Source organism: Lynx rufus, unplaced genomic scaffold, assembly GCF_022079265.1.
Source record: "Lynx rufus isolate CCGP_SWC_20201006 ecotype Redwood Valley unplaced genomic scaffold, mLynRuf1.p SCAF_12, whole genome shotgun sequence".
NCBI lineage: Eukaryota > Metazoa > Chordata > Mammalia > Carnivora > Felidae > Lynx > Lynx rufus.
This window is the reverse complement of record NW_025814826.1, coordinates 39,456,318-39,528,406: the sequence shown is the minus strand read 5'-3', so window position 1 is coordinate 39,528,406 and position 72,089 is coordinate 39,456,318. Positions and strand designations below refer to the sequence as shown.

Genomic DNA, 72,089 nt, shown 5'->3' with positions numbered 1-72,089 from the left:
TCCTGGGGGCCTTTCAGCCATGACATTCTGCCATGGTGCTTTCTGTCCTCTTTCTGACCCAGGATAATATATCAGCAAGTGTACCTGAGCTGCAAGTTTTATTCATTTTTATTTGCTATCTGCAAGTGTCTGGGCTCCTACGTTTTACTGAGATGCATTGGCTTCTGACTCTTTCTCCTAATTCTTCTTGGGTCTCCTGGAGCCTAGGTGCCTCTCTGGCATCAGGCTCTCTTCCCAGTGGAGAGGCCGCGTTGCCCAGTCATTTATGCAGTCATACATATTCATAGAAAAACGTAAAGACGTTTTTCTTAATTATACTACTTGATGCTGCTGTGTGTCTCCCAATTTTCTGTGTGTGGTTTCATCTGTGTAACAGGCTCTCTCCATGAATTCAGCACCTCTAATTGCTGGGCAAGTTCTCCAGGAGAGGAGGGAATATGCAAGAAGAAAAATGGACTTCCAGGATTCTGTTTAAAGAATGCTTATTTGACTGGTCTTAATTGGGTTCAGGGGGCCTGGCTGAGCTGCTGCTTTGTGATTTGCATGTACGAGCCAAAATTAAGCTTCTAATTTGCATCCTTTGTTTGCTAACGAAAGTTCTATTATGTATTTACCAGCAACCGAAGATTTAGACCTCACTTGCTCCTGAGACCACTGTAAATGGAGGCAATGAATAATTTGATGGTCTCTGACACATGGAGAGAGAAATGCTATGGCCTTTCACCATAAAATTGAATTTTGTGAAGCGATCAGTAAACAGTTACAGATTGTGGAGAAAGTAGAGTGTAGTAGATTCAGTGGCCTCTCTCTAAATGCACTGAGTAAAATCAGTGGATCTAGGTTTGTTGGTTAGAATGCTGTAACTTCAGTCTGGTCAATAGGATTTCAAAAGAACAGCTGGAAATCAGAATAAATACCACTGAATACATTTGCTTTTAGCATCTTAATAGCTAAATTTCTCTGTTTGATTTCAAAATTCCATTTTGATCAGATGTCAGTTGGCTAAACTAAGCAGCTTTTTTTCTTTCTGTTCATTTGTAGACTAATGAGAGCCAAATATATTTCATTTTGGCCCTTCCTCATTCATGCCATCTGAATGCTTGAGGTGACCACTGACTGAGAATCTGAGGCCATGAATGATCATGTCTAAAGTTAGTATCAAAACTTCTTGTTTGGGTCGTGCTGAACTCAGATTTGAAGCAAGCTCAGGCTCCCTTGAACTTTTCTTTCCTTTAATGTTTGCTCTCTCAAGTCCCCAAAAGAATCGACTGGCACATCTACTTAATTTGTTTTCAATACAACTGTAATTTTCACTGTATTTAAACTGGGATTCAGTCTGTCCCTCTGCTGGGCCAGGGACCTTCATCATTTACATTCATGAGTTGATTTATGTTAAAGGAGTGAAAGACCAGAGACAGAAATTTTGTGAAAAGTGTCTGAAAGCAAAGATTGGAAAGAGGCAAAGGACCGTATGGTGTTCTTCCTCAACCTTACACCTAGGTTGGATTTGATCTTCTAGCAAAAGAATGTTTGCAGGTGGAAACCAGAGCCGATTTTTATAGAACTCATTGTTATACACAGAACATAAGCAGTGGTATACAGAACTGAGTTTATTACAAAAAACGATATAAAGTAGGGGAAAGAAGCATTTTATGTGGAGCAGAAGAAGTCGTGCAGCTCTTTTTGGCAACTCAAGAGCCTTGCATCTTTTGAAGTCAAAAGAGATGGTTCCATGGGTAAAAGTATTTTATCATGGTGAGAACTGGCAGCAGGATAGCTGAGAGATGCTAACTGTTGGTGGTTTGGATTAATGAGGAGGCTGAGGTTGAATAACAAGATAACACAGGATCTGAACAATGTGATACATCCCCAGATCTGAATATAATAACTGAATGGGACGTTGACACTCTCTGGTCAGGCAGCTCCGTTGACCAGCCAGGGAAATTTAGTATTAATGTGGTTTTATTTGTGTCCATGGACTGGTAAAATGCAGGAAAATTCAGAAAAATGCTTCTTATTCTTTTTTTTTGTAAAGTTTATTTATTCTGAGAGAGAGAGGGACAGTGTGAGTGGGAGAGGGGCAGAAAGAGAGGCAGAGAGCAGGCTCCACACTGCCAGCATGGAGTCCCACGCGGGGCTCAAATTCCAGAACTGTGAGATTAAGACCAGAGCTGAAATCAAGAGACAATGCTTGAAGTGCCTGGATGGCTCAGTCAGTTAAGTGTCGGACTTCAACTCAGGCCATGATCTCATGGTTTATAGGTTTGAGCCCCACGTTGGGCTCTATGCTGACAGCTCAGAAACTGGAGCCTGCTTCTGATTCTGTGTGTGTGTGTCTCAAAAATAAATAAGCATTAAAAAAATAAAAAAAAAGAGTCATATGTTTAATCGACTGACCCACCCAGGTACCCCTGAAAAATGCTTCTATTTCAGACAGCACAAACACCTATTTGGGACCCCAGATTTCAATTCACTTGGAAACAGAGACATTGCACTCTTACATTAGGGGACTTAGAGTTAATGTCAAATTATTGGCAGAGAAGATCACTCTTTTGCTGCATCTCCATCATTTCAATATATTTGCACTTGATATGCTTTTCTAAAATCTGATAGGAAAGACTTTTTTATTTGCTTTGTGTCATTTCAACCTGTCGTTTCAAGACTGAATGCAGTATCCTGCGGTGTCCTCCTAGGACTGATACAAACAAATGCCTTTGGGCAGTCTGGATGGTTTGTGGGATGAGTCGCTACCCTTTGACAGAGAGAGGAGTGAGAAAGGAGGAGGAGGAGGGAATGGGAAGGGGGTTTTGGTGAAACTTCTAGAATGTGTACTTACAATGAGAACAGTAAGAAGAGGTACTAAGAGAAACCCTTCAAACATTTAAAGAATCTGTCACCCTTTAGCAACTTAAATATTTGAGTAACTGCCTATCTAGTACATGTAGTGTATTTTGTATGCCACCAGCCATACTGTTGGAGCATTGTAGATGCTTGCTACCCATTTGTTGCCTTCAGTGGAATTATGTGGATGCCATTTTTCCTAATGGACTGAATTCCCTTTCCGATTTTATAGATAGATGGCCCTTACCTCAATTTCTTTCTCAGTGCTTGCTTTGTGGAAGCAGCAGTTTTGATGCTGCATCTCAATCCCTCTAGCTCTTCTAGGTGTTACTCTATTTACTATATAATGCCAGTCACAAGACATAACAATATTAATTTTTATAAAAATCCAAACGTATGTAACTGACATAAGAAATGAAAGGGCAGCAATTCATACTGGTTCAAACTAATAATGTACATCACCCTGTTATCAGCAAGCAGAAGGACAGTATGAAGTAGAGCCTGGATGAACAATGCGTGATGTGGGTCAACTTGGCAAATGTCCAATTTGAAAGAAGCTGTAGTCCACCATTTGGCTACCAAAATCAGTGTTTCCCCACCCTTCATATCTTGGCATTCAAATGAATGTGTTCAATGTTCCATGCAAAGGCACTGATTCTTGCAGCTGTCTCAAGTCCTTCTGGTAACTCATTACATCCTTCCCAGAGAAAATGATCGTGAATGAAATAAGGGCACTTTTATTAAATACTGAATATTAAACACTAGAAGAACTTTTTCCCCAATAGGTCCAACACAGAATATGCTATTTAGAAGAGTTATTTTCATTGACCCTGGGTTTTTTTGTTCCTGTTTTTCTTCCCTTCGTCTGGCTGTTATGGCGGTGTCTCAGGATATTTCTGTGTATCTCTGTCCAGTCACAGCTGAGAGCATTAAGAAGCTAAACAAACAAAAAATGAATATTCTAATAGTTATTATTGTCACCCATTTTCATTTTTCCCCCAAGTTCAAGAGTTAGTCTTTCTCAGAATTTGGAAGTTGCCACAACCATGTCACCTACCATAATAAGACATGTGATATTCAAGGTTAGTGTGGTATAAAAATTGAAACACCATTCTAATGATCAATGATGGAGTTTCTCTGAGAGTAAGTTGGTGAAGGCAATCATTAGAAACACCTTGGAGTTAACTAGAGTCCATTTTATTATACCTGAGAATGACCAAAGTTGTATACTAGATACATAATATATTTTAGATGATGAATAAATGTGTGGATAAAGTGAAGAAACAAAGATGTCTATGGTTATTCTCAGCTTCCTATTATTTTATACTTATGTAAATTCTGTAATCTGGGAGTGTGTGTGTGTTTGGGATTAGGATGGAGCTTTTCTGGTTTACACTGCTATGTAACAAAATATGAAGCTGACTGACTCAGTGAGAGCATGCAAAAAAATCCCTGTTGCACTTGAATTATAATTTGACAGTTATACACTTTGTTAGTGATTCTGATAAGAGGATTGGCCTAATTTTTCCATTTGATTAATTTCTTAAACAAAACTATAAATGTCAAAATGATTTTGGGACTCATAGGGGAAACATTCTAGATCAAACTGCTTTCCTCTTGGACTTCCATTATCAACATTTAAAATTTTTGTAATAGACAAATTATTTTGGAATAGTTTAGAATTAAAGACAGGTTCAAAGTGAGTACTATCACTCTGCTTACTTTCTATTTATTCTAAACCAGAAACAAGTTAAGCAAAATAGTATTTGTCTTAGCTCATTTGCACTGCTATGATAGAATACCATAGACTGAATGGCTTATAAACCAGAGACATTTTTCATAGTTCTTGAGTCTGGAAACTCCAAGATCAAGGTACTGATAGATTTGGTGTCTCCTGTATAGATGGTAGCCTTGCTATGCCCTAATCAGGAAGAAGGAGCAAGGAAGCTTCTGGGGTCTCTTTATTAGGGCACAAATCTCATTCATGAAGACTGTGGCCTCATGACCTAATTACCTCCTGAAGGCCCCACCCTCAAATACCATCACTTTGGGGGGTAGAATTTCAACATATGAATTTCAGGCAGATACAAATATTCAATCCATAATGTATTATTATTTTCATGCCTGATAGTTTCAGGATGTGTTTGTTTGAAAGAAAACAGCCCAACAAAATTCCACTTTTGAATGAGCACTACCTGATTTAGACTGTTATTTTTGTTTTTGATGTTTTATTGCAAACAAGTGAATTTTCCATTTTTCTACCACACTCTTCTGTCTCCACACCATCTTATGCCTTCTTCATTTGTTGAGGTGTGTTTTGAACACCTCCCTTTCTGTCTTTTCCACCTGATACCTTCTCTGCTCTTTCATATCTCACTACCATTGAATGTTCAGTTCATGTCCCACCACCTCTCCAAGGCCTCCTCTTGCTGGCTTAACCTGGAGTACTTTCTATCTCTTCTTAACTTTTTTTGGCAACTATTGTCTGTTTGTAAATAATTGGGGAATTCCCCATGCATTTCTCTTTTATTTCCCTTGGCATTTTGAACTGCTAGTTAAATCTTGTGCTGTTACCTAAATTTTAAATGTTTGCATTTGGTCTTTTCAGCCAGATCATAAATTATTGAGGACAATTCTTAATTGCCTTTTTTAAAATCCTAGCACGTAGGAAAGTGCTTTGTACACAACATTTCTCAGTGAATATTTGTGACTTGATATGGCTGGAATTCCTTGTTTCGAGTCTGATTAGTAATTATTAGTGTTGAATGTATATCCTTGGTCATGTATCTTATAACTACTTTTATGTATAATTTAATCCTCACAGTGCATGAATAAATTAGGTGTTTCTATCTCTGTTTTACAGATGCAATGATTTTATGTTGGGTTACATACTTACAAATTACATAAGGGAGAATGAGGGGACAAAAATGAATTGATAGGACCTAATGTGGTTCAATAGTTACAGAGAAACAGCTTTTTTTTGTGAATCATAAACTGTGCTATATTAGAGGTGTAATAACTGATATACACATGCAATGTTAGCTCTTTGAGATTTTAGAAAGCAATCTCTGATTGGAAATACAATAAGATCTATTCTTGGTGTCATTTTTTGATGATGGCAACTGACCTACTGCTTATTAGATATCCATTTAAAAAATCGTAGCACTGAATGGTACCTAAAGCAAAGCATCAGACAAGAATCTGGGTGGAATCATTTGGAGGTAAATTCAGGAAGCAGAAGTGAGAAAGTTGGGAAACTGGGACAAGGAAGGCAGAGAAGTTAATGACGGATATGTTTCTGAGTTGGTTGCTAATAAGGAGAATGGAGGCTCCACCATGCTGAAGACCTAAAGAGCCATTTTGAAGATGTCTCAGAAATATTCCACCAAAAGAGAGCGTGGAGCATGTATCCATCATTTCTTTTCTCTCACTGTTTCCCTCGCTTTTCCCTTATCATTTCTTGTCCCTCACTGAAGAGGCATTAACTCCTTTCTAATCCTTGGCTACTTATGCTCAAGCTGAGTAGTTTCCACAGCTTTGGAGAAGGCTGTGATGAAGAAAAGCAGCCTCTCTGGAAAAAAGTGTGGAGGTTCCTCAAAAAATTAAAAATAGACCTACCCTATGACCCAGCAATAGCACTGCTAGGAATTTACCCAAGGGATACAGGAGTACTGATGCATAGGGGCACTGGTACCCCAATGTTTACAGCAGCACTCTCAACAATAGCCAAATTATGGAAAGAGCCTAAATGTCCATTAACTGATGAATGGATAATGAAATTGTGGTTTATATACATGGCATGGAATGGAATGGAATACTACATGGCAATGAGAAAGAATGAAATATGGCCTTATGTAGCAACATGGATGGAACTGGAGAGTGTTATGCTAAGTGAAATAAGTCAGACAGAGAAGGACAGATTCCATATGTTTTCACTCCTATGTGGATCCTGAGAAACTTAACAGACGACCATGGGGGAGAGGAAGAAAACAAAATGATCAGAGATGGAGGGAGGCAAAACATAAGAGACTCCTAAAAACTGAGAACAAACTGAGGGTTTATGGGGGGTGGGAGGGAGGAGTGGGTGCGTGATGGGTATTGAGGGCACCTGTTGGGATGAGTACTGGTTGTTGTATGGAAACCAATTTGACAATAAATGTCATAATAAAAAAAAAAGAAAGAAAAGCAGTCACCTTGGTTTGCTGGATATGGGAGAGTAGCCTTGTGTGAGGAGTTGTTCACCACAGCTGTGCTGAAATAACATGGGCTAAAGAGGAGATGGCACACAAGGCTCCACAAGTGGCTGCTACCCACAAAGCAGATCTATTTGCACAGATTCATCTACGTTATCTCACCTTGTATAACAAATCTAGAAGCAAATTTGGCAGTTTTGTGGAGTTTATGGGGTAGACACATTGAATACTGAGTAGATTTTCATGTCAGAGGAAACAGTATTGAATCATGAACTTGAATGTTTTAAGATTAACATGAATAAGTGGGTGGTGTTTGAGATTTAGGAGGTCTGGGACTTTTCAGTGTGTATATGCAACCTACAAACTTAATAGGTATTATCTGTGGTATAAAATTCTTTCTTTTCATTAAATTTAGTTCTTTAATAAACACAGTCATATACATCCCTTAATAGATATTGTGGAGCATTCATTTTATGCCAGGCACTGTACTAGTCACTGCACTTTGTTGACCACAGGGAGCAAACACATGTCTTCATTGATTTTTTACAGCGTTTTCAGGAGTTCTGAGAAAGAGGAATATGCTACTTGGTATAATCCTACTATACTAATTACCTGGAGAGACCAAGAAAAATTTACATAAGATGCAAGTACTAAGCATCATATATAAGAACAAATACTTTGAAAGGTAGGTAGTGTTAGTGGTAGCAACAGTGTTTTATTATTGAATAAAGAGACTCAAAGAATCCTCTTTTGTTCACTGAGTGCTTACCGGGCTTCAAGTATATTTTTTATTTACTTTTCCCCGTGTTCTCCAAGTGTGGAAGAGTGAGGTCATTCAAGCGAAGCTTGAGATTTACTTCATCAAGCATTTCCTTTTACATGCCCAAATGAACTTTATCAAATGGAGTCTGTTTACGAGAATGATGGCTCCAGGGACTAACTAAACCCACTTTCACACAGAGCTGAACTTTATAGTCTGTGTATTTTTGCCCTATTTCACATATGTTGGAGATTACTTGGAATCAAAAGGTAATGGAGCAATCGGCTTTACAATAACATACAAGTATTTGAGTTTACTTTGCTATTGTTTAAAAAGAGACAGAGACATTTGAAAGAATTACTTCAACAGTGTTGCTCAAACTTCAGCTTATTTAACCCTTATGGTTTTTGTCTTAGAACAACATTAAGTGAGTTCATTAATATCAATGACATCATGAATTTGATGAGGTAGTTATATTTATTCATTCCAATACACATTAAACTTATTATTAAAATTGGAAATGTCTGTGTATTACTTATAATCATCTCAAAACAAACAAACAAACAAACCTTCAGTGCTCATGTTGAGTGCCACTGGATTAAAATGAAGTCTTCTAGGCAAGTGGTTTAGGGTTAAGTTACACCCAAAATTAAATAATTAGGAAAAAAAGAAAGCTAAAGAGCCAGATCTTTCAGTTTGATTCTTTATTGTTCACAGTACACATATTGGAACACACACACAGTTTCTCACAGCAGCACACATAATACTGCACTTTCTTATAGAAGAGTCTTTGTCCCTCATGGACACAGCAGTTAATTCCCACGAAGCGAGTCAGCATATAACTTTCTAAAACTGATAGAAGGAAGCCAGTACATTCAGAAGCACACCATAAGCAACATGCAGGTCTTTGATGTTGTCAGAAGTAATCTGAAGCTAAGCAGTACATGCTTTTTGATTTTATATTTAATCCTGAAGCTTAAGTTCGTGAAGGGCCTAGGTTCCTGAGCTAGCTCTGATCTCTATGTTTATCACAATTTGATAAGTCCAGAGTTGTTACGGACCCTTGAATAATATACATAGGTATAAATACTTTTATATATTGTGACAATATGATATAGAAACAATACATATGTATACACATATATTTTTCACTTGGAATATCAAGACTATAAGAACGCTTTTAGAATTAGAACACTTATGAGACAGTGTAGTACATTTTCTATAGATAGTGAAATTCACAAAGTTTAGAAAACAAACAGTGCTGACCTAGAAGCTTTTATTTCCCTTCATATTCATATTCATAGTATATGGGTGAATATTTTCTCACCAAAAATAACTTGACTTCATTCATTTTTTCCCCTTACTTGGGGCTTTATTGGTGGTGGCAAATATAAAGGACTAGCTGTCTTCCTTGATTAACCCCTTAGGAAATGGACTTGCTTCAATTTTTTTTAACGTTTATTTATTTTTGAGACAGAGAGAGACAGAGCATGAACAGGGGAGGGGCAGAGAGAGAGGGAGACACAGAATCTGAAACAGCCTCCAGGCTCTGAGCGGTCAGCACAGAGCCCGACCCGGGGCTCGAATTCACGGACTGTGAGATCATGACCTGAGCCGAAGTCGGGCGCTTAACCGACCAAGCCACCCAGGCGCCCCTGAAAATGGGCTTGCTTCAGATATCTATCCTTAATGTCCAGAGGTCTTCTCTAAGATCTATTGTGTCTCCCTGCCTTCACTCATCTTATTTCTCCCATGTGAACTGTTTTTCCTTTAATGACCTAAATCAAATGTATCCTTAAAAGAAGTCCTATCTTTTTTCCAAAGTCCTGCTTAATTAATCCAAGTCCCACTGAGGCCCCTTTTCCTCTGAGGCACTCAGTTATTTATAGTCTGAAATCATACAACTTGGCTTCCAATTACATATTCAATATTTCTTATGTATTTCTTTGTTCATATGTTGTCACTAAATTATAATCTCCTGGGGACAAAGACAATGTGTTTGCCTTCTTAATTTTTCATTATTAAATTAGGAGAATTATTAAATTAGGACATGAAAGTGCTACTGAAATTTCAAGCATTATGCATATATAAGGGATTGTTCTGACCACGATCCAGTACACTTAATACACTTAATGCAGTGCCTTTCACTGGAAGGAAAACTGTTTAAAAACAAACAAAAAAACCCAAATAGAACTAGTTATCTTATTGTGAGGATAGGTTTATAGGCAAATTGGGCATCACCAGATTTTAAAATATATTCCTTAGTTTGGGAATCATTGATTTGTTCATCCATTTAACAGACAGAGACATCATCCAAGTCTAAATAACTTGTGGAATACAAAGATGAAATAGGCTTACTCTCAAGAGATTTTCCATGTAGTTGTTTATTAAGAATTGTGCAATAAGTAAGAGCCTTGAAGGCTCTACCTGAGGGACCAGCACTCAGTGGTTTTCAAGATGTGGTCGGGGACTACAGGCATTGAAATCACCTAATAAGTGAGAATCTATTGGGGCAGGGCCAAATAAAGTACATTTTAAGATAAGTTTCCAGGTAATTCTTAAATGTACCAAAGTGGGAATGGTTTATTATTCCTGGCTATGGAGTGAACGCTTGGCTTCTCACTGGAGCATTTAATGTCATTCCAGAAATATAGAGAATGTTCTTGTTGACTTCTGAATTCAGACCTCTAGTTAGGTGGATTCTTATTCTGTTGCCATGTTGTATCTGTTTTTCTATTTTGTTTTTAAAATTTTTTTTTACGTTTATTTTTGAGACAGAGAGAGACAGAGCATGAACGGGGGAGGGTCAGAGAGAGGGAGACACAGAATCTGAAACAGGCTCCAGGCTCTGAGCCATCAGCCCAGAGCCTGATGCGGGGCTCGAACTCATGGACCGCGAGATCGTGACCTGGCTGAAGTCGGACGCTTAACCGACTGAGCCACCCAGGCACCCCTGTTTTTCTATTTTGGAAAGTCTCCATTTTTATCAGTATCAGTCCATAACATTCTTGAGAAAGTTCATACTCTCTCTTTGTTGCAAGTCAAAGAAAAGTCATATGAACAAAAGTTAGGTCCATTATTCTGAGAGGAACAAAATAATCACTTATGAATGTTGCTTCAGGGATCAAGTAAGTTGCAGCTCTAGCCAGCTCCACTGCTTAGCACATCCTTCTATTATAATTTTCAAAGTACTTTCATTTCCATTATCTAGTTGAGAGCCTGTGGTATGGACTTGACCCAGATGTTCCTCCATGAGGTCATACAGGCAACCATTATGTGAATTTGCTCTTTATTGGTCACAAAACTGTCTTTTGTTTTCTTGCTGGATCCAGATTTGACAGTTATAACAATGTGTTGTCCCAGCTGTACCATTTCACTGAGCCCCTTTATTTTTCCGGACCTGATTTCTAGAACATAAATCATTCACTCCAGATTGGATTTTCCATGAATGTATTTGGTGTAGAAGAATGTAAATAGGCCTAACAACACTGTAGACAAATATTTACAGCTACTCTTTTCAAAAGAGATTATTTGAATATTAGAATTAGAACCATCAAGATTTATATTACATCAGATAGCTAACCATCTCTGAAACAAAACTATTCCCCAATGTGCAACTTTGTAAATGAGATCTTCTGCTGAGTGATTTGAGATTATTCTTATAGACCAAACATATAAACAAAAAATTACAGGGCCTTATCTGACCTTTTCCCCCTGTGTAATCAATGAAATTAACATTTAAATTAATTGATACTTCTAAATATAATTCATAAAATAGAATCACAATACATAAACTATTCTAACAACTGCTTCTTAAAAAAACATTTCTGACATCTCCAATTCATATTCTAAATATTGCCAACAGTTATGTCTTGAGATATCACATTGGTTTTGTATTTCCTCATTGGATTGTGAGATCCTTAAGAATAGGAAGAGCCGTTTGTTCCCTTAAACGAATTCCTGCAGTAGTTTTCATTTATGAAGCCACTATTGGCTTCTCACTGCAGCTCTGAAATGCCAAACCTCGGCTTGTTTCTGTGAGGAAAAAGCCACATCAAGCAGCTCAACACCACACCTGAGCCCCACTGTGATGCCAGAAGCATCAGTTTTTCCATACTTGAAACATGATCTCAAGAAAGTGTTCAGAAGAACAAGATATTTTCTTACATATAAATATATTTGAAAGAATATTTACACTTTCACTTAATTCATGTCCAGGTTTAGTCTTGGATGATAGTCTGATGAAATAAAGTCCGATGAAATTGCCTGTTCAGAGGAAAGTCATCTTTTAGGAGAAACAAAAACTTGATAGGCAGGAGGGGGGAGGAAGGGAGGAGAGAAAAATGTATTTGTTACTATAGAGCTCTGTAAGACTTTTTCATGAGTATTATTCTAAACACTTACATTCCCTCAGCCAAATCTTGGTTTGGATGGCTATTTACTGTGGACAACTAAAGATAAGAAAAAAATAAATTGCAAGAGATTTTCATCCTCTGCTTCCTCCAAGAGAAATGAGTGATTCCAAACATTTGAAAAAAAATTTTCTTTGAACCTAGGGCTGACTAGTTGTTTCTGGATGCTCTCTCTTTCACATTGAATTTCCTTATTCCATGCATGAAGATTCCAACTCCTCTGTGAGTTGTAGTTGAGAGGCAAAAATAATGTTGACTACAGTATTTATAGAATTCACAGAATCATTGGTAGGCTATTTAAAATCTGCTTTTCCTCCAAAAAGTTAATCCTTTCTCTCTTCTATCAAATTTATAGATTTAACAGTTTATAGTGGTGTAACTCCTTCAATCTTTAAGAGCAGACCAAAAGTGTTTGGATTCAGTTTTACTAAGACGTATTGTCCTTAGTATTCCAACACATTCAGCTGAGAATTATAGAATTCAAGCTTAAGATTCAGTCACACTAAACCTTATGGCCATAGTTTTCCTTTTGCTTTACCAGTTATGTAGCTCAAACCAGCCACTTGTTTTGAAATATTTTCAAGGTGTATTATTCTGTTCACTTAGCCTGTTTAAGGGTGACAATGGTTTGGACTTCTCTCATTTCTCTTCAAAATACCTGTGTTGGAGTTAAGCTCTAGAAATACACTCCCAATACAGATGGAAGAAATCTTAAGAGGTAATTTACGTTTGCTTGTTTTATTTGTATCTGTGACCTTTACCTAATTACCTCAGGTGCAAGATCTAACCAAAGACACTCAACAATTAATGAAATTGGAAGTAATAAAATAACCCAAGGGATTTTATTAAGGGAGGGCTTTAATAATATTGCTCTACTGCATCAGCAATTTTTTTCAAGTTCTTTATTTTTCATTTGATGGTGTATTAAGTTTTTATAATTTATGGAAATACTTTATGATTTAGTACGGTGTGATAAAGAATACTTTAGAAAGTCATATCTTTTCTGTGTAAACCCAGTTATCTATTGGACATTGCATGGGAACATTTAATTTCATAATGACATTTGCTTTAGAGTTGAAACACTATGAACTATGTTCTTTTGAATGTCCCATGTGGTCTAAAACTAACAGGTTATTAAAAGTGGAAATGGAAAGACTGAGCCCTTCAATGAAATTTCCAATGGTGGGCAGAGTATATTGTGTTCTGTGTACAACATGTAAAACTAATTGTAATTTTTTTCAACATCTAATATTACCACTTAGCAAAAAAAATACATATATATGTATACATATATATATATACATATATATATATACATACATATATATATATATACATATATATATATATATATATATATATATATATATATATATATAGTTTAGTTATTTAGGCCACCAGTTCACAAGCTGCTATTAGCATGCTGGATTGAAAAAAGAGAAACAAAAAAGAAACACATTTTTCATTTTCAGTATCTACACAATTTAGAGAAGCTGTATCAATCCCTGATCCTTGGTTTTAGCATCAGAGAAATAAATCACAGCTATAGTGAGACTGTGATGAAGATAATGTGGTTTAAGTACCTACCAGCAAGCCTGAGACATGCTCAGTAGATGCTCAATGATATCAGCTCCTTTCCCTAATGAAAAAAGCTAATATATTCCAATGCCTTCTGTTAAGCAATTTATGCACACGTGAGTATGAATTTGTATGCATCTGTGCCTGTGTGATTTGGGGTTGGGTCACTCTGGTGCTTCTATTCATATGATTCTAAGCTTAATATTTAGTCCAGGATGAAAAGTCAGTTAAAATAGATTTCTTGGTATCATACAGATAGACTTTTAGTGTATTTCTTATAGATACTTGCTTGCGTTTGTTTATTGATACAGGGACAGGATAAGAATGTCGTCCTGGAGGAGATGAGGCCAGTTTTCTCAAAAGCATATTCTGCTCTGATGCTCTAGATAGCAGAGTCTCCATGTAGCAGCATTTTAAAACCAAAGTTTCCAAAAGAGAAATGATGTATTCTTCATAAAGAAGGTGGGGAGGGGTCATTGTCATTAGCAGTTAGGTCTCAAAAAAAATCCATGAAATAGGAATATTGGCTGGAGCGAGGAAGATGCCAGTCTATGGGGCACCCAGGACTTTTTGACTGTGTCATCAAAAATGAAATATTACTGAACCATCACCAAGGAGATACACTTGGAGATGCTGATTGACCAAATACCAGTAGGTGAGTCATCTGGAAGGAATTAAAGTAGGATCTTGACACTATGTCTTGGACAGATTCACATTCACACCTCTCTCATAATCACAGGAATAGAATAGCAGGTCTAAGTCATACCTAGAAAAAGATATCAATAATGAGATGAAATCAGTTTTAGCTCTATTGAAAGTAAAGCCGACAGACTTTTGCATTGTTTTGACTTAAAATCTGTAAACAAAATATCACTAGCATAAAAACAACAACAACAACAACAAAAATCTTCCAAATCTACAAATGACAAGCAGGTGGGAAGGAAAGGTGGTTGCAGACAAATTAAAAGTCCGTAGACTACAATGCTCTGTGGGGAGTCTTCATCTGGAAGTGTAATAGTCAGACTCTGGCTGACTTATAACAGCAACAAAGCTCTTGAGCATGCTTCAAACTTTTTAAGCTAGATTGACTAGAAGGATTTGCTTGACATGGCTCAGTAGTTTATACACAAAGAATGCTCAAAAAGGATTTTCTTCCTTAAAAATTTTAGAGAAAGAGTAAAACCTTATTTTAAATACTCACTCTTGTCCTGTCTCTGCATTTCAGTATTACTCACACATTAGTTTGTATCTTCATAGTTATTTAATAGATTTCTCCTGTCTCACCCATCATTTAGGAGGTTCAAAGAGTTGGTTCAGAGTCGGATTCATCTAAAAATGAAATCTACATGTCTTCCCAACTTGTAATTCCAGCTATATTGAGGTTTATTTTCCATTAAAGTTGAATGATGACATCTACTTTATAAGACATAAAAATCTTCCAGGGGATGAAAGGTGCAGCATAGGGAAGATAGTCGATCCTATTGTAATAGTGTTGTACGGGGACAGATGGTAGCTACGTTTCTGGTGAGCACAGCATAACATATCCAGCTGTCAAATCACTATGTTTTACACCTGAAACTAATGTAACACTGTGTGCCAGCTGTACTTGAATTAAAAAAAATCATCTCAGAATTTTATAAGCATTATGACATTTGTTTTTGTTTTTCATATAGTGAACATATTTGTCTGAAATCTCATTTTTACTCAATAAACAATTTTTTTCTATTTTCCCCTGTAGTTTCAGAGATGCATGAAATAGCACTGTACTTTGTTAAAATGAAATGTTAAATGCAAACATTTAAACACTTACATGTTGCAAATTACCAAATGGACAAGTAATTTGGGGGAGTTTGAGAAATTACATTTATTATGAATAATGTTAAATCGATGTCTAGATTTTATCTAAACTTCACAGCCCCAGGAAATATAGTGAGTTTCTCAAATTAAATGGAAAGAGCTTCACTTTCAGTTTCTACCATTTGGCTCTTTCACAAATCTGCTTCATTTTTTGTGAAACATTTTTGTGATACTAGAAGGAAAATATGAATCATTCTCATGTGTTAAAGTATCTTGGGCCAGGATTTATTAGAACGTTGGCAAAGACTTTATCTGCTCTGTCTTCACGTACAAGTATTGGCTGTTTCCTCTTGGGCTGATAACGGCACAGATTCTCATTTACTTTGTAGTTCATTTTCTTCTTATTCATGAATCAGCTTTGATTAAAGGTTATTTCAGAAGCCAAGCAGGTATCATCAAAAGACACTTTTGTGGCAGACAAATAAGTGTCAGTGACAGTGATATCATCAAGCTCTGTGCTGAAATGATCTGACTCCTTGATGACACTGTAATTTAGGGCCACACTGTAGTTAGCGGGTTTCTCCACTGGCTTCTGTTTGCAGTTGCAGAGCTTTCTGAAGGCTGCACGGAATTTCTGGGACATGAGATTGTAAATCACTGGGTTGATGGCACTGTTGAGATAAATGCAAATTCTGCAAAAGAGCAAGAACCAATTTTCTTGGAAAGGGCTGGAGAGAAACGAGTTGACAACGACAAGAGTCCTGTAGGGCATCCATAAAAGGGCAAACAGAATTACAACCACTGCCAGCATCTTGGTGACCTATGGAGAAATAAAGAGAAATGCACTGCAAACACAAATGAAAACAGAACAAACAAATGAAAATAAAAACAACTCCCTCCCCCCACCCCCCTGCAATTATTTCCCAAGATGTAGTCTGAGACAAGGACTTAAATGCAGGTGGTTTATTTGTGAGATCATCCCAGGAAACAGGATTAAGGGTAAAAAAAGAATGTGATGGAAGAGGAAAGCTAAGATGGGGTGATGGCTCCCACTGTGCATTTCAGGATTATCTGTCCAGGGAAAGAGAGGCCCTGGCATCTGTCCACTGGCTGCCATCTCCCTTTTGTTGAGGAGTGCCCTTAGGGGCTTTAACTGGTCCATACATTCAGAATTCTCCTGCTTGGAAACTCCTGGGGGCTTTAGAAAGAAACTTGAGGCAGAGAAGCTAGACAGGGGACAGTGAACACCAGAAACAGGATGCTCTCTGCAAATCCACTATAACAATGGCTGCAATCAGAGTCCAGCTGAGAGAATGTGACACAGGCCACCATAAATGTCTGTGACAAGTGTTGGGAAACCTAGGGCCTAACCCCATCTTTACTTACCTTATATATGGCCCTGAGAAATGATTTTAACCTTATAGCTTGTCTGCAAAATGGAGCCAGTATTGCTCCCTTAAATCCAAGGAGGAACGTAATAGTTTGAAAAGGAGAAAATGTCTTTTTAGAAAGCCAATGGTTATTGAATGTCTACTATGTGCCAGACACTAGACTAACTGCTTTGCATATGTCACTACATTTAAAAAGCTGAAAACACAGGGTGCCTTGGTGGTGCAGTCAGTTAAGCCTCTGACTCTTGATTGTGGCTCAGGTCATGAACTCACAATCATGGGACTGAGTCCTGTGTTGGGCTCCCCACTGGGTATGAAGTCTGCTTAAGATTCTCTCTCCCATGCTTGCTCACGCACATGCTTTCTCTCTCTCAAAAACAAACAAAAAACCCACATTTAAAAAAAGAGCTGAAAACCTTCCAAAATATGTATGGCATCTTCCATTTTTCAAGTTAGAAAACTAACGTGTAGGTGCTGGTGAGTACTTTGGCAGAAATGGCAGAGTCTTAGAGTTGGGATCAGAATCTAAGTCAGCCCAGATCCAAAGTTTTGCCCTTCTCAATGCACAACTTTCCTTCAGCGTAAAGGGAGATGCAAGATGGAGAAAATAAACTTTGAAATTTTACGTGGAGCTGACCCTACTCCTAAGAACAGCAATGCACAGGAGCTAGGACAATAGGTAGGATGGACTTGATATCCAAGATTGCCCAGGGACAAGATTACCAAAGAGCATCGTTTAGAAGATTCTTCTCTCACCTTCATGCTCGGTGAGCAGCTGGGGCTTGACCTGGACCCAGAGTTAGGTCATTTGGCTTTGTCTATATTAAGTGGTTTTAAGACCTTAATGAAATCATTCATCTGTACTTCCATTTCTCTATCTGAAAATATGCCTGATCATAGTGTTTCACTTACGTCATAGAGATATTGAGAAAATAAAATTTAAAAATAATGAACATGTTAAGGGCTTTGGAACTCTAAACCACTATGAAAATGCTATCCTTTGATTAGTGACGGTATAAAGACGACACAATATTTCAATTCTGTGAAGGGCATATTAAAATTGTAGCTGTGGTTATCTTTTGGGTGGGGAAGGTAATTGATTGCTCTTCTTCTAAAGCAACACTTTACACATTTAAAAATAAGTTTTCAGGGGTGCCTGGCTGGCTCAGTTGGTGAAGCATGTGACTGATGATTTCGAGGTTGTAGATTTGAGCCCCATGCTGGGTGTAGAGATTACTGAAAAATAAGAAAAATCTTTAAATAAATAAATAAGTACATACATACATAATTTTCAGTTATTTTTAGTCTCTCACAGAGTTTGAGAATTTTCAGCTTCCTTGGCCCAGACCTTCCAGATGTTCTGAGCTTGAAAACTACCCCAAATGGAAGGAACTGATTCTTCCCTCCTCATCCCTCCAGACTTCCCAGCTGTTTTACTGAAGTTAATATCAGCAGCCTCTATCTTGTTCTAGCATCGAGGGGAATCCTGTTTTCAGAGAGGGCTTTTTAAAGTTCTTTAGTGTAGAAATAAAGATTCTGCATCTAGACATCTACTCTGTCATCAGTATCTACTATAAAGTCATCTCCCTACCTTGTAATAGAATCTATACCTGGTAATAGAATCCATCAGGGTCTCCTGAGTTGGAATACCTCCTTTTATCTCTAGCACTTAAAAAAAATTTTTTTTAACATTTATTCATTTTTGAAAGAAAGAGACAGAGTGTGAATGGGGAAGGGGCAGAGAGGGAGACACAGAATTCAAAGCAGGCTCCAGGCTCCAAGCTGTCAGCACGGAGCCCGATGTGAGGCTAGAACTCACAGACCGTAAGATCATGATCTGAGCCAAAGTCGGCCCCCCAACCGACTGAGCCACCAGGTGCCCCTATCCCTAGCACTTTTAACCTTCTGACACTGGGGCTCTGTTTCACTCTTAGCCATATCTCTTTTGCCTCAGCTAGGAATTCCCCTTGCATCCTACATTGTGGAAGTAGATACTTTCTTGCTGTTATTCTTTCCAGATCTATAGCAACTGTCTCTTTCCTTGACTCTCCAAATATAATCTATGGCTACAAATAGCCTTTGTCTGTCTGTCTTTCTTTCTTTCTTTCTTTCTTTCTTTCTTTCTTTCTTTCTTTCTTTCTGTTTCTTTCTTCCTTCCTCTCTATTTCTTTCTTTCTTTCTTTCTTTCTTTCTTTCTTTCTTTCTTTCTTTCTTTCTTTCTTTCTTAAACCATTACAATCTCTTTTTGAACAACTCCTACTACTTCCTTGCAGTGATACCTATGCTATCCACCTCCTCTCAGGTTCCTGTTTCCTCCCTTCTAGGGCCATCTTATCACTTTCTTGAAGCTCTCCCTGCCCTCCAAGAATGGTCCCATGTCCCCTCTTCTGCTTCACTCATTGTACCCTGAGCTTCTCTTCAGACTCAGTGCACAGAGTTAACACTTCATATTTTGCTCGCTGTGGGTAGAGAAGTTGTTCCATGAGATGGTGTAATTTTCACATTGGTTCATATAATACCAAGTAAAATATTCCAGAGATTCTGACTTCTTTCAGAGATAAGAAGGATTTACTCAGTCAAGAGGTTAACTGAAGCCTAATGTTTTTCTAAGAAGATTTTTAAGATTATAAGTAAATACTTTAATTGGTCCTAGGAAATCACTTAATCCAGTGATTAAGTATTCTGCGCTTCAGAGGGAGCTACAGTAATTATCATCTTTGTCATCACCATCCCTGCCTTTGTCTTCTCTCTAGTACTCCAGGTTCTCTGACATCAGGTCACTGCTTCACACTCATTAACATCTTCCCACTCCTTGCCAAGGACTCAGCATTGGATATTTGAATCTGTGCTTCCTGAACGATGAGATTGGTACCATCACATTTAAGTTCGTTATGATGGCTCATCATAAAGGTACGTAAACATTATCTTATTTAATGCTTATAATAACTCCATGTGTAAGCTAGTGTTAGCTCCATTTTGCATATTGGGAAACTGGGGTTTAAAGAATCTGTGTGATTTGTCTAAGGACACTACATGAGTAGTGAGTGACAAAGTTGTGACTCAACCTAAGTCTACTTAAGCCAAAACCCACGCTCCTTCCTTTATACTTTGCACTCTCTCTCTCTCTCTCTCTCTCTCTCTCTCTCTGAAAGTCTTTTGCATTTCCAACTATGAGATTTCTACTGGGTTATCCCCATTCTGGTCACTTAAACCTTTAAGTTCTTCTAAGTATAAATCCAACATACTTATTGCTGTTAAATTTCCAACTTAAAGGTTGAATTTCATCTGCCTTTGTGTTTTTCTCTACAATTGTCAGGTGAAACATTGAACCCACATTTAATAACTACCTACCTGTTTTCACTTAATGTCACTGAGGGAGCATTGTTTTTAAGAAAAGCAACATGTTTCAAGGTTAATATTTCTGCCATATGCTTCCACAGTTCCCCAGGAAAACTTTGACATCACTACCAAAACTTTTTATTGCAATGAGCTATATCTGTCCACTTCTCCAATATATGGTAGTCTTCTTCAGGGCATGGGTAAGTTTATTAATTTCTTTGTCCTCAGGGATTTAGTACAGTGTGTGACATAAGATAGCCCCCAGTAAATGCTGAATAAATTCAGGCATGGAAAGAATTATTTCAAAATATAGCCATGATCCTTTTCTGGATTGTAATTCTCTAACATATTGTTAGGGGATTTTTGCAAACATTTGACTTTGTAATATTAAAAAATCTGTTTTAAGTGGAGATTGGTTAATTAATAAAATGAGTTCTAAATACATTTCAGTTTTTGTTGAAATAAATATATTTTTAAAAATGTAAGGAAGTATGGAGTGAAATATGTTTCTAAAATTGATGAAGTGGAAAATACATCTCCAGTGGGATAATAGAGAATACATTTAACTCCACTTGTAATTATTTTTAGTTAATTCCCAGAATTTTTTATTGCATTTAATCACTTTCTAAAATATTCATAAGTTTTTAGTGTAACCATAGCTTGGATTTTAACAGCTCTTATTCAGTATAGAAGCAAACACCTAGGAAAAAATGTCCTGGTGTTTGTCTTTCATACCCAATTATTTCACTGTGGTTGTTGAAGTTTTATTTTTGTTGCTATTCCTTATCTCAAATAAAGTGACAAATATGCAAATTTGAAAATATCTTTGGGCCATTGTTTTTAAGCATTGACATTTTTGCTAGGGCAATGTATGGGATATGTGATAAGGTGAAAGATTGCTTCTTTACAAACCTCTGTACCAGAATGTGAAGGTCCTTGAGAAACAGTAGGACACAATCTTCAGGGAAAAGGATTTCACAACATACTTTTGATTGGGAAGGAATTTATCCATTCATTTAGGAGATTCATTTGCATCCCTACTGGGTGCCAGTCAATGTCCTGGCTCTTGAGGATTTGACGGTGGTCCAGAGAGACCTTGCCAACGGCTTCATGTACCTTATAATCTGATGGGCAGATAAAATACATTGTGATGAATCCTAAGACAGAGAAAAGTTTTGGTTCTATGAGAGTACCTGATCTGGAATTGAGGTTGAGTGGTGGTTTGTGACGGTTTTCTGGTCTCAGTGACATCTAAGCCAAAATCTGGAGGTAAAGAGAGGTAGGAAGAGTGTTCCTGAAGACACTGGATGTGTATGGTAACCTGGAGGCATGAGATAGCGGGGCATATCATGGGGGCCCGAAGTGATTTAGTATGCAAGGCCCAATTGCAGATCACGTGACTAAATGGAGCTCTCTCTCTCTCTCTTCCTCTAGGAAGATTTACAAAAAGCCATTATTTTTTTTAAATTTTTTTTTTTTCAACGTTTATTTATTTTTGGGACAGAGAGAGACATAGCATGAACGGGGGAGGGGCAGAGAGAGAGGGAGACACAGAATCGGAAACAGGCTCCAGGCTCTGAGCCATCAGCCCAGAGCCTGATGCGGGGCTCGAACTCACGGACCGCGAGATCGTGACCTGGCTGAAGTCGGACGCTTAACCGACTGCGCCACCCAGGCGCCCCCAAAAAGCCATTATTTTTATTACATTACAAAAGCTATCAGTTTTCTCTGATGAGGTGCTGTCACACTGTGGGGTGCCTGGCCTTCCATGGCTAGGCCAGAAGGAGAGATGGAGCTGCCAAAGGAGACACGGTGGTGAGTTCTGCAAATGTCAGCTCCATGAAGCCCCATTAGTCAATGAGGAGGTAGGCAGCCATTTTTGCACAATATACTGAGGGCAAGAAAAGGAAGCTGGAAAAGTCAATCGATTAAAACATAGTGTTTGGAGAGAGAGGGATTGCATACAGAGATGGTTGAGGGGAAGAGCAGGGTGGGAACAGGAGGAGCTAAGCAAGGGCCTCTGTCTTTGGCCACCATAGTGAAGGGTTATCTTTCTCATGAGGATCAGCTTGAATATTTTAAATCAAGCCCTTCTAGGGGTGCCTGGGTGGCTCAGTCAGTTAAGCATCTGACTTTTGCTCAGGTCATGATCTCACAGCTCTGTGCTGACAGCTCAGAACCTGGAGCCTGCTTCAGATTCTGTGTCTTCCTTTCCCTCTGCTTCTCTCTGGCTCTCTCTCTCTCCCTCGCTCCCCACCCCCACCTCAAAAATAAATAAACATTAACAAAATTTAAAAAGAAAAATCAAGCCCCACTATTTACACTTTACTTTTCACCGTAATTATGTGGAACAGTGGCATACAGTGTTCATAAAAGAGTTTGGATTCAGTCCTTTTCAACACATCCTTTGTAATCATTATAAAGCCTCTAGATAAAGACTCTAGTAGAGATTTTCTCTTTCTTTCTTTCTTTCTTTCTTTCTTTCTTTCTTTCTTTCTTTCTTTTTCTTTCTTTCTTTCTTTCTTTCTTTCTTTCTTTCTTTCTTTCTTTCTTTCTAATGTGAACTGCACAAATTTCTATCTTCTGACTGTTAAAGTTGAAATTATGGTTCCTTCAGGAAATACTAGTTCAACTCTGCATATATGTGCTGCATGTGAAAAACCAGGCCTTTTGGGTTCTTCATTTCAGCCTGCTAAGGATCCTTGTATTACTAACTACTATCCCATGTACTATGATGTTTACTATAAATTCTAAAACTATTAACTAATGTTTGTATATTGTTTTTTAAAAAAGTGTTAGATTTATGTACGGGAAAGTTGCAAAGATAATGCAGAGTTTCCATATACTTTACACCAAAGTCCCCTGTTATTAATACCTATCATTAACACACCTAAAAGTGTGGTGCATCTGTCACAATTAACAAACCAATATTGATAATTTTTCTATGGAATTAGTTAACTTCATACTTTATTCAAATTTTATTGTTTTTTCCTGGTTCACTTTTTCTGTTCCAGGATCTTGTCCAGGATACCATGTATTTATTAATCATCACATCTCCTTAGGTGCCTTTGAGCAGTGACAGTTTCTCGAACTTTCCTTACTTTTGAGAAGTACCAGTTAGGTATTATATAGACTATCCCTCAATTTGAGTTTGGCTGATATTTTTCTCACACTTAGAATGAAGGTATGGATTTGGGGGAGGAGGGCCATAGAGGTGAACTGTCATTCTCAACACAATACACCAAGGGTGCATGTTATCAGCTTGACTTATGACTAATGTTAACCTCATATTTTGTTTTATTGAGACATAGATTACATATAATTAAATTCACCCACACTTAAAATGTATAGTTCAAGTTTTTAGTATACTCACAGAGTTGTGCAACCATTACCACAACCTAATTTAAAATCTTTTTTTTTAACATTTATTTATTTTTGAGACAGAGAGACAGAGCATGAACAGGGGAGGGGCAGAGAGAGAGGGAGACACAGAATCTGAAAGAGGCTCCAGGCTCTGAGCTGTCAGCACAGAGCCCGACGCGGGGCTTGAACTCACGGACCATGAGATCATGACCTGAGCCGAAGTCAGACGCTTAACCGACCAAGCCACCCAGGCGCCCCACTACAACCTAATTTTAGAACATCTTCATCATTCTGAAAAGAAACCCCGCATCCATTACAAGTCATTCCCACCTTCCCCAGGCCTAGGTTGTCCTAGGCAGCCACTAATATATTTATGTCCCCATAGATTTGCCTATTCTGAACATCTCATATGAATAGAATTAGTCTTTTGTGGTATGAATGGCTTCTTCCACTTAGCATAATGTTTTAAGGTTCATCCACAGTTGGGGCATGTATTAGTACTTTATTTATTTTTATTGCTGAATAATATTCCACCCTATGTATATGCTACATTTTATTTATCTGGTCATGTGGCTGGTTTGCACTTTTTACCTGTAATGAATAATATTGCTATGAACATTTGTGTACAAGTTCTTAATGTGGATATATGTTTTTATATTTCTTGGGTATATACCTTGGAATGGAGCTGCTGGGTTGTATATTGCATTTTAAGTTATAAAGCATTCAAGAATATTAAACATTTAATCATGAGAACAATTCTGAGAGATAATTATTAATATAATACCTGGTGAAAAATACTAATTGACTTTATAGACATATCAGGACTCAACAAAGATACAGAATAAAGAAAGACAAACCTAAAACAGTTGGGATTAGTCTTAGGCTGCTCTTGAAAATTGGAGAACAACAGCAAGACAGAAAAACATGAGTGAGAGAAAATGGATATTTTTGGAGAAGTTTATTATTTATTTATACTTATAAGATTTTCACTTATCAGGTTAGCCTGTTTGGAGTGGGTTCAAGAGATGGTGGAAGAAGTGGATAGTGACTATAAAAATATCTTTTGAGAGTTTTGCTGGAAAAGGACTGGTAATATAGAAGAGTTGCCAGAGAGGGATGCAGAGTCAATCGATTTTTTTCAAAAATAGAAGATATTATATCTTTGTTTACTGAAGGAGCAATCCCATAGAGGGGAAATTTTGTGATCCAGGAGAGAGAAAAAGAAGACAATTGGAAGAACTGTGTTCATGAATAGGGAATAGTACAGGGTGCACAAGTGGTGAGGTTGGCCTCTTCTCAGACATATACATGAAAACACTTTTTTAATATCTTCCCATTTTCTCCTTAGCCACACTCAATCTAAAAGATCAAGATAATGCAGGAGAAAAATGTCACTTTTAAGTCAATACCCTAAATACTGAATAGGGTTGTAATAGCAGCAAATTATTTACTTCCTTGGAATTAATGAAGTACTTTCATTGTCATCAAGTTATTTTGTATTTTTTCCCTATGAAATCTGTAGGACAGGTGTTACTGTTCCCAGTTCATTGAAGAGGGACGGAAATTGAGCTCAGAAAAGTGCAGAAATAAGGTCATACAACTCGTATATACGTATAAAGAGCAAAGCTAGTTATTAGACTACGGTCTTTTGATGCTACAGCTAGTTTTCTTTCTAGATAATTCCAAAAATCAACATGTATAGTGAGTTGAAGACTTCTATTGTTGTAAACAATGTTGATGAAATATTTGGAAAGCATAATATTATTGGCAGGAATCATTGGTAGCCCTAGGATTACGTGTGGTTTTTTGCCCAAAATTGGAGTGCTACATTTAGAAAGTATTGATTAGGGAGAAGACAGTTGTCATAACAAGGCAGATAGGGATCCTTCACACCAATCTACTTCCTAGGGAAAAAAAAAACAAACAATAAAATTTAAAATGAAAAAGTAATTAAATGGAATAAAAAATAAAGTGAACTGAAAACTTCTATTTCAGGGGTCACAGTGCAATTAGCATGTCATTTGTGAAGATCTGGTTACATGGGATTTGGGGACATTTTGATTCGTTATCAGAGATTAGCTTATTAGTCTGCCCAGGAAGTCACAGGGAGTTAATTGATACCTCAGTTCTCTGGAAGATTTTGTTGGAATTCTTGTACTGATTCAGAAAAAATTCTGACTTTTGATTTTATGTTTGATTCAGAAAAATTCTGTGCATGGTCATGGGTCTTGCTATTATCTAGACATTCTTCCTTGGGAGAGAATTGTGGTGGCATAGTCCTGTATGTTAGTGAGTGGCAAAGTGGAGTGGGTACAGAGGAAAGAGTTAGGGTTGGGGTGCAGCGGCTTGGTTTCACAATCCATCTCTGACTCTGAGGAGATTGGGCACATCGTATGACCTATGTCTGAACCTCATTTTCCAGAGCCGGTAAATATGGAATCTATATTTATCTCAAAAGTCTCTCCAGTTCCAACATTCTAAGAAGATATAACTTATATATTATGGTAACATAATATGCAGACATATTTGTGCTCATTTTCACATAACTGGGGGTTATTTGGGGGCTGTAAGGCCAGGCAAAGGGAAATAGTCCCTGGAGCATATGTATCCATCAAAGTGCTGATAAACTATAGGAATAAATTCAATTCCTAAAACAGTGATTGTCAGTCATCATCTTAATTGCTGCATTCACAGGGAGGATTCTCTGAAGTTTCCTGAAGTGCTGAAGAACTTACTAGAATTCATTTTAACTTTCTATAGTTAATTAAGAACAAGGTGCATCTCTAGACCCAAAACCGTGGTCTCCTAACCTTTTATTATTTTCCCTTAAAAAATTTTTTTTAAAAATATTTATTTATTTTTGAGAGACAGAGTATGAGCAGGGGAGAAGCAGAGAGAGAGGGAGACACAGAATGCAAAGCAGGCTCCAGGCTCCAAGCTGTCAGCACAGAGTTGGATGTGAGGCTTGAACTCACGAACTGTGAGATCATGACCTAAGCCGAAGTCGGACGCTCAACTGACTGAGTCACCCAGGCGCCCCTATTATTTTCCCTTTTTAAGTTTATTATAAGTGGGGCACCTGGGTGGCTCAGTCGGTTGAGTGTCCGACTCTGGCTCAGGTCATGATCTTGTGGTTTGTGAGGTCAGGCCCCACATCAGGCTCACTGCTGTCAGTGCAGAGCCTTCTTTGGATCCTATGTTACCGTTTCTCTCTGTCCTTCCCCTGCTTGTGCTTTCTCTCTCTCAAAAATCAATAAACATTAAAAAAAATTTTTTTTCCTTAAAGTTTATTATAAGTGAAATACTGTTGAAAAAATTGAGTTATAGAGAAGTATTGGGACATCACTTTAAGAAGAAAGCCAAATAAGTGAATCCTCTTTAAGGAGTACTGTCAATGTATGTATGTATGTATGTATGTATTATTATCATTATTATTATATTTATTTTTAAGGAATACTGTCAATTTAAAGACTGAAGCTTTGAAAGGAATGCTGAGCCAAAAAATTATTTAATAACAGGTACCAGCGTCCATTTAAACATTTGGCCGAAATTAAGTGGCAGAATATAAAGATTTCAGGGCAATCTTTTTTTTTTTTTAATATATGAAATTTATTATCAAATTGGTTTCCATACAACACCCAGTGCTCATCCCAAAAGGTGTCAGGGCAATCTTAAATACTAGAAAAGCTTTCTTAAAACTAAAACTTTAAACTAGACTTAAACTAAAAGCTTTCATAAAACAAAGCCATGTAAAAAGAGATGACAACCATATCAGTAACTTGTATCTGAAGATATTTACCACTTTTATAATGAATGATCTTCACGAGTGTCATCACAGGTAACTTTAATTTGTGAATCGTACGCTGTTTATTTGTTTTGGATCCCACATTCTATAACACCAACGTTCTGGTTTTGGCTTCATGACCAAAGTAAATCATCAACAAACTTTTATTGGATCTCTAATACATAAAAGGTTGGGAGAGGTCCTTAGTAAATATGCCTGCCACATAATGAGGGCTGAATGTACAGTCGAATCATTACTGAGTAAATACTTATTTTTCTTTAATATTTATTTTTCACATCTGTTAAAATATAATTGAGAAGGCATTTATGGGTTTAGGACTCTTTAAATCAGTAAAGTGCTTTAGTTCCTGTACTTCTGGCTGGAATATTCCCAATTTCAAAAAGCGTACTCCTTCTGGACACATTTTCTTGGTCAATGAATACAAAACCATTAGCTTTAATATTCTAATGCCATTCTTTGAAGAGTAACAATATGTTCTGTGTTTGGATCCTGTCCATGTTCTCCTGCACTGCTGCATTTTAACAAAGTGTTCTGTTACTGGGAATATTTTGCTCTCAGATGGCCTTCAGCAAAGTGATCAATGACCCCTTGCATTTTGTTACATTAATTGAGACAGTTGAGGAATATATTCGATGAGACAATTATATAAATCTGAATTTAGGTAAGTGTCTACACTGATTGGGAGCTCTGGGATTTTCCTCGCCGAGAGTGTTCTGTCTGCTTTGTTTTGACTTGGAGCCTGGCAATACAGTTTTTAAAAGACAGTTATAATCAATGTGGGGTGCTTCATACTAAGGAGTGAGATCATTGGTAAGGTTTAAAAATTGAATGATGGGGCCACCAAAGGGCTTGGAATCAACTCAAAGTCAGTTAAAGTACAATAAAAGTGAATGAAGTCTGAGTGGTGATTCATGGTGGAGAGACCATGGAACGTCAAATCCTGCCTTGTAGATTACTAACAGATTTCTTGGCAAGAAGCCACCTAGGCAGGATAACGCATGGGTTCTTTATTCCACCTGTGAAGTACTATATCTAAACATTCCAATAAGAAGAGTCACTCTAGCTAGAGGTACAAAGTATTTTCTGGGCTCTATTCTGATTAAGAATGTCCATGGAAAATATTAGCAGAGATTCACAGTAGAGAAAGCTTGGTTGTATTTAGTGATGCTTGAGGAAGACGTAGTGATTAAGGGAGAAGAAAGGATTAAGGAAACAAATAGTGGCACAAGATTTTTGAGTATAAATTTGCAAGTGTGGTGTATCCAGTGAAATTGAAAGAAAACTTTCCTCCACAACTGTATAGGTGCTGAGAAAATGGACTTGCCAAGCAGAGCTGTTTTCTGAGTAAGACATTTGTGGAGACAGGAAATTGGGCTCTATACCCCGGGTGGGGGGGTTCATGGGCCAGTGTGGTCATGAGCTGACACTGCCCTTGGTAAGATACCTGAGCATGGCTGAGGGGTGGAGTTATAGAAGGACATACTTCCATGTAGATAGAACACCATGTGACCGTTCCTCTGTGACATCCACAATGCTCCAGAAAATTTACAAAGCATCACCAAATACCAAGTGTGAGGGCACTTCTTATGGGAAACAGAGTTCTGCATCCAAGTCTGATGTGGGATGAACCCTCAAAGCCTGTACTTTCTTTCATGAGCAAAGTTAGAGAGAGGTACAGACATGTGAAGAGTGGAAAAAAGCGATGGAGCACTGAGATGTTCTAGTTAGTGGAACTCGAGTTCAGGGCTAAATTATACCAAAGCCTCTCAGGGTAAGAGAGACACTGAGTAGCTGTAAGCCTCATTTTTTGAGAAATTCTGAGAGTCTCTGTTAGAGGAGCACTGTGCAGTATTTCTTAACATGTTTCAGTATGGAGAGAGGAAAACAGGATGAAAGTGCAAGGCATTCTTTACAAAAAAATTTTTTTAATGTTTATTTTAGAGATAGAGAGACAGACAGAGCATGAACAGGGGAGGGGCAGAGAGAGGGAGGGAGACAGAGAATCTAAAGCAGGCTCCAGGCTCTGAGCTGTCAGCAGAGTCCAACGTGGTGCTCGAACTCACAAGCCGTGAGATCATGACCTGAGCTGAAGTCACTTAACTGACTGCCACCCAGGCGCCCTGAAAGTGGAGGGTATTCTAATCTAGCAATAGGCATTAGCAGGCGAAAGGGGAGTAAGAGCATCCAAATATATGCAATGCCTACTGTGTGCCAGGCAGTGCGCTTGGCATTTTCTTCCTAAAAGCCTGACTTGGTCTGCACTTTACTGGACAAGACTGATGCTTAGAAAGTCATATGCTGATGAATGAAAGCCACACTTTAAGGGCATGTGTATTTCACTGCAAGTCTCCCTATTCTCTTTACTATAAGACCTTGAATTTGGGGAAAATTTTTTTAAAGTTTGCAAAACCAAAAAACAAAACTTGGGTTGAAAGTTGGGAAGTGGTGAAGGCTGTAAGAGAGTGGAGCAGGGAGAATGAAAAATGAATTCCTAGTTCCACCCAAGGGTTTATGCCTCAGCCCCTAACAGTGATTCCATTCCTTCTGTGCCACTAAGTTCTGAGGGAGCATGTTTTTTGAATGTTTCCGATTTAGGGGCTCTTCTGCTAACAGTGGAAAACAGCCCAGGGCTAGGTAGCGTTTGTAGCTAGCCTTGAGGATTTGCTATAAAACTTACAACACTAGCAACTACTGTGGTGTGGAGATTTCAAGGTTGGTTACAGTCTGATAATTGGGAGTGATGAAAGGCTGGCTCCCCTCCTGTTGCTTGTATGTTTTCTTGTTCATAGGATGCTGATGTTTGGAAACATGCTGGGAAGGGGAAAACTCAGCCAGCAGAATTGGGATTCAAATTATAATAACATCTCAATTTAGAAAATAAAATGTCACTCTAAATTCTTTCAGTATGAGCCATACTGGAACAATGCTACAGTTCATCTGCTGTGGGTTGAGTGTGCTATTTAGCTTCTAAATGTTCTTGAACTTCCAGGTAAATTATTGGCGAATGGCTAAGCATGTGGAAAAGCCTGCCCTACTGCCTCGCTTGGGTTTTCTTACCTTTGCTCTCTAGAATGTGTTTAGTTCTTCTGGTCATTTTTCTCTTTGGAACCAGACCTTGGAGATTCTGAATGAGGCATCTTGGCTGGCTCTGAGCTGAGAGTCCAGCAGCAGGCTCTAACACTTCTATGAAGATATCGGTCCTTTCCGAGGGAGCTATTTCCCAATCTCATCTCTCCCCTGTGCTTCCCTGGCCATGCAGCCTGGTGAGGGTTGGCACCATAGACAGTGACACACACACACACACACACACACACACACACACACACACAATCCCTCAGCTCACCCAGCAGGGGATGGGAAATAAATGAGAATATTTTAAAATGTAAAATGTGAATGATGGAGGGGGAGAGAGGTAATCTCTAAATAGAAGTAAAGCTCTCAGGGCTGCCAAAGTTTTAGTGCATATTTAGTTGTCTTGCTCCTAAAGATCTTGGACATAGTACCTCATCATAGGGTTGAGAGCACCTGGAAAGCAGCCACCTTCTTCTCTACCTGTGTCTCTCCTGGGGGAGACCGCCTGTAGCATGCTTGGGCCTGTCAGGAGTTATGGAGCTAATGTTCCAGCTGTCCCAAAAGAAATCACAGAAACAGCCAAATGGGGAAAATACATTTCTTTTCTTCAGCAAATCATAAATTTAGCACCTTTCCTTGATTTTTAGCTCTCTGATGGGCTAAACATGGGACTCAGAATCAGATGATGTGGTTTGAAATGTCAGCTTTACCGATCGTTGCCACTCAAAACTTGCTGAGCCTTGATGTCTAGTTAATAATATATGAGGATTAATTGCAAGGAGGATGTGAAATCACATTGAAACATATACTAGACCTTTCTACTATGAGGTGCTGTTACATCCCTTATCCTGTCTTGAAATGTGCATCCTTGGTAAGGGGTGCTAACTTTATCACTCCTTGTTAGCCTAACAGATTGAGTGGAGCTACTTTGCATTTATCTGATTTTACTGGTTTGATTAAAAACCTACATGAGTCTACAAGGCATATGATGCAAACCACAGCATGCTGGGCCTAAGCTATGATGCCCACGCTTTTATCACAGATTATTAAATCATTAGAGTTTGTTTTCAATGGTCTTGTCCAGGTTGTGTTAGTATAGTAGTTGAGGGAACAGGCTGGATTCTAATTCTAGTTCTGCCTCTCTCTAGCTATATTGGGCAACATATCTCATGCCTGTAAGCCTCAGTATACTCACCTGTGAAATAGGATTAAGTGTAAAGAATACATGAAGTAATTTAGGTAAAGCACCTGCAAAGAGTATGGTCTTCAATAAACAACAGATAATTTTAACCATCTCTGGGAAAAGTGGAGGATTTAACCAAACAGCAGAGAAGACTCTGACAACAACAACAACAACAACAACAACAACAACAATTCCTTATTGTATGCAACAGATCTTAAACATAACACGAGGGACTTTATTGAATTATTTAATCTTTGCAGTATTTATCAAGTAGGTATTATTTTCATTTTATAGATGAAGAGAAAGAGATACAGAGAAAAGAATATTAACTTTCTAGAGAGTGGCAGGTACTAACCTTTCCTTGGGTTGCTTTCTCACATATCTCTCTGTTTAGTTCATGTGTACTAACCATCCCATTCTGAGAGGATGCTATAGCTTCATTTGTTTATTTGTTTCTTGTCTCTTTTTCATTCTTAGAATGATAGCTCCTTCAGGATCCCTGCCCCACCTATATACATGGAGCAACATGAAGGTCTGGCATTTAGTAGGTACCATGAATAATCAAGAAATGAATGAATGAATGAATGAATAAACAATTAACTAATGCTATTCTAACTTTTGCTTCTTCCATGCAGTTCCATCCACATGGTTGTTTGGTACTTCCAGCCCTAATCACAAATGTCATTGTTATTTTAGGTCTGATTGCTTTTCTGACACATAAGATCTTGCTGGCAGGAATCATGTGCACTGCATATTTTTATCTCTAGCCTTTGAATCAAGGTTTGGCATAAAAAAAGTGCTTGGAGTTAAAAATGAAAATCAAGAGGAGTAGGGGCCAATATGGTGGAGAAGTAGGGGGATCCAAAGTTCCCTCCTCTCACAAACAAAGCAGTGTTGAAGTTAAAGGATTTTGAACTCCAAGAATCTGGGAGGAAAAGAGACAGTCACTTCCAGGGACCCACGGGGACAACCTGACAGGCCATAGGTGTGTGATTGTGAACTGGGAGAGATAAAATAAATGGATCCCCTTCTGCGGAGAGACAAAGGAAAGAGAAAGAGAGGCTGGGGAAGCATAGAACTGTATCTGGACAAGAGAAAAACCTCCGGCTGGGACTGAGGAAGATCCAATCTCTAACTGAGGGGCTTTCTCAGGACTGAGGCCGGCTGCCCGGATCGTGCCCCTGGCGAGGAAGGGAGCCAGTCCCAGCCTGGGTGGCTATGTCAGGGGTGCAACCCACAGTAGGAGAAAGTGATCCCTCCCTGGAATGCTGTGGGACAGAACAAAGCCTGCCTGTGTCTGTCAGCCGGGGACCACACATTAGGCCGTGCAGAGCGGTGCTTCCCCAGTACTGGGCCACGTGGAGCAAGAGTTTGAATCCCAGCTGAACACCAGGGCACAGGAGTCCATGGAGCAGGACAAACTGCCTGGTTTGCACCCACAGCACAGTGAGGATGGCACAAACAGAGTGGTTTGGACACCTGGTCCATGGAGGAAATACTAGGGGCGTCATCATTTTTCTCCCCACAACAACCAAGGTGGGGCCTCAGGGATCAGACCTTGGGGCCCACAGTGGAGGCAGAACCCACCCATACGAAACCACACCCCTCGGTGCCTGGTAACTGCGTATCTACTAGAGCGGGACTGACGCTGAGGATCCCAACGGCCCATCCTCCAGACCAATGCTATTGCATTGCCTGATTTCACTCTTGGACAATTTTTATTATGTAGATATATTCTTCCTTCTTTTTCTCCTTCTTATCTCTTCCCTCCTCTAGTCTGGTTACTCTGGTTGTTGGTTTGTTTAAGCAGACATATCTAATGCATTCCCTTGATACATGTTCCACACCTCCTTCTTTATTCTCTGTTCTCTGTCTCTGGATTAAGCCATATAGTTTCTCTGGTCAACTTTATTCTTTCTTTTTCCCCACCCCTGTCATTTCTCTCTTTGTGTGGGGTAAGGCCTCCTCCATCAGCACCTCTCCACCCTATTGTTTACTTGTAGCTGGTGTTTCTGGGTTTTTGTTTTTGGGTTTTTTTTTTGTTTGTTTGTGTGTGTGTTTGAGTGTTTTTGTTTTGTTTGTTGTTTGTTTGTTTGTTTTCCTTTACAGGGGTACTTCAACAAACAAATCAAAGCACACTTGGTGGAGGGTTCAAAACATCACTACGAGTAGGGAGATAAAGTAACCAAACTCACAACAACAGACAGCAAATAACACTCTCCAAAAAACACCTCCTGAAGGGCCAGGCCCTTGACAGTGTATGACCCCTCTTTAATATAGCAGTGCTCACAGGTGCAGGATACATAACAAGTTTTAAAACACATAAGGGACAGAAAACTAGCCAAAATGACAAAACAGAAGAATTCTCCTCGAAAGAAATTCCAGGAAGAAATGACAGCTAAAGAATTGCTCAAAACAGATATAAGCAATATAACTGAACAAGGATTTGGAATAATAGTCATGAGATTAATCACTGGACTTGAAAAAAGCATAGAAGACAGCAGAGAATCTATTGCTGTAGAGATCAAGGAACTAAAACATAGTCATGATGAATTAAAAATGCTGTAAATGAGGAACAAAATAAACTAGAGGCGGTGACAGCCAAAATTGAAGAGGCAGAGGGGAGAATACGTGAAATATAAGATAGAATTATGGACAAAAATGAAGCTGAGAAAAAGAGAGATAAAAAAATTCTGGATCACAAGGGGATAATTAGAGAACTAAGTGACTCAATGAAATGGAATAATATCCATATCATAGGAGTTCCAGAAGAAGAGAGAGGCAAAGGGGCCGAAGGTGTGCTTAAACAAATCATAGCTGAAAACTTCCCCATTCTGGGGAAGGAAACAGACATTGAAATCCAGGAGGCACATAGAACTCCATTCAGACATAACTTGAATGGATCTTCTGCATGACATATCATAGTGAAACTGGCAAAATACAAAGATAGAGAATTCTGAAAGCAGCCAGGGATAAACAGGCCTTAACCTACAAGGGTATACACATAAGGGTATGGATGGACCCATACTTGAATGGACCCATAACCAGCGAAGAAACTGAATCAGTTACCAAAAATTTCCCAACAAATGAGTCCAGGACCAGATGGCTTTCCTGGGGAATTCTACCAGACATTTAAAGCAGAGTTAATACCTATCCTTCTCAAGCTGGTCCAAAAAATAGAAAGGGAAGGAAAACTTCCTGACTCATTTTATGAAGCCTACATTACCTTGATTCCTAAACCAGGCAGAGACCCCACAAAAAAGGAGAACTACAGGCCAATATCCCTGATGAGCATAAATGCAAAAACTCTAAACAAGATACTAGCAAACCGAATTCAACAGCATATAAAAACAATTATTCACCATGATCAAGTGGGATTCATTTCTCGGCTGTGGGGCTGGTTCAATATTTGCAAAACAACCAATGTGATACATCACATTAATAAAAGAAAGGATAAGAACCATATGATCCTGCCAATCGATGCAGAAAAAGCATTTGACAAAATACAGCATGCTTTCTTAATAAAAACCCTCAAGAAAGTTGGGATAGAAAGAACATACTTAAATGTCAAAGAAGACATTTATGAAAAGCCCACAGCTAATATCATCCTCAATAGGGAAAAACTGATCGCTTTTCCCCTGAGATCAGGAACATGACAGGGATGTCCACTCTCACCACTGTTGTTTAACATAGTGTTGGAAGTCCTGGCATCACCAATCAGACAACAAAATGAAATAAAAGGCATCAAAATTGGTAAAGACAAAGTCAAGCTTTCACTTTTCACAGCTAACATGATACTCTACATGGAAAACCTGAAAGACTCCACCAAGACTCTTAGAATTGTTACGTGAATTCAGCACAGTTGCAGGGTACAAAATCAATATACAGAAATAGGTTGCATTTTTATATACCAATAATGAAGCAACAGAAAGAGAAATAAATAAACTGATCCCATTCACAATTGTACCAAGAACCCTAAAATACCTAACCAAAGATGTAAAAGACATATATGTTGTAAACTATAGAAAGCTTATGAAGAAAACTGAAGAAGACACAAAGAAATGGAAAGACATTCCATGCTCATGGATTGGAAAAACAAATATTGTTAAAATTTCAATACTACCCAGAGCAATCTACACATTGAATACAGTCTCAATCAAAATTGCACTGGCATTCCTCCCAAAGCTAAAATTTGTATGGAACCAGAAAGACCCCGAATAGCCAAAGTAACATTCAAGAAGAAAACCAAAGCAGGAGACATCACAATCCCAGACTTCAGCCTCTACTACAAAGGTGTAATCATCAAGACAGTGCTACTGGCACAAAAACAGACACAGAAACCAAAGGAATCAAATAGAGAACCCAGAATTGGACCCACAAGTGTATGGCCAGCTAATCTTTGACAAAGCAGGAAACAGCATCCAATGGAAAAAAGACAGTCTCTTTAGCAAATGGTGCTGGGAGAACTGGACAGCAACATGCAGAAGAATGGAACTAGACCACTTTCTTACACCATACACAAAAATAAACTGAAAATGGATGAAAGACCTAAATGTGAGGCAGGAAACCATCAAAATCCTAGAGGTGAAAGCAGGCAACAATCTCTTTGACCTCAGCTGCAGCAATTTCTTCCTCAACACATCTCCGAATGCAAGGGAATTAAAAGCAAAAATGAACTATTGGGACCTCATCAATATAAAAATCTTCTGCAATGCAAAGGAAACAATCAAAACTAAAAGGGAACTGACGGAATGGGAAAAGATATTTGCAAATGACATATTGGATAAAGGGCTAGTATCAAAAATCTATAATGAACTTTCCAAATTCAACACCTGAAAAACAAATAATCCAGTGAGGAAATGGGCAGAATACATGAATAGACACTTTTCCAAAGAAGACATCCAGATGGCTAACACACACATGAAATGATGCTCAATGTCACTCATCATCAGGGAAATACAAATCAAAGCCACACTGAGATACCACCTCACACCAGTCAGAGTGGCTAAAATGAACAAATCGGGAAACTACAGGTGCTGCTGAGGATGTGGAGAAATGGGAACCCTGTTGCACTGTTGGTGGGAATGCAAACTGGTGCAGCTGCTCTAGAAAACAGTATGGAGGTTCCTCAAAAAATTAAAAATAGAGCTACCCTATGACCCAGTGATAGCACTGCTAGGAATTTACCCAAGGGGTACAGGAGTGCTGATGCATAGGGGCACAAGTACCCCAATGTTTATAGCAGCGCTTTCAACAATAGCCAAAGTATAGAAAGAGCCTAAATGTCCATCAACTGATGAATGGATAAAGAAGATGTGGTTTATATATTCAATGGAATACTACTTGGCAATGAGAAAGAATGAAATCCTGCCATTTGCAGCAACGTGGGTGGAACTGGAAGGCATTATGCTGAATGAAATAAGACAGTCAGAGAAGGACAGATATCATATATTTTTACTCAGATGTGGATCTTGAGGAACTGAACAGAAGACTATGGGGGAAGGGAAGGGGGAAAAATAGATACAAGCAGAGAGGGAGGGAAGCAAACCATAAGAGACTCTTTAATACAGAGAACAAACTAAGGGTGGATGGGGGAGAGGGAAAATGGGTGATAGGCACCGAGGAGGGTACTTGTTGGGATGAGCACTGGGTGGTGTATGTCAGCCAATTTGACAATAAATTATATTCATAAAAAATGAAAATGAATGTGTAAATATTCAGTCTCAAAAAGGGGCACAAGAGATCAAACTGGAATTAGGGTGAAGAACATTTTCTGGGGAACAGTCTGCTATTCTGTAAAAATAAACAATTGTTAGAAATAATGTTATGAAGAACTTAGGGAATATGAACAACTGAAGAGATGCTAAGTCGATATGATTTATGCTGAGGTCACTGCCCATTACTGATGGTGACTGATACTGCATTAATATATACCAAAGTGGGGTTTTCCTTGAAAAGATACAAATCCACTTTGACAGTCATTCTTGTGCTGTCTTACCTCTCTGCTGTCACATTAAGTCATCTGTGGCTTCTTAGTCACTCATAAAGCTGTAGAAAAGTATTTTTCTGGATGTCACTCTGCATTTTAGATTTGTATTTTTAAATTTTTAAAAGAAATTTAACATTTTTAAATTATTTTTGAGAGACAGAGACAGAGCATGAGTGGGGAGGGGCAGAGAGAGAGGGAAACACAGAATCTGAAGCAGGCTCCAGAATCCGAGCTGTCAGCACAGAGCCCAATGTGGGGCTCAAACCCACGAACTGTGAGATCATGACCTGAGCTGCAGTTGGATGCTTAACCAACTGAGCCACCCAGGCATCCCAAGATTTGTATTTTTAGAGTCCATTGAAATCAAGGATTCTCCCATATAATGGACAAAGAATTTTCTTTAGGGGATATAGAGTCAAGATGATGGCAGGGGATCCACTAGCTGCTAATTTAGGTTGCCTGTGATAAGCTTGAACTTTCTCTTTTGTGGTAATTCTTGTTTTCGTAGTATTTGTTTAATATTTATAATTTATTTCTTGAGCACCTTTCATGTACCTGTACTAAGTATATATTTTCACAAATAAACTTTTATGTATGTATTTATTTATTTATTTTTAAACGTCTATTTATTTTTGAGAGAGACAGCACACATGCAGGGGACGGACAGAGAGAGAGAGGGACAGAGGGTCCCAAGCAGGCTCTGTGCTGACAGCAGCGAGCCTGATGGGAGGCTCAAACTCATGAACCATGAGACCATGACATGAGCCAAAGTCAGACACTTCACCGACTAAGCCACCCAGGTGCCCCACAAATAATCTTTTAAATAGGAATAGTTCAAGGCCAGCAAACCTCTACTGTAAGGAGCCAGACAGTAAGTATTTTAGCCTTTACGGAGCCCCCAGTCTCTGTCATAACTATTCAACTCTACTGCTATGATGCAAGAGCAGCCATGAACAACACGTGAATGAACAGACACGGGTGAACTTTATTTAGAAAAACGAGCAGTTTTTCTTGGACCTGGATTTGGCCCACGGCTGTAGTTTGCCAACCAATGGAATAGTCAAAAACTTTCAGTCAAACAGATAAATGACATATAACCCATTTCAATCCACTGTTATGATTTATGGCTATTTTTTTCAAATTATTCATCTAATTATCAGTAGCTCCTATGGAAAATATGGACCAATAATGCTGGCTCTCAACTTTGGACCAAGGTTGCTTTAAAATTTGATTTCTCTTATGACAGAAGCATCATGAACATTACCACTCTAAAAACTGTCACCTACAAAATATCATGCCGATACAGTCCTTTTAATAATCCTGGAGCAGCTTTCCCAGAAGACAGAAGACGTGTGCTCTTACGGATGATGAGTTCAGGCACCAGTTGGAGACAGATTGATGGTGGTGGACCTGGCTTCCAGATTGATGGTGGTGGACCCGGCTGGCCCACAGCAAGCCTGTCCCTTGGATCTCATATCAGATTCTAATTTCCCTGTGCCAAATACTCCTCTTATAGAGCAGCCACTCTGTGCCGGAATCCTGGCTTCAGCATTTACTGGCTGTTGGACTTTGGGCCCCTTTCTATTTCTGAGTTTTAGTTTTCTCTTCAGTAAAAATGGTGAAGGACATTCTACCTATCTCCAAGGGTGGTTGTGTGGATAAATTAGATCATGTTTATCAAGGGCTTCTGTAGTGTTTGGAACATAGTAAAAGCTGTAAAAGCAAAGCTCATTTTGAAACTAACAACAAAAATCATTCATCACTTACTGTGCATCAAACCCTGTTCTAAGTGTTTCATTTACATATCAGCTCATTTAATCTCGACAATAACATCCTGAAGAAGGTGCTGCCATTAACCTCCATTTTACAAATGAGGGAACTCACATACACTCACAAGAGGCAAAGCTGGGATTTGATCCATACGGTTTGCCCCCCTCTGTGCTTCACCACGCTGGCTGCCATTGAAGAGCTGGAAGTCTCTTGTCCTATACGTCCCTAAAAAGGCAACTGCTTCTTACTCCTTAGGTGGAACTGGGTAGACATTGTCATATTTTCTCTGACAAGAAGGAAGAGAACAAGCACTGTATACAGATAAGGTAACACCGGTCACGAACCTCTCTCAGTGCCTGACCTACCTAGAGGCCCCTATTCCCACCATTGGAAACTGTTTCTGTTCTGAATTAGAATGAAGAATGGCTTTTCCTCTAGAATAAGTGTTATAAAAGTTCATGAAAGATAATTGAATAGTATCACTGCTATACTTCCTGTGCATAAAAGCTAAATGATGTATGTAGGCCAGCCTGGTGTTGTAACATTTCCTTAATGGGAAAAATCCTGTTGTTTCAGGCATTGATTTATAAAGGACATTAGCTAGTGTCGGCATATAGAATCAAAACAACACTCCATTCTGACGATGGGCTATTTATTTTAAATCACTGACTACCCTATTTAAAATCATCTCCCTCTTATTTCATATCACCCTCATATGCTTAATTTTCTCCAATATCTGATATACTCTGTGTATATGTTTATATACTGTGTGTATTTATTCTGTTTCTATCCTCCTCCTTAGAATGTAAGCTCCACAGGACAAGGATTCTTGTCTTATTTATTCACTCTTTCAATTCTGAAACAGTGCCAGGAACACTCAAGACTGTGTTCAGCACATTTTGTGGAATAAATGAATTGATGTAATTGTCACACATATAAGAAGTTCCCTTTATCTTAAAAAATTTTTTTAATGTTTATTCATTTTTGAAAGACAGAGAGAGACAGAGCACAATCAGGGGTGGGGTGGAGAGAGAGGGGGACACAGAATCCGAAGCAGGGTCCAGGCTCTGAGCTGTCAGCACAGAGCCCGAGGCGGGGCTCAAACTCACAAACCGCGAGATCATGACCTGAGCTGAAGTCAGATGCTCAACTGACTGAGCCACCCAGGTGCCCCAGAAGTTTCCTTTTTCTTAGGCAGGTATGGCCTAAGATATGTACCTCATCTCTGAGATACTAATACGGTGGGTAAGTGGTGGGTAAGGGTGAGGAAGTAGAGTATAATGTTACTGTCAGAGGCTTTAGATTAGATGCTAGGATTAGATCCCTGTTCTTCCATTATTGAAAAATGTTTATTTATTTATTTTGAGAGAAAGAGAGAGAGAGAGAGAGTGTGTGTGCACACAGGGGGAAGGGACAGAGAGAGAGGGAGAGAGAGAATCCCAAGCAGGTACCATGCTGACATCACTAACAGTTCATAAGGCTTGAACTCACAAATCATTAGATCATGACCTGAGCAGAAATCAAGAGTTAGATGGCAAACTGACAGCCATCCGAGGTACCCCTCCGTGTTCTTCCATTTCTTGATTGGATGACCTTAAGGTTAACGTTGCTAAATCTCAGACTCCTCACCTTTAAAACTGAGATGATAAATTATACCTATGCTATAGGTACAAATGTGATGATGTGCAAAAATTCCTGGGCAGCATACCTAGCACATGGAATGAGCTCAGGAATACCAGTCACCTGAAGGGTGGATAAGCGACTGCCAACCAGGCATGAGACATGCTATTTTCTAGGTTATATTGGCAGGAAGCAGCCTGGTGCATGATATTAACTGAGGCATCTCAGCTAGAATATTGAAACAGCAACTCAAACTGGGATGGGGAGGTTTTGAGGGTCACTTGAGGGAAATTTTCAAAACCCTCTATGCTCCTGGGGAGTTGGCATCATTGCCTCTCTTTACAGTTTGGGTTGGGATGTGTTTCTGTACTGAAGGGAACATTCCCTGTTCCTCAGGGATTTGGAGTAAAAAAAAAATCTGAAAATAAATTTACAATATATTACTAAGGTATAATATGATCAAATCTTTCTGATGACTGTAAACATGCAATATGTATGAAATGTTGGCTAGTTAGTACACATGGGGTGAATCATTGCTCACTCAGAAGCTTTTGTGCACAGCGTTTCCCTAGCATGACTATACAACAGCTTACCAAGATGTTTTACTTCCTTCTTTTTTTTTTAATTTAATTTTTTTTTAATTTACATCCCAATTAGTTAGCATATAGTGCAACAATGATTTCAGGAGTAGATTCTTTAATGCCCCTTACCCATTTAGCCCATCTGCCCTCCCACAACCCCTCCAGTAACCCTCTGTTTGTTCTCCATATTTAACAGTCTCTTCTGTTTTGTCCCCCTCCCTGTTTTTATATTAGTTTTGTTTCCCTCTCCCTTATGTTCATCTGTTTTGTCTCTTAAAGTCCTCATATGAGTGAAGTCATATATTTATCTTTCTCTGACTGACTAATTTCACTTAGCCTAATACTATCCAGTTCTATCCACATAGTTGCAAATGGCAAGATTTCATTCTTTTTGATTGCCAAGTAATACTCCATTGTATATATATACCACATCTTCTTTATCCATTCATCCATCAATGGACATTTGGGCTCTTTCCATGGTTTGGCTAATGTTGATAGTGCTGCTATAAACATTGGGGTGCCTATGTCCCTTCAAAACAGCACACCTGTATCCCATGGATAAATGCCTAGTAGTGCAATTGCTGGGTCATAGGGTAGTTCTATTTTTAATTTTTTGAGGAACCTCCATACTGTTTTACAGAGTGGCTGCACCAGCTTGCATTCCCAGTTTTACTTCCTTTTTTAAAAACAGTTTTTAGGGGCGCCTGGGTGGCGCAGTCGGTTAAGCGTCCGACTTCAGCCAGGTCACGATCTCGCGGTCCGTGAGTTCGAGCCCCGCGTCAGGCTCTGGGCTGATGGCTCGGAGCCTGGAGCCTGTTTCCGATTCTGTGTCTCCCTCTCTCTCTGCCCCTCCCCCGTTCATGCTCTGTCTCTCTCTGTCCCAAAAATAAATAAACGTTGAAAAAAAAAAAAATTAAAAAAAAAAAATAAAAACAGTTTTTATGTATTTACTTTGAGAAAGAAAGAGAGAGCACGTGAGCAGGGTAGGGGTACTGAGAGGGAGAGAGAGAATTCCAAGCAGGTTCCTTGCTGTCAACGTAGAGCCTGCTGTGGGGCTCGATCCCACAAACTGTGAGATCATGACCTGAGCTGCAACCAAGAGTAGGACATTTAACCTACTGAATGACCCAGCCGCCCTAAATGTTTTACTTCTGAGTGAAGACATTTCTATTGCTTTTTAGGAAAAAATGATTTTGTGAATTTTATCATTGCTAATTATCATATTCAAGTCAGCTTTATGATAAATTATTGTTTTTGAAAAAATTATTTATATTCCTCAGTGTTACTAAACAATTTGATTCTATCCTTAATATTGAGATCATATTGGGCCAGTTTAGCTGAGGCAGAAAGGTAATATTCTTGAATAAATGGAATTCTAATTATAATAGTTTTACTCTAACTCTTTATGAAAGACAAGACTGGCTTAAAGTGGGCTTACATTTAGGTATCAGTTTGTCAAAATGAGAGTACCTTCCTTTAATGCTACTAAGAACTTTGTTTTTAAAATTTTTTTTTAAAGTTTATTTCTTTGTGAGAGAGAGAGAGGGAGAGTGCAAGCAGGGGAAGGGGCAGAGAGAGAGGCAGTCTAGAACTTCTTAATGACCATTAAAAATTATTTGAGAAGATAATTCATACCGTCACAGCCCAGAATTTTCTGTCTTTTGACTAACTGGGCATAATAGGAACATGGGTTTTCTTTTACTATCTCAGTCTTCATGATTAAAGAAATAAATTCAAGACTGCATTTTCTACTTGTGGTATGCACATAGATAATTGTCTACATCAAAGCATGTTTAGGATGGGTACAATAAGCCTGATGTGATTTAATAACCAATCTTAATTAATTATTCTGAGGAAATGAGTACAATTGGGAAGGAGCCAGCAACAGAAACTATTCATTAGCTTAAAAGCCATAGTCCATAACAGAGTTTTCCACATGTCTGAAGTTGGGGTCTGCATTGGATTTTGAGTGGCTGCCACAGACTCCTTGAGTTGGGAGAGCTCCCCCCAGAAGAAGCAAACATCGTGTGGGATCTAGTGCACTGATAAAGAGAAGGTTATATGGAACCTCTGTGCCTTTTGCCTTTCGTAGCTCAAGAGTCTTGGTGAGGCACAAAAACGCAGTATGCTTGCATAAGAATGAGAAGAGCCAAGCACCCTTGATCCTGCCAATCCCTGTTTATTAAGAGTGTTTGCACTTCATAATGACCTCTTTCTATGAGACAAAGTCAGGAGCAAAGTAAAGTCAAGAACTGTCTGCAGAATGGAGTTGCGTTACTTTTGTCAAAAGGCTAATTGCTTTTAAATATGTTCCCAGCATCCTTCAATTATATATTGGAAAGAGCCGGGATGTTTGAGGGGAAGGAAAAAGAATGTGGACACCAGACACATCAGCTGAGGGTGCTGATAAAAGACAGACCTGGCTCAAGACTGTGAGAAAGGAGTTGTTGCCCATGAGCTGGTCCTGGTCACAACATTTTTGAGTAAGGGAATTATTGAGGCACCTGGCTTCTATCGCTTTGGAGCAGGACTTCAGACGGAACTTTTTGGCAAATGTAGACATCCCTGCCCTTGGTAATGCATCAAATCTTATCTGGTCACACCCTTTATCATAAGACCCTTGCCTCAACAAAAGGGAATGAAGTGCTAAATGTAAATTGTACTGGCTGTGGGTGTGCCATTCTTTGTAACAGAAAAGGAAACAACCTTGAAGGCAATGAACTGGATCATCTAAATGGGGCACCACACACGTAAATACCTTAAGGATTAGTGCTTTTGGTTGCCTAAACAAAGGGATGGACTTTCCTAATTTGCCTGAGACATTTACTGGGAATGAGTCCAAGAACTGGCCCATTGCAAAGTGTTAGATGTCACTAAGAAATTCAGATTGCCTGTAATATACTATCACACCAGCTCCTTGTTTCTAAACATGAACTCTGCCTCTCCCACTCCCCACAGTGGACTGCCATGCCTCCACCACTGCCTCTTCATTCTCAGGGCATGATTTTCCATTTGGTTTCACCAAGAAAAGAGAGACCAGCTTTTGAGAATTAACCACCTTCTGTCCCCTAACCTAAAAATAATCTGCCACTATGATCTTCCTTACCTCTCTTCCTGTATCATTCATTCTTTCTTTAATTGACTCATTTATCCATTCATTTGACATTCATTGAGATTTCTATGTGCCAGACACTGTGCAAGGTGCTGTAAGTGGATGAGTGAATTCGGCTCAATCCCTGCTGCCAGGAAAGGAAAGAAGCCCCCTTTCCCTCCCCAAAGTGATTGCTTTGCCTACGCTCTTTCTGGTATTCCTTCGCACTTCCTCGGGGACCATGCCCTCTCAACAGGGAGTCTGGCTTGTGTATCTGCAAATAATTCCTCCCACTCTGCTAGCTCTTTCCTATCAGGATTTAAAGGCTTAAGGTTTCTCCTGTATTAAGCAGTAAACAAAATAAAATAAACAAAAATACCCTGTCTTTTTTTCTCCCTGTCATTACCATGCACCCCCCCCACCACCCACCCTTCTCTCTTATAATTGAATTTGTTAAAACAGTTGTCTACTCTTACTCTCTGTATTTCCCCTCATCAATTCATTCACAACTTCATGAAATCTAATTTAATTCCTCTAACACTTTATGGAAATTGCACTCACAAAGGTGACCAATGCCTGTTTGGGGTGCTTTTTCAGTCCTTACCTTTACCTCTTTCTATTGACCTTTATAGAAAGTCTCCTTCAGCTTTTGTGATTCTACTTTCTCCTGGCTTTCTTCCTCCCTCTCTGGCAATTCCTTCTCTTTATTTTATAGGGTCTTTCATCCCATCTCCCCAGAATTCTAGCCTCTCTAGGGTTTCTTTTCTATTCCACAAAGTTTTCCCTAATAATCATGTCTACCCCAGAGTCCCCAACAAACCATCTGGACACTGATTGCCCCAAATCTGTATCTCCAGGCCAGGTGTTTCTTCTAAGCTCGAAATCTATACTTCAAACTGCGCCCTTGTGTTCTCTAGACACTTGAAATGCAACATGGGCAAAGATAAACTTAATATGCTCACTGCCCTGAAATGTGTTCCTCCACTAATTGTCCTCATTTAGGCAAATTACACTATCCAATTAATAATAACAGTACCTAGCGTTTATCATTTCCATGTTCCAGGCACCATGCATGGTGCTTTATATGGATTTTTTCACTAAATCCTAATAGTTACCTTGAGAGATAAGTCCATTATTAGTGTCCTTTTTACAGGATGTGCAAAGTGAGCCAAATTAACTGGCTCACATCTCGTAGTCAGTGGCCAACCCTGGCTCTGCTGTAGTGCACGGGACTCCAGAATGCAGACTGTCAACTATCACACTACTTTCTCAATGGCTCAAGGGACTTATCTTTGATTCTCTCTGTCCCACTTTCTGCACATCTACTCACACAAACTCTATTGATTAGATTCTAAATGTATCTATTTCTCTCTATTCTTACTGCCATTTACCTTATAATGTGAAGCCTGTGTAGAGTCATTCAGATTATACCATCCATATTGTTGCAGCCCTCTCCTAGCTAATTCCCTTGACTTTGGTCCAATCCTTTGCCTACAAGAAGACAGCAATCTTCCTCAAGCACAAATCTGATGATAATATGCCTCACCTTACAATCTTCTGATGACTTTGCATAGCCCTTAGAATATTGTTTAAATCATTCAATATCTTAGATAAAGATTTTGTTTCCTTGTCCCTGCCTGTCTCATTAGACTCATATTTTGTTGTCCAGTCTTAATGAGCTATGTGCATTTCTCTGGGTTGATGGCATTCTTTCTGGACTCCCAGCCTTCCCCTGTATAGTTCCCACTGCATAAACCATCTTCCTTCCCTTCTTCACCTACAAAACTTCTATTAATTTACAAGGTGAAGCGTAAGAGTCCTCTTTTCCAGAAAGCCTTTCTGATGCCCATCTGCCCCTAAGCCATGTAGGTCAGTAGAACAGAATACCACTCTGCTTTTTCTGATGATAACATTTATTCCTTTGTAGCTTTAATTATTGGTTTACTTTCCTGTTTTTCCTACTAGACTGTGAACTTTTTGTGAGCAGGAACTGTAACTTGTTCATGTTTGTATCCTAGTCCCTAACACAGTGCCTGATATATAGATTTTCAATTAAACCATAGATGAGCAGGTGCAAATCTGTCCTTACTTCCACTCTTTTCCTATTCCATATGATAACACACTGAAGGGATTGTAATAATTTAACAAGGACAACATCTCCACTGTGTACTGCAGTTGGTTGATACAAAAGTATTGATTTGATTGCTCTTAATTAATTTAATAGAGAAATATCTGGAGATCCATCCTAGCACTTTATAGTTTCTGGTTAAATATTTCTCCTATAAATTCACCCTGAATCTGAGCCCATTCCCATCTTTCCTGGTAGAACAGAAAATATTTCAGTGCCCGTTTTTTTCTCCCGCCCTCCCTCATCCACATTTTCTGTATGCATAATCTTCCACATTTGCCAGGTTGAATCAGTCACAAAGCCGAACTCCAATCAGAGCAAGATGGCAGGGCATCAGTCCTGCACAGTACTGGAGGCTCCCGTTACTTGACTTTACAAATGATCCTTAAAAATTCATGGGGTGCTCTGCCTTTACCCTGCTTCTGTTCTCTCTCACTCTCAAGATGGTGCTGCATTTCTCACTGAGTCACGGCCGCCTTCCCTAAGCTCAGAGCTGCTGCCTGCAGAAAATATGCTGAGTTCTCCCAGAGCCATAAATCCCGATAGAGCTCCAACGCCGAAGTGCAGAATGGAGAGGTACAGGATGCTTCACCTACTTGCAGTCACTACACAATTATGCTCAGGCGAGCTATCCTAGAGGGACAGCCTCAAGTCACCGGTGCTGCTTATGAAAGGTTGCAGGATTTTCTTTCCCAAAATGACTTTTTTTCTATTTTTATTTCACCTAAACAGGGCTGTCAGGGGTTTTGCATTATTCATTCTATTTTGTGTGCGCATTTAGTCTTGTCTAATTTTCAGAGAGAATTTAATTTGTAGTTTAAGTTCTCATGCACCTTGCATGCAGCTATGAAGAGCTGTGTTTGACTCTGGTGGGAAGGCCATGACTTCCCAGATTTAGATAAATCCATTGACTCTTATAATGGAAACTTCCCTCTCTCCTTGGCTCATTCTTCTTTCTTTATTTTCCCTCCCAACTGGAGGCAAAGCATCTATTATAATTCTGCCTTTGGCCCTCTGGCCATGTTCCAAGAGGGGAAAATAGGTCTTTTTATCCAGCAAAGACTCCAGTCCCCTTCCAGCCTCCTAATTATAAAGATTCCTCCAGAACTCTGTTTTTGTTAGTCTGTCCTTCCCTCTCTTTAGATTCAATCCAAATTACACCTTCTTTCCATTATTCTAATGATCTCTGAAGGCACATATTTGATCCTGACCACTCCATTCACAATGTAAAAACTTCCAAATCCTAAACACAATGGAAAAATGGTCCTCCTCTGACAGTGAAGATTTCGGACAGTGCTTTTGACATCTCTCCCTCAATGTTTCTCTCAATTTCACCATTTGCAGGCTTCAGAAAAGAACTGCAAGAGTCATATTTGACCCTTCCATCATCCTCATCCTTTACACCCAGTCCTTACCTGTTCAGTCATTTATCAGTATGTCCCGAGGCACCACAACAGGCAGTGTGGACACAAAAACGAACCAGATAATGTTGCCGCCAGTGTGGGACACACGATCTGGTGGCAGAGACATCTGAACAAATTATCACATCAACACAGTGTGCTGCACAGATGTGAGAACAAAATGCTGCTGAGGGGAGGGAGAAACCTCCAACACTTGCTGCCAGTGGGCTCTGGAAAGCCTGCTCCGAGAGGAGATCAGTGAGGGGCGGATTCGAAGTAACAGGTCCAAGAAGGAGCTGCAGAAAGCTTCCAGCTCAGGGTTTGCATGCTGGCTTGGACCCATGACAGAGCGGGTCAGTTTAGGAAACTGCTCCTGGAATGGGGTGCTGGGGATTGAAGGTGGGTTTGGGAGAGTAGACAGCAGATCATAAATGTCCCAGTATACCGTAATAATGATGCTGCAGTTATGCCTGTAAGACACAGGATATTGGTGATTCCAGGCATCATAGGGATGTTATCAAGTGTGCATTTTAGAGGATCTGAGCAGCACTCTGGGGGATGACCCAGAGGAGGGAGATTAAGGGTCAGGAGACTGGTTGAGAAGCCCGGGCAAGAGCCTGGCAAGGCAGGAGCCGGCCTCCCCATCTGCAGCACAGAGGGGCAATGAAACACAGGTGCGGAGGAAGCAGTGCTAGAAGACAGATGTCAGACAGGGGAGAACTTTCAGTGGAAAACGTTGCAGGTATAACGGTATGAGGAAATCAGGGAGCTTTGAAATAGGCATTTCAAGCACAAAAAGAAGGAACTGCTTATGGTCCTGTACAGGGACAGAGGTCACCAAGGCTGGAATGGAAACTCCAAGGGCGGCTGAGCAGCTTTGTACAGCGTGCACTCTTCCGTGGCATCGCCCAATGGAGAGACCAGGGAGCCGCCAGCTAGGTTCTAGTGGGGATGCTGTGCTGGGTTCCTGGTCTCATCGATCCATTCCCAGCCTGCGTGTCCTCCACATTTATATCCCATGTCTCACTAACATGGACCTTTGGCTCACATCTAGCTCATCTCATCACTGTTCTTCAGACAGAACACGCATTTTTAAATTCTGGGCTTTTTTCTCCTATGGATAATACTGTCACATCTTTCCCTTCTCCCTCTTTTATCTGGGAGAACCTCTGTTATCTCCCCTCCGTAACCCTCTTAAAACCTCTGGACCCCTTTCATCCTACCAGCTCCAGGAAACTTACTTAAACCTCCACCAATCCTACCTTTATTTTCTTTTTTCTTGCCCTTATGGTTGATATTGCATCAGCTCTGGAGCAGGAGTGTGGGTTCAAATCCTGGCTCGCCACAGCCAGCTGTGTGACCCAGAGCAGGACACTTAGCAGCCCCCGATGACTTCGCATCCTCTTCTATAATTAGTTACTATTTCCCATGATGGTTGTGAGAACTTAATGAGTTAGTTCAAATAAAAGAGTACAGAATACATAGTAAAAAGGCAGTGACACTTAGCTTCTGTTATGTGTGTGAGTTTTATATTGCACTTATATTTCTCTCTGGGCACGTAGTAGGAACTCAGGAAGTATTTACTAATTTGATCTCATTCATATGCTGTTAGATGATCCTGGAAGATCTATCGCTTTTATAACCTCTTAAATTTGTCTTCTTTGGGAAAGAATTACCCGTTTATATTTTTGCTATGTCATGAAAAAGGAGGGAGTAACTGACATTCCAAATATAGCATACAATTTAAATATAGTAAATAAGAATTACTGAATACTTCTTATGGACTAGGCATTGCCTCACAAGAATCTTATGAGTGGGTATCATTAGTATCCTATTTTACATATGAACAAACCGAAATATCAAGAAGTAAAATAACTTATCCAAAGTAAAAGAGCTGGGACTTATGTTGTTCTTTCTTTCTTTTTCTTTTTCCTGTTTTAGAGAGAGAGAATGAGCAGGGGAGAGGGATAGAAGGAGAGAAAGAGAGAGAAAATCCCAAGCAGGTGTGGAGCTGGACACAGGGCTTGACCATGACCCCGGGATCATGACCTGAGCTGAAATCAAGAGTTGGATGCTCAACTGACTACGCCACCCAGGTGTCCCTATGTGTTTCTGACTCTAGAGCTCACGCTCACCTACCTTCCAATATATATCCAATATACGAGACCTGTTGATCCAACTACAGCCAGAGGTTGAAACGTGAGATGCATAGATAGGTGTGGTAGCGTAAAGAGTGGGGATGGCTTTGCAGGTGGGAAAAAATTGCATGAGCAAGGTTGCAAAATATAAATGAGACTGGTGTGTGCGGGAGAATCTGGTATGACATGCCTGAATCTATGGGGAAGGAATGAATACAGATAAGTCTGCTCTTTTTTGTTCTGTGCAGGTGACTCTTACTCTGTGGGAGGCTTGCTTTCCAGCCTTAAGCACACTGTTCACCACTCTCTGTTGCCTCTTCTGCACACTGTACAGCCTAACCTTCTATTTTTCCAACTGTCTTTAGTGGCGATCTTTGATATTTCACTAGAAGTTCCTTAAGATAGTGACTACCATTGGTTTTCCAGAGCAATCCCCGGCATGAAATTGGCACTCAATAAATGTTTTTTGAATTGAAGAAATAATGGATAAAACAAAGCCAAAATAATGATGAAAGGGTCAGACTTTAGAGAGTTTTAAGAGCTAGTCAGAGGATATTGGGGATATTCCTTTTGAAAGAAAATGATGTGTGCAAATTGTTTTAGGAAAATTAGTCACATAGGGATGGTCAGATAGATTTATTCTCATTTTTATACCTCTGCTGACATTATTTTCCTTCCCTGAGGTGCTATCCCCCTGCCTCTCTGCCCATCCTGTCCAGTGCAACTCTTTCATTACAGAGGGTATTTCAAAGGCTCATTGGAAAGCCAACAGGATTTTGTATAAAAGGTAAATTATTACTTGTGTCTTCCATATTTCTAAATTAGCCTATTCTGTCTGGGAGGGGAAATATTCATAAAAAGCCTTGTCTACTCACATAGTCACCATCATACTGGGTAGTTGCTTGTGTGGCTACTTTAGAATAAAAAAGGGATTCAGTAGGGGTGCGGAGCTGGCTCAGTCAGTGGAGCATGCAACTCTTGGTCTTGGGGTTATGGGTTCGAGCCCCATGTTGAGTGTAGAGATTACTTACAGTGAAATAAAATAATTTTTTTTAAAAAAGGGGATTCAATAAAAGGCAAGAAAATTGTAATTAAAAGCAGAGAAGACTGTAGCATAAATCCACAATGATTTTTCATGGAGCAAAATAATATTGGAATTGACCAAGCCCCAAAGTAAATGCGCATGTACTCTTTCACACTTTCATTCATTATATATGTAAAATTACATATGATACACACACACAAGTGTGCTGAAAAATACCTAACAGCTGGCTTGCCACAAAAAAAGGGGAAACACAGAATTGTCATACTTGCTGATTTCTGTAGTTAAAAAAAAAAAAAAACAAAACTACACCCATGGCCAGTTTTAAGCAACCAGTGTGACCAACACAGAGTTGGGAAGACACGCTAACAACCTAGTCTTCCAAAGCCTGTATTTTTTGGCTGTAACACGCAACTACGTATACAGACTTTTGGAAGTCTGCTCTGTGCCAGACACAGTGCTGAGGTCACTGAGGATACAAGACCCTACTCTTAAGGATGTTTGTGGCAGTAGGAAGCTGGACAGACTAATAATAATGATGCTAAGAATTACTAAACCAGCAGTATATGCAAATCATTATGGAAACATAGCTAGAATACCTAACATACATAGTTACAGCTAGGCATTCAGTTATATAAATTGCCTGAGAAATTCAGGGAAGGCTTGGTGGGGTAGCTGGGGGTACCATTTGATCTGAGACTCAAAAGATCATTGCGAGTTTGCCAGATGAAGGGCATTCTGGCTGAAAGAACAAGTTCAGAGAGCTACAAATAATTCAGTATCACTACAGCATAAAGTACAAGTTAGGAGAGCCACAAGAGTATAAGCTGAAAACATAGGAAGGAGGCAGGATCTTATTCGTTAATGCTAAGATGTTTAAATTGTAGGCCTCAGGGAACCATATAAATCACTTGGATAACATATCTCTGTGTTAGAGCAATCCCCTAGTGAGCAGTGTACAGAATGATTTGGGAGAGATTGGAACTGGAGCCTGAGAGGCTGCTGAGGTGTGTGCTGAATTCGAGCAGGTGGGCAGCGGCGAGGGAGGACAATGGTGGTGTGAACGGGGTATGTACAATATGAGAATTTGGAGCTAGAACCACTCAGACTTGGATATACAGGGCAGAAGGCACCTTAGAAGGACTCCCGGATTTCTGTGTTGGGACTCTCAAATAAGAAAGAAAGAGGAAGGTAGAGGTTATCAAGAAAAATAATGGGTTTAGTCTCAGACATATTGGATTTGATGCACTTACATGATGTCCAGAAAACAATAAAGTGTTTGCTAGAGCTGCGTGCTGCAGACTTGTAACTGAGCACGGATAAAAGCAGGGAGAATTACAAAGGGCAGGGTTGTGGAGGCAAGAAGGGAGTCAGATGCAACAGGGTCAGGCGACCTTCATTGGACAACTGCTTTCTGTTGCCCCACTGCAATGACACCAGCTCTAGACCGTTCTGTCCCTGAACCTGCCCAGCCATCTCCCAGCCTCTGTTCTGTTGGGCTCCGTTCCTTCTTTCTCTCCTGGTCTTCTTGGTGTGGCTTTTAGACCTTCTGTCCATCTTTACAGGCTCAACTCGATGCCACATACTCCAGAAAGCCTGCCTCCTTTCTCCCTCATTTCACCTCTCCCCTCCTGATGCTGTGCCTTCTACCCAGAACACGATGGGCTGCTCAGGATAGTGTGTGCACATCGTCAATAGTGAGCTCCGTGAAGGTGAAGAGTTCGTGTCTCTATGTCCCTGTAGCCTCCACACTTAGGACAGTGTTAGGTGCTTTTTGGATTATGAGTGGATGTTTCATTAAAGTGAGGAAGATATCAAATATAAAATGCCCTACTGCACAACTTTGCTTAGTGTTGACCTTGCTCTAGCTTTATATTTCTCACCCTTCCCCCAACCCATAAAGAAAAGGTAAAGGAGCCTAAAGACATGGTGCCAGCCCAGCCTTCCTGTGTCTGGAGCTTGGGATATCTGCTCGCAGCTTGAAGAATTCACAAAAGGCTACGTAAAGAAATAGTTTGTCATTATCAAGGCTAGCTGATTTTAAGGTGTATGTGTGTGTGTGTGTGTGTGTGTGTGTGTGTATGGCCAAATTAAGAATGCTGTAGGGGTACATAGGAGGCATATAGGAAAATTTATTTTTCTCTACTGATGAAATTATGGCTCGAAGCTGCAAATATAAAACTAGGAATAAACAATGTTCATCTAACCAAGGGACACAAAGCACATAACTGCAGGGATTTTCAATGAGTTGGTTTATGGGGTAACCATAAAAGGTTAGATGGAAAGACTCTGTCTTTCCTTATACAGGATGTGAATGGGAAAATAGAAAGCTATTCTTTGATAATAAAAATAAGATGGCTCACTTAGATACCTGTGTGCCAAGTGACAACAATCGTATTTTCTTCCATCTTCGAGACCTTTGTACTATGAAGGATATAATCGATCCCAGACAAATGAAGCAAATAAAACAAATAGAAATCAAAAAAGGAACTGTGGAAACAGTCAGTAAAACTTGAGAAACCCCTGATTTAGGCTTAACGCTGAAGAGTTTACTACCATTAATTTGCCTGATAAGATTAGCCATTGATGAAGCTGCCTAGACAACTTACAGGATTTTATGCTTCCAAATACCAGCACTACTGCCTGATATTATACCATTATGCCTTCTTTCCCTCCCTTAAGACCCTTCCAGTGTCTTAAAGGATTTTCCTCGTTCAAGGTATTTTCTTTAAAAAGTAAGTAGCACATTGGGGGGCCTGACTCTCGGTTTTGGCTCAGGTCATGATTTCATGATTCTGTGAGTTCGAGCTCTGTGCTGATGATGTGGAGCCTGCTTGGGATTCTCTCTCTCCCTTTCTGTCTGCCCCTCCCCTGCTCACACTGTCTCTGTCTCTCTCAAAAGTGAATAAACTTAAACAAAAAACCAAAACACCTTTTAAAAAAAGTAAATAGCACTGGAGCCAGGAATCGGAGGCAGGAATGAGGAGAAGAGAAAAGACACATTTAAGCCCTTTCTTTATCTCAGTTTTCCATTTTCCAGGAGCCCATCTCACTACTGGAGTGTGCCAAGGGGCTGGAGATCAGTGAGAAAGGACAGACAGGAGGGAAGGGTAGTGGAGGGGACAGGTGGAAGGAGCTAAGATGAATTTTGTCACATGCATCTCATTGGATTTGGACAAGGAGTCTGTGAGTAATTGCTATTCCCCTTTTATTGATTAAAAAAAATCAAGACTAGGAGAAACTGACTCAGTCTTACCCATTTTCTTTTACTCTGCTATTCTCCTTGAGAATATTCATTTCAACATTTTATGTAAAGGCAGAGTATAAAATTTTATGTATATATATGTATTTCTGTATTTATATACAAAAGATCAAGTGAAAACATAAGGAAAAGAATATAAGCACGTGCTAATAAACTGTGGTTTGGGGAGGTGGAGTAAGAGATGCCTTTTTCTTAATCCTAGTTTTCCATGTTTTCCATAATATGCATGATTGCTTTTATATCATCAGCAGCAATAACAGTAGCAACAACAACAAAAGGCATGTATCACTTTAAAAAGGAAAGCTGTGGGGCACCTTGGTGGTTCAATCAGTTAAGCATCCAACTTAGGCTCAGGTCATGATCTCGTGGTTCATGAGTTCGAGCCCCGCGCCGGGCTCTGTGCTGACAGCTCAGAGCCTGGAGCCTGGTTCAGATTCTGTGTCTCCCTCTCTCTCTGCCCCTCCCCTGCTCATGCTCTGTCTCTGTCTCTCAATAAATAAATAAATGTTAAAAATTTTTTTAAAAAGGACAGCTTTGTTTCTTGGGCTAGCAATGTTCCTCTGGTAAGGTAGAAGGCTGGTAAGAAATGTATGGAAACAGAGACTGGTATTTTAAAGGCTTCTTTAGTCAAATAAAACCCATAATGCAAAATTTGCCATAAACTCAGAGCATCTATCTGGACTCTGTTCCACAGTTTTCCCACCAGAGAAAAGAGAAACTAGCGTCACTGAATGCAAAAGAAAACTGGTAGTCTGATCCACACAATGTTCTGAGCACCCCTGCATTCTATGGAAAGTAAATGCTTGTACTGAATGTGTGTATCCGTAGTACAGTCCATTACCAAGATGTTTCTGTGCCTCCAAAGTACCGAAGGATCCAATCAATTCTTTTGAAATACACAGCCAGTAACAGAGATATTTTATCTACACAATGCTCCACATGGGAATTGGCACTGAGTGAAGAGAGCTGAAATGTGACAAATGGGACCATTCAAACCTTATCTCCTCAATATCAAAACACCCAATTATAAAGCAAAAGATTTAGTCAATCAGAAAAATATTTTTTCTACACAGGCCCAAGCCTTGATTTTGAGTAATTTATTTCATTGAATTTCATTGAAATTCATTGAATTTATTTCATTGAATTTACCAGATATTTAGTCGGTTTCCTAAAATATATTTGAATCTCTAAATAATGGGGGGGGGAAGATATGATCTGGATTTTCTGCATGGGGGATAAAAGTTGAAGACAAACAAAAATGCACTTTTGTCCCTTACATATAAATGCTCATTTATTTACTTTTTAAATGGAGATCTCTTAGGCTATGCATATTTGACTTTAATAACTTGGTTTGAAAGACCTGGCCCAGACAGAGTATTTATTAAAATGTAAATTAAACTTGCCAGAAAGAAAAAAAATGCAGAGAAAATATGGAAATAAAAGACCCTGGTCATAGTAGGTGGAGGTTTCAACCTTTCGAAGATTTAAGAAAAGAACAATTTTAGAAGAGAAAAAGGCCAAACGAAAGGTACATTGATTTTGGACAAAACGGGCCCCCCTGCATGGCTCTCACTCCCACCCATCGATCAGGGCAACTTGCGTCTTCTAGGCTCAGAGCCCTGACGCTGTGTTGTCTCCAGCCAGTGTGTCCTCTATGTTCACACTTCACCCTTTCTTTCTTTGAAACATATCTCTGGTTCACACCTTACTTTAAGTTCTCCTGATAGAGAATCTTACTACCTCATGTCTGAATCACTACCACCCATTTCCAAAGTGGTCTTTCTGCCAATGGTCTCCTGTTTCATCCACACATTGATCACCCCCCTGAATCATGCTGCAGACTGTTTTCTGCTCACCACCCACAACTCCCTTCTCTGCCTGATAGCTGGGATCCTCCACAGCCCCTTCTCTGTCTCTTAACCACCCCCCCCCACACACATTAATACAATCTTTCTTTTTACTGCTCCCCCAAATACATCACTCATTTTAATCAACCAAATCACTTAATACCATAAAAATCCCACTCCGTGTGCCCTTCCTTGTCTCCTTTCAAAACCCATAGCATTCTCACCCCAGCCAGGTCCTTTCCTGTGTGGAGTGCTGTCCTCTTAACTTTTACTTTGCAAAGGAGCTCCATTCTTTCAGAGCCTTTTCAAATGCCACCTCTTCCAGGAAGCCTTCTCTGATCCCTTTAGCCCCATAATTTCCTTTCTTTTCTCTGAATTGCTATCGCATCTGTAATCAAGACTGAATTTCATGACATATTACTTAAATTCACTTCTATTGATTTATATGCCATCCTGTGTTTCTCAATGAGGGCGTTATTGGCATTTGTGACAGGGCACTTCTTCAACGCGCAGGCCTGTCTTGACCATGTCAGGACATTTGGTGCCTGTCACTCTTGAATGCTATCAGAGAGTGATGTTATTGTGACAAACCCAAATGCTCCGAATACATTCCCAAATGCCTTCATTATTCAAAAGTTCCTTAGAGAGGGTACTATATCATATACACATCTGTTCAACAACTAAGCTGTTTAAATGGTGACTGTATATAGTATTTTAAAGAACAAATCTTTATTTCTCTTACAGTTGCCCACAGATTACAAAACTAGGAAGGAGGCTAATTGACAGTCAGGTGTTAATCACTGTTCCATTTCATACGATGTTTCGTTGAACCCTCATACCAAGCCTGGATGCTATTTATCTTTATTTTAAAAATGAGGAGACTGAGGCTCACAGTGTTCTGCTTATTCAATGTCATCCTGTTTGATTAGGGCCCTGGCATTTAAGCCCAGGATTGTTTGGGACCAAATCTTCAACTTTGTCTCCTACCCCCAGCCTGTATAAAGAGACTATCTGTAACAGCTTTGAAATAAGAGTGTGAACATGTAACATAATTAACAATTTAAAATAGGTACTAGTGACTATAATTGAAAAGAAGGACACTAGTGCAAACATTTTTTTTAGAATTTATAACAAGAATATAAATTGGAGTCTAATGAACTTAGACCCCCTTTGCTGCAGACATTAAACCACGTTTGATCTCTAATTGAGATGTACATATTCTTTACTTTCTTAATGTATTTGTTAATGTTTGTCTTGGCAGATGGACAACAGATCTCTCTAAATTTTCCTTAATCAAGTTTTGGGTAATGGATGGCCAAACATGCCCTGTATTAGCTAGCATTGCTGGACCCAAAGCAATAGGGATCTAAGAGCTGGCACTTCCCACATCTTCTCTGTCTAGTATCAAGGTATCTTCAATAATAAATGTTCTATAAATCAAATCTCACAGTATCATTTAAAATGATACTCCTTTTAAATTACAGTTTCTTATGTATGCCATGCATATCTACAACACCTGTAATTATTAGTAGCTCACTTCAGTGTGTGCCCATATGTCCAATTAAAATTCTTCATATCTCAACTAACCTAGAGTTTAGGAAGTAATAGCATGTATAATCTATATGCATACTTTTTAAAGCATGCTTCCTCAGTTTCTATCTATGCACACAGGAAGAACTGCATTTCATACAGGGAAAGAGAGAGAGAGAGCCAGTACTGCTGATGTCAAGTTTTCTTTTTCAGCCATGAGAATAAATGTTTACCATGTGTTTATTGTGTTTAGCAGAGAAGGGAAAGGAACTGAAGGCTAAGTTCATATGTAAATAGAGCTGAACGTGTATGTGGTATAAAAGTATTTCATTCCTATATTGTCTTATAAGCCTTTTCTACTGTAACAAAGTTGCACTCCATTCACTAGTAAAACCACTATTCAACCATAACCACATCCACATTTGGTGATCTGAAAGCATAAAGGGATTTTTAGTTATGCTTACCAGGAAAAACAGACATTTAAGAAAATAAATCATTCTTTGTGACAAACAAATTGAGCTTGGTGTTAGCCTTTTTATCAGAACATTTCCTGAGCAAAGTGCTTTTTCAGCTTCTGCATGCTGGGATACTTTGCAGGGAGCTGGGGGAGAGGGTGATAGAAACTTTCCCCACTAAAACTAGGAAGTCCAGGAACGGAACCCCTCTCATTTATACATCTCAGTGAACAACTGTAGAATTATTGCTTTGACTCATCTTTTCTCAAACTACCTTATCAAATCTTTGTCATGTAATAGAACTTTTAAAGATATCCAGAAGCCACAAATGGTGTAGTTTGATAACATTTCCCAGAGAGTCACAAACATTTTAAAGGTGGATTTCTAGAGTTTCTGTTTATATTTCCCTCTATCTTAACAGCACCTAAACTGATACATGCTGATATGCTATCACATTTCCCCAACTATTTTTAGGTCTTTACTTGCCTTAGAGATGGATTTAATATGTAAAGCAGAAGCTTAAACTGTGAAACATTTGCATGACTGTATTTTCATTTTGCCATCAGCTAAGTAAGGCAAAGTGGACCCCATCCTGCAAGGGACTCTATCCCACATTTCTTCTGTGGACTTGTAGGCTTTGGTTTGCTTACCTGCTTCCTTGAAGATACTGTGCTGTTGAAACATCTATTAGAGGTCTTTGAATTCATATTCTTGTTCTGGTGGGTTGAGTCATTTTTCCATGTCTTAGAGTTTTCTTTAGGATCTGAAGGAATGGGATTTAAGAAGAGGATCCTAGCTATGAATCCATAGAGGACGGTGGCCAGTATCATCGGCACAACATAAAAGACACCAAAGTCCATTAGGTAAATAGGTGAGTAGTAATTCCTGGAGATCTTGTAGCCACAGGACACCACAATAGCATCTTTGTAGGTGCTAATATTGAGATCCAGCAAGAAGAACCAGAGCATACAGTAAATCGATGTGAAAGCCCAGACAAAGATGATGATCTTTTTGGCTCTGGAAAATGTGCAGAGAAACTGGGCTTTGATGGGGTGACAGATTGCTATGTACCTCTCAATGGTAAAGGCTGTGATGGAACAAGAGGAGGCATTAATGCCCAAGTACTGGAGGTAAGTGATGCAGAGGCATCCCACATAGCCGTAGACCCAGGACCCATAGATACTGTCTGTTATGTTGGGGAGGCCAGCAGCCACCAGGACCATGAGATCAGCTACTGCCAGACTCACCAGGTAGCAGTTTGTGGGGGTCCTCATGTGCTTGGTTCTCATGACCACCAGGACCACCATGATGTTGCCCACGATGCCCAAACCACAAATAACGAGCACAAGGAAGATGGTGACCACTTGGTATTCTAGGGCCACCACTGCTCTGGGTTGAAGCTGTGTTTGGTTCAGTTCACTTACTGTCTCGTTTTCCATCTTTAGTGACTTGAAGTTTCTCTGAAACACTTCTCAAAACATCCTCTTCCTGGTGTTCTGCCTTTATCTCAGTGGTTCTCTCCCCCTGTGAAGAGTTATAGTCCAAATTCATCACCGTTTCAAATGGGGCCAGTCACTGACAGTAGCTCTCTCTTCCGCTACTTTCACCTCTTGTGTTTCTACAGTAACAGGGCTCACATATACTTCTGAAAACTCCCTTTAAGGCAACCCTCGTGTAGGAAGGAGCAACTGTTTTTGACCAGCTTAATAAGAGGCACCTGTTTCCTCTTAATGGAGAAAAAGCTCGTAAGAGAAACAGAGAAAGCTCCCTATTTTGAAAGACTGCCCAGAAGGAAAAACTGAATGATACCTGCTCTCGCTGAAAAAGAAATACAAAGAGACCTCTTAGATGCTTGGGAAAAGTGTAAAGAAGAAAAATGTACCAGGGGGAAAAGGCTCAATGATGAAGCTTGGTAGGATTTTAGCGTTTGCCTCCTTTGCTCTCTGAGGGTGGGATGGCTTGGCTACAAAATAGCAAGTCTTTGAGCCTCCATTTCCCCATGGCCCCTGCCCTGCCTTCCCAGTAGAGGCCAATTTCTTCTCTTACCTTTTCCTCTGTGGCGCTGCCTGCTTTCTCCAGGTGGATGAAGCAGTAATAAGTCCAAGTTTCCAATCCTGCAGGAGGTCTCGTCTACTTTGTTGACGGGGATACCATTTAGCAGCGCTCAGTCTTCAGACCTGCAGTTCCTCTAAACCCTTGCAGTTCTTTCCAACTGCTGACAGACCACACAGCCGCAGCAGGAGCAGCGGCAGCAACAATGAGGCTGTCGAATCATAGAGCGTCCCCTAATGAGCACACATGCTCTCTCTCTCCCTCCCTCCCCCCGCCTCCCTCTCTGACACACACACACACACACACACACACACACACACACACACACACACCAGCCAGTCCTCACTGATTCAGTCTTATCTCCTTGAAGGATTTCCTTTTAAACATGCTGATGACAGGGTCCTCGGTCTGTCTGGAAGGCTGAAATCACAAGCAAGGGTTCCAGAGGCAGCTGGGACTGTAGTCTCTTCTAGTCTAAGTGCCACAGGAATTCCAGTACCTGAGAAGCCCTGAAATATGTTCACACTCCCTGTGTGTGATGGGACTTCCGGGAGAGCAAATCCTTCTCCGTCCAGACACAGCCCTTGAAGCTTGAAATATCTGTCTGAACTGAAACCAACTTCTTTCTCCACTATGGAAACCCTTAAACTATTTCTCAAGTGAACCAGTGAAATTGGCTCCCTCCTCTCATATTACATGAATGGAAAATGAGTTAAAATTGATTTTAAGCCATGGCAGCTGTGATCTTCTGAGGCTTATAAAAATCAGTTTTTAAAAAATTCTTTGAGCTAAAAATATTGATTTAAACCTACATATGATCTGTTAAGTTTGTTTTTCAACTCTGGCTCTGCATAACTTCTTAGAATCTCTCTAACTGCTCTGGGTGTCTTTTCCCTATTCATCCACTTCTGGTATGCCAACCACACATACTACCCAGCAACGTTTTGTGTTCATTTATTTCCAGGTGGAAAACGCATCCTGTGGAAATCTAGGCCAGGGCAACTCTGGTACCACACCTCTGAAACGAAACTTCATGGTTCCATCTCTTTCTTTCTTTTTTTCTTTCTTTCTTTCTTTTTCTTTCTTTCTTTTTTTTTTTTTTTTTAGAAAACTGTACTTCCACTTGATTTTTATTTCTCTAAAATCCTTATGGTTTTTTTTATAGAGGCTCAGAAAATATGTCTCCCTTCCACAGGCACCAACCTAATACACCAAACGTTAATGTTGGTCCACTCTTATTTATTAACTGACAACGAAAAACAGCCCTTAACCAAATTCCCTGTATGGTAAATGGTTTGATTCTCTGTTTTAAGATGTTTAGATGTTCTTCTTTCTAGATATCAATGGAAGTGTAGATTTTGAGTATACAGAACCATGGGGTGATCAAAGCCATGTTCAATGCTAGGTACCAATAAGATGCAGGGGAACTTCTGGGTCATATTGAGTAATTTCACTCTCTGAACCACCGAGTGCTCCTTGACTATCTCCTTCTCTTTTCAAATCATCATATTACAAATTAATAACCCATGACCCAGATTCAGCTTTGAGGCATTTATTGTTTGGCTCATACAATGTAGGCTCAAGTGTGATTTAAAATAATTAAATTATTGTCTACTTTTCAAAATTGGGAGATTGTGTACTAAATCTGAATTTCCGCCTCTCATAAAAATTACAAAGATCTGGCAAATGTGAGGTCACATTCCTGAATAGAAATAACCACCTGGAGTTGAGTAGTGGTTGTGGGTGGTAATTTGTGGGGGTCCTTGATATAGGATGTGCCCTCTTCTATTATCCTTACTCCATACTTGCTCACTATTGTCTGTCACACATTCCAGCTTCCCTTAGTAATCACACATACCTGGCCTCTGTAACCATCTGCGTCTTGGTTCCTTATCATAAGCAAGTTCCTTAGAGTATGAGCCAAATACACGTTCCTTCACCATGAGTAGGATTTCTGCTAGCATTATAGTTTCTTCCTCCAACTTGTTTAGCAGACTGGACAGGAGATGCCCTCCATGCCTCTCTTTCTGGACTAGAGGACAGAGATTACTCTGAGCACCCCTTTTCTTGCTTAGCCGTTTACATTCTGGAATAAAAAATGCTTTCTAAGGAGAAGGCATTGCCTCCCTACTCTGCCCCAATGCCACCATCTCCAACCCAAAATACCTTTTGAAAAGTCATAGTTCATATGGCACATCTTCCCCTCATTCCCCACCTCCCCCCGCCCCGGATTTAGTTGGCTTTCAGGGCTCCTGAGAAGACCTTACTGCAAGTCTTACTTTTGGGTCATAAAATGAGGGCAGAGCCCATCTATAATGCTATCTGCTCTGGCAAATCCACCTTGACTCCAAATCTTAGCACATTCTTCAGCGTTTCTGCAGGATGTTGTCAATCTGAGTCTCTATTCATTTTTTAGCTCATAATTGTCATGCTCCTACTATGTACCAGGCACCCAGTATGTAAAATTTTGTTTTTATCTTCAAATAGGTCATGGTCTGGTGGGAGAGAAGCAGACTTATAAACAGTTACAGGGATCTAGGCACTAAAAGCTTATGTTGAGAAGGTTCAGAAGTGCAGGGGAAGGCATCCATGGTGGGGGGGGGGGGCGGTGCAATGAGCCAAGGGACCCAGGAGGGCTTCAGAGGCAAGGTAACATTGGAAAACATTCCTGAAGAGAAGTACAGGTGCTTTTTGACAGGTGAAAGGAGGCAATAGGATAGATAAGGTCCAGCTGTGTAAAGTGGCAAGGATGGGGGGGTGCAATTTTATGATCTTGCTCTGGCCATGAGGAGGTGGCACTGGTGATGAGACAGCCAGTGATGGTAGTAACCAGGCAGGTTTTCTCGTGAGGAGCCCTCCCTTCTGCTCTGACTCAGACCATCTTCCCCCTGCCCTGCCCCGTACCTTGCTGTTCTTTCAACTCTGGAGGGTCCAAACTCTGACCTCACCGTCCTGTGAAATTGTGGTTCTGTCTGTTTTTAATCAACTTCATGCTCTGTACAAAATTATATTTTCAAAGTAACTGAGATTCCATAAGCTAGGCTTTTCATTTGCAAAGCTCAATCAGATGATATCAAATAAATGTTCCCTATGCGTAAAGAACTGCACAAAATCGGGTTCAGTTAAAATAAATCTTAGGGGCCCCTGGGTGGCTCAGTCAGTTAAGCGTCTGACTTTGGCTCAGGTCATGATCTCACAGCTCGTGAATTCAAGCCCCGTATCGTGCTCTGTGCTGACAGCTCAGAGCCTGGAGCCTGCTTCGGATTAGGTGTCTCCCTCTCTCTCTGCCCCTCCCCTGCTGATGATCTGTCTTTCTGTCTCTCTCAAAAATAAATAAAAACATTAAAAAAAAAATAAAAAAAAAACAATAAAAAACATAAAAAAATAAAATAAACCTTACATTTGAGTTGATATTTTTTCTCACACTAGTATCTTAAATTGTAAACCAGCTGCAGATTTTATATCTTGTAAGTACTTCAGACTAGAGAGAAGTTTGAAAACAGTCCAGTGGCATCTGTTTTGAAAAAAAGGCTGATAAGTCCCAGCTAAGCCATGTAGATGGCAAACCCACACACTGCATGCATTTCTCATGCCCATTTCAGTCCCAGACTATTTTCTCTGACCTTATGCCCATAGTTAATGCCTTCTCGCCCACATGCCAGCCAGCCAGCAACAATAAAAACAAGCATCAGACTTCACAGGTTCCTTTGTAACAATGTCCTTGGACTCCTAGTCAGGGCTTTCTTCTTGGTCTGGACTCAGACTTGCCCCTTGAGCTTCAGGAAAGATTTAGCACTTCTGCTTCCCACTCCTGGCACTTCTAATCACACGGCTTGCTCTCAGAATCTGGCTTTTCATGGGTACCCCAGGAAACCATCTGCTTGGTGAGTGTCTGTTCCTGAGACACATTGGCTAACATGATATCACATTTGCTGGGCCTGCCTACCTCTGCACAGGAAGAATTAGGGCAAGCCCCCCCCCTCATCTCTGGAGGTGATCTTAGCCATCTTGGGAGTAGGTGGCTGTCTACTGGTTGTCATGAATACAATTAATAGATAGATGACTATTTATACATTTAGCAGTTCTCTAACTTTAGCATGCATCTGAGTCTCCTGGAGAGCTTATTAAATCTAGATTCCTGGTTCCACCCCCAAATTACTGTTTAAGTAGCTCAAGGATGGGACCTGAGCATTCCTTATAAACTTCCAGGCAATGCTGATGCTGCTGCTCTGTGGACCACATTCTGAACAACACTGTACTATATGACTTAGCTCAATGGTTCTGATGTGAGAGGTGGGGAGCGATGATGAATCAGAGTCACCTAGAAAGAGTTTTAAAAATGTGCATATTGGGGTGCCTCAGTGGCTCAGTCGGTTAAGCATTCAACTCTTTTTAAAAATATTTTTTTAGCATTTTATTTATTTTTGAGAGACAGAGAGAGAGAGACAGAGACAGAGACAGAGCATGAGTGAGGGAGGGGCAGAGCGAGAGGGAGACAGAGAATCAGAAGTAAGCTCCAGGCTCTGAGCTGTCAACACAGAGCCCGATGCAGGGCTCGAACCCATGAACCATGAGATCATGACCTGAGCCGAAGTGAGATGCTTAACTGACTGAGCCACTCAGGTGCCCTGAAGTGTCCAACACTTGATTTCAGCAGAGGTCATGATATCATGGTTTGTGAGGTCAGGTTCTGCACTGTCAGCTGCTTGGATTCTCTCTCTCTCTTCCTCTCTCTCTCCCTCCCTCTCTCCTTGCCCCTCTGCCACTCGTGCTCTCTCTCTCTCTCTTAAAACAAATAAGTACACATTTAAAAAATCTAACTGAAATATTAATAAAAATAAAAAGGAGGACTAGCTTAGTCCTCCTACATATTTTGGATACAGGTGTATTTCCTAGAATCAGACTAAGACTTAAGAAAGAGATTGGGACCCTGGACAAAAGCAGTTGACTTGTTCTTCATATATATACCATTGACCTAGTGGAAAGCGCTACATCATCTCTGACCCAGGGGCCAGTTGTCTGTAGAGAGCACAATTTCCCACCTGCTCACTACGGTCAACTGGCACTAGGGTCAGAGACGATGTAGAGCATCCGACTAGGTCAGTGGTTTGTACGGCCCAGACCAGGATAAGGAGACAGCAAAATTTCAGGGGACACCCTAAACCTCAGCACATAATGTAATCAATATTTCCATGGACTGTTTTCTAAATTAGTATAAATGCAAATAAGCCTATGATGAATAAAATACCAAAATTTTAAATAAAGACATGATCAATATTATGAAAATTTCCCTTTCAACTCAGGCTCCAAGCCTTTACTTAAAATTTTACTTTTTTGCTTATTATGGTTTAAAAAAATAGTACACTAAAGTTACATCCTGATTACTGTTTTCATGGACCCCCCCCCTTAAATTTAGCACCCTCCCTTGCCTCGCCCTATTCTCAGCCTGAGTTTGAGAATCATCTGGAGGGTTTTTAAAAAATGAACATACTTAGGTCTCACTCCCAGATATTCTTTAATTAGCTAGCAAGTGAAGCCTACGCATGGTTAGGGCAACAGTGGTCTAGAATCACTGAGCTGTACCACCACATGTTGGTCTCTGGGAATGAAGGATTGGTGGTTCTTGGTGGTCCAGGCTGTGGGAGGATGAAATAAACTGCATGCAAAGCATGTGCAGTGATTCAGAAAGGTGACAGCATCAGAACAATTTGGCAACAGAACAGTAGCACAGGACTCAGGTTCCTGAGAGAAACTGTAGAGCTATGCAGACTTCTAGGTTTAGATGTGCTGAACATGGTATACAGTCTATCACCTTAAGGTTCAGACACAACACCAAGGTAAAGACTTGGTCATTGGAACTGAGATAGAAGGTCTGGGTTCTGGAAGTAGAAAGCAAAGTCAAAACAGAATTCGATGCTGAATCACCTAAATGCTGACCTAAGGATCCTCCAGTTTCCTCTGTGCAGGTATAGGCTTCAGCCTAGAGCCTGGAGTAGGAGAAGGCATTTGGCAAACCACAGACAAATGTCAAAATCCATTTTTGCTGAAATGCAAATATTAGCTGGGGAAAATTGTTGGCTGTTGATCAACAAAAGAAAATACTTTATGTAATGGGGTTATGAAGTTGTGTTTGTGCTATTGGAAAAGACATGGTATCTTTTTACCCTAAATTGTAAAGTAAGATGTACAGTGAATGTGTCTTTTGGGCACAAGCTGCCCTTCCTTTCTGTTTCTCTATAACATATACTTTTATATTACCTAATGTCTCAGTTTGTGGAAAAAAGTGGGTCTTACATTTAAAAACAAAACACGGTGGGGGCACCTGGGTAGTTCTGTTCGTTAAGCGTTCGACTTCGGCTCAGGTCGTGATCTCGTGGTTCGTGGGTTCAAGTCCTGCATTGAGCTCTCTGCTGTCAGCATGGAGTCAGCTTTGGATCCTCTGTCCTCCTCTCTCTCTGTCCCTACCCCACTTGTGCTCTCTCTCAAAAATAAATAAACATTAAAAAAAAAGCACAGTAGAACTCAACTGAAAAAAACCTAAAAGTGAAAAGTATAAACACAAACACACAGCTCCTGCTTCTTTGCAGTCTGTAGCATTTGTAATCTGGTCAGGTGAAGCATGTTTAGGAAGAGTTAACACCATTTAGAAGTTTCCCTGAAGTGTTACTTGGAAGCATGACCCAAGTGGGAGATTTAAGAGTAAGAATTTTAATCACAACATCCTACTTCTGAGCTTGTGTTTAATCTTGATTCACTGCATGCTTTATGGTACACTAAATCTATTTTTAAATATTTATATAATTCAAAAATGTACTGAAATTAAATTATTATAAAATTCCATCTTGTAGCTGATTATATTTCATTCTGTATTCTGGCTGCTAGGGATCTCAAGTCCAAACGTATGTCCTTACATGAATAGTTGTATAAGGCCTTCCCAATAAAATTTGTTTTTGCCTACTAAATGTATCGATTTAGTACTCAACCTTTGGTTCCTCCTCTGTTCTGATTTCTTTATTACGTCATACCCACAAATGCAGACACAAAACACTGCTTCCCAGATGTGTATATGTAATTTTTAAAAATCAATTTTATTGAGATAGTATACATAAAATAAAAATAATTCACTTTAAGTGTAGATTTTTATGAATTTTGACAAATACCACCACAATTAAGATATAGAAAACTTCCATCATTCTAAAACGTTCCCTATGTTTCTTCCCAGTCAATTCTATATCCCTTGAACAATTCTGTGTTCAGGTAAATGCTTTTAAGCTTTCTGTCTCAAGATTATATTTATCTTTTGAAGAGTTTCGTGTAAGTGAAATTATACGATGCACACCCTTTGGTGTCTGGCTTCTTTAAATCAGCATAATGTTTTTCATAAATATCCATTTGTTGCATAAGTCAGTAGTTTTTTCTCTTTTTTTTAAAGTTTATTTATTCTGAAATATATAGAAAGAGAGCATGGGAAGGGCAGGGAGAGAGGGCAAGAGAGAATCCCAAGCAGGCTCTGCACTGTCAGCACAGAGTCTGATGCAGGGCTTGAGCTCACAAACCATGAGATCGTGACCTGAGCTAAAATCAAGAATCAGACTCTTAACTAACTGAGCCACCGAGGTGCCCCGTTTTCCTTTACTGATGCATAAATTTCATTGTATGGATATATGGAGATATCATATTTTGTTTATACATTCACCTATTGGTGGACATTTTGATTACTTTTAGGTTTTGGTCATTATGGATAACACTTTTATTAATATCTATGCAAATACAATGTTTGTGGAAATATTTTGTCATTTTCCTTGGATAAGAATTACTAAATTCCCAAAGAGTGAAATTATTGGGACATAAATTTGGCATATATTTATATTTTTTAAGAAACTGCCAAAATGTTTTCCAAAACGATTGTACCATTTTCATACAAATCTACATATTTTGTTTTCATAAAAATATTCATAATGGCTAGAGGTAAAAACTTCAAAGCAGAAAGTAAGTTAAGGGTGAACGCTGTTTTGTGCATTTGTGTGCCTGCCAGCACGCAGCAGAGAGAATGTACAAAGTACACAGAAAAGGGAGTTTGTGCACAACACAAATTGGTGTATAAATGAGTAAATTAATTTTCTCAAATTATTGACTTAAAATATAATTCTTAGAATAGATGTAATGATTAAATGATGTAATACATATCGAACACTCAGTCCAGCACTTGGCACATAATAGAAGTATAGTGTATTTACTCCTCTGTAAATACAATGTGTTTGTCGAATATAAAACTGATATTATTAAACTTGATAAAACACCATCTAAAAATTTTCAAATATCTAAGTCATAAAGTGTGTCTTGCTGTATCCAATGAAGTTTTTAGCGGTTTGGGTAGGTTATATCTCTATGGAGATCCTAGTGGTATATAATTTTTTTTCTTTAAAACTGAGTTAATGTAAAATATAACATTGCATGTTTTTATGCCTCAGTAATTTTATTAACTAATTAACAAAAATGCAAGCATTTGTTCATTCATCATAATTATGTTAATAGCAAGTTAGGGAATTTGTGGAATTGAAATTCTTACTGATGCCTTTGAAATTAGGATTGTGATATAGAAAACTCTGAAAAATTGTGGCCAACTAATCTTTGACAAAGCAGGAAAGAATATCCAATGGAGAAAAGACAGTCTCTTTAGCAAATGGTGCTGGGATATCTGGACAGCAACAAGCAGAAGAATGAAACTAGACCACTTTCTTACGCCATTCACAAAAATAAACTCAAAATGGATAAAGGACCTGAATGTAAGACAGGAAACCATCAAAACCCTAGAGGAGAAAGCAGGAAAAAACCTCTCTGACCTCAGCCGCAGCAATTTCTTACTTGACACATTTCCAAAGACAAGGGAATTAAAAGCAAAAATGAACTATTGAGACCCCATGAAGATAAAAAGCTTCTGCACTGCAAAGGAAACAATCAACAAAACTAAATGACAACCAACAAAATGGGAAAAGATATTTGCTAATGACATATCAGACAAAGCGCTAGTATCCAAATCTATAAAGAACTCACCAAAGTCCGCACCCGAGAAACAAATAAACTAGTGAAGAAATGGGCAGAAAACATGAATAGACACTTCTCTAAAGAAGACATCCGTATGGCCAACAGGCACATGAAAAGATGCTCAATGTCACTCCTCGTCAGGGAAATACAAATCAAAACCACACTCATATACCACCTCTCGCCAGTCAGAGTGGCTAAAATGAACAAATCAGGAGACTATAGATGCTGGAGAGGATGTGGAGAAACGGGAACCCTCTTGCACTGTTGGTGGGAATGCAAACTGGTGCAGCCACTCTGGAAAACAGTGTGGAGGTTCCTCAAAAAATTAAAAATAGATCTACCTTATGACCTAGCAATAGCACTGCTAGGAATCTACCCAAGGGATACAGGAGTACTGATGCATAGGGGCACTTGTACCCCAATGTTCATAGCAGCACTCTCAACAATAGCCAAATTATGGAAAGAGCCTAAATGTCCATCAACTGATGAATGGATAAAGAAATTGTGGTTTATATACACAATGGAATACTACGTGGCAATGAGAAAAAATGAAATATGGCCCTTTGTAGCAACGTGGATGGAACTGGAGAGTGTGATGCTAAGTGAAATAAGCCATACAGAGAAAGACAGATACCACATGGTTTCACTCTTATGTGGATCCTGAGACACTTAACAGAAGACCATGGGGGAGGGGAAGTGGGAAAAAAAGTTATAGAGAGGGAGGAGACAAACCGTAAGAGACTCTTAAATACTGAGAACAAACTGAGGGTTGACGGCGGGTGGGGGAGAGGGGAAAGTGGATGATGGGCATTGAGGAGGGCACCTGTTGGGATGAGCACTGGGTGTTGTATGGAAACCAATTTGACAATAAAAAAAAAGAAAGAAGTCTCTGAAAAAGTGATTTGTTTTAGTTGTTAGGAATTGTTGGCTAAAGAGTATCCTAAGACAGAAAGAAGAGTACAGATTATTGAAGTTATATATAATAATTATCTAATGATCAGGTCACTTAATTATCAGGTTGTTAGTTGCAGCAGGGTATTTGGTGTCACTGATGAGATCATCCTAACACTGATATGCAGAAGGGACCAGGTCTCCACAAGGAAATGATTTCTAACAGCCTCACAAGTGGTTCAAAGTCACAGGAAAGTGGGTGGGGTGGAAACTTGGGGGTGAAAGTGATAGGAATGGAGGTTTATTTGAAGGAGTTAAGTAAGATCTGCCCAAAATCAGAAGAATAGCATCTTTGAGAATCAAAGGCCACCCTAATATTGGAAATGATTAAAAAACAAAAACACAAAAAGAGGCATTAATGTGGGACGAGTTTTTAGTTTGTGAAATCATCATAGTAATTTCTCCTAAGACAAGATGTTTCTGAGGTATTTTATTATATTTTTTTTCTTAAACTTCCCAGTCTGGGGGGAAATCCTTTGCCAAGAAGGACAGCAGGGAAGCAGTGTAGTGGATGGATCAGGAGATGACATTAAAGAACAATTTCTCGCCGTCGGGGGAGAGGTTCATTGGTCTGTCCACCTGTTTTTCCATTCACACTTGTTAAATGCTTACTTAGTGCGTGCCAACTATTTGATGGGCTCTGTGCCAGACACTATAGATAGAAATGTAAATACGAAAAGCACAGAGCTGCTCCCAGCCTGGCGGGAGTGACTTACATAAACCACCAATTATATTCCAGTGTGTTAGCTGCTATAATTGAGGTGTGTACACTTTTTTAAAGATGTACAGTGTTAGGAGAGGCTAATTGCATGTAAAAAGGTTTAGAGTAATTTCAAAGACCAGGGAGAAGGTCAACAGGATGCAGGGCCAGGAGAAAAAAACAAAAAACAAAAAACAAAAAACAAGCAATAAAAGAGTTGGACAAAAGCCCCTGGCCAACAAACTGGGGAATAGAGAAGTTAGGAGGCATAGAAAATTCTCAAAAAGAGAGCAGCAGGTTCCTGGTCTCTCTCTGAGGATTTTCCGCAGTGAATGCTAATCTGTAACACACAGTACCTGACTCCCCCACCCTTGAATGTAGAACCCTACTGTTAGGGCTAAAGCATATGCTAAGTCCAGGGTTCTTGACTCAGACTCACTGGTTTTCAGTCCCAGTTCACTTACTGTCTGTGTGACTTTGGCAAATACTTTAGCTTTTCTGTGTCTCAATACCTTCCATTTTAAAGTAGGGATAACAGTAGTAGCTCTCTCACAGGGTCGTGTGTTCTTTTTAAGGATTACATGAAATAACATGAGTTAAAATTATTAGAACTCTGCCCACACACAGAGTGTACTGAGTAAATTTTAACAGTCAGTATACTTAAAGTAGAAGAAAAAGACTGCTGATTTTTGAGATGTGGGTTTCTGAACTTGTACCCGCTAACTGGTTATTGGTTTCAAGAAGCGGCAGGGCC

The 72,089-nt window shown here is 39.5% G+C and overlaps 1 protein-coding gene across 1 annotated transcript; it reads right to left on the bottom strand.

Annotated features, from left to right (window-relative positions):
* Positions 1–15,993: 15,993 nt before the first annotated feature.
* TRHR (thyrotropin releasing hormone receptor) lies at positions 15,994–60,026 on the bottom strand. The gene is made up of 2 exons (XM_047073792.1): positions 59,238–60,026; positions 15,994–16,401 (listed from the first exon to the last, which is right to left on the bottom strand). Exons 1-2 carry the CDS (start codon positions 60,024–60,026, stop codon positions 15,994–15,996), a joined length of 1,197 nt encoding a protein of 398 aa, XP_046929748.1.
* Between the last annotated feature and the right edge of the window lie 12,063 nt (positions 60,027–72,089).

What these genes read in the sequence shown, in the direction of transcription:
- TRHR (XM_047073792.1), bottom strand. Translation starts at nt 60,026, where the DNA reads ATGGAAAACGAGACAGTAAGTGAACTGAACCAAACACAGCTTCAACCC. An exon ending in CAGTATCTTCAAGGAAGCAG is followed by an intron (nt 16,402 to 59,237) that starts GTAAGCAAACCA and finishes ATTTCTCCATAG; the next exon opens with GTCACCAAGATGCTGGCAGT.